Below are 72089 nucleotides of genomic sequence, written 5' to 3'. Positions count from 1 at the left end.
TCCAAATGGGCCCCATCACTACAGATGTATTTCCCTCCCCACCCCTATCCACTTTCTGTAAAGACCATTCCCTTTGCAACTGCCTGGTCAGGTCTACGTCCCCTAACACTCCACCCTCCCCTCCTGGCACCTTCCCCTGCCACCACAGGAATTGCAAAATCTACGCCCACACCTCCCTCCTCACCTCTGTCCAAGGCCCCAAAGGAGCCTTCCATATCCATCAAGGTTTCACCTTGACCTGCACACATGTCATTTACTGTATCCATTACTCCCAATGCAGTCTCCTCTACACTGGGGAGACTGGATGCCTAATCGCAGAGTGCTTCAGAGAACATCTCCGGGACACCCGCACCAACCAACCCCACTGCCCTGTGGCTGAACATTTCAACTCCCCTTCCACTCTGCTGAGGACATGCAGGTCCTGGGCCTCCTCCACCACTGTTCTCTCAGCACCCAATACCTTGAGGAAGAACGCCTTATCTTCCACCTCTGGATCCTTCCAGTCCATGGCATCAATGTGGACTTCACCAATTTCCTCATTTCCCCTCCCCTCACCTTACCCAATTCCAACCTTCCAGGTCAGCACCGTCCTCATGATCTGTCCTACCTGTCAATCTCCCTTACCACCTATCCACTCCATCCTCCTCTCCGACCTATCACCTTCATCCCCACCTCCAGCCACCTATTGCACTTTCAGCTACCTTTCCCCCAGCCCCAATCCCCTCCACCCCTGAGGCACTCAGCCTTATTCCTAATGAAGGGATTTTGCCTGAAATGTCGATATTCCTGCTCCTTGGATGCTGCCTGACCTGTTGTGCTTTTCCAGCGCCACTCTAATCTTAGCACGAAACAGACCCGTTGGTTCAACGAGTCCATGCTGACCATAATCCCAAACTAAACCAGTCCCACCTGCCTGCACTTGGCCCATATCACTGCAAACATTTCTTATTCATGTACTTATCCCAATGTCTTTAAAATATAGTAAATGTAGCCGCATCCACCAATTCCTCTGAAAGTTCATTTCACACACGAACCACTCTCTGTGTAAAACAATTGCTTCTCATACCTTCTTTAAATCTTTCTCTTCTCACCTTCAAAATATGCCACCTAGTCTTGAGAGCCCACACCCTAGGGAAAAGACCTTATCTATATCTCTCATGATTTTATAAACCCCTATGAGATCACTTCTCAACCTCCTCCACTCCAGTCAAAATGTCCCTGCCTATCTAGCCTCTCTTTATAACTCAAACCCTCCATTCCTGGCAACATCTTGGTAAATCTCTTCTATAATGCTCCTTCAGTCTGATAAAAGGATCTGTCCTGATATGTTGTTGAGACCATCACTATTTTTCTTTTATATTTCTCATTTTTGGTTTGTGAATTACAGTTGAGAATTAAACTTTGGACTGGAGCTTGCCTTTTAAAAAAGAGGGGAAAATAAAATACTGATGTTTGTTGTTGGGAACTGGCCTGGAAAGATAATGCAGATGAATTATTGCTTTAAGAATACTGTAGACAAGTTGGCACTGAGATATTGTTCTGCTCAGTGACTGCTGTTTTCTGCTTTCACAGGCTAATGTGTGATAAAAGATATGTCAGTACAAGAGAGTTGATTGGCAAAATGAAACTAGTGTCTCATTACCTTTAGTCGTCTGCTTTCCTGTTGATAACACATGGTAAGTATTATGACCTTTCAGTTTATGGTTAAAAAAAGGTTGTATGAAAAATTGGAATCTATGCACTTACTTGTTGAATTCAACTGAAGTGGTTCAGGGTCTACGGTGGTTTCAGGTTTGCAGAACTTTTGTTGAGGCTTCTGATTACTACCCAAAGTGCATCACTGGAAAGTTGTGCAAATACATGGTGAATAAACAGAATGAAAGCTATGCATGAAGATTATGCCAGCACACATTTCTCTGAGTACCATTCAGTTTGTTAAAAGAGTCAAACTGTAGAGGTATCTTTACGATATCGTAAACTACTAATGAAATTGACACCATATTGTCGAGTGGTTTGTCCAAAGTTTTGCACTGGAGAACATAAATTTCCTCGAATTAAAGAACTAGGTCCCCTTGGTTATTCACCCTTGGCCACAACAAGCTTCATTTTGAAAGGACCCCTTCCCTTCCTTCCAGACCCTTATGAACTTATGTTTTAAATAGAGCCAAGTTAATCAGACTTTTTGAATTTAAGAGTGAAACACCATACATAGAGATAGGTTAGAAACAAGAACTGAGTAAAAAAAAACAAAAGATACATGGATCTATTTATGACTTGTCACTGAAGAACAAATAGTTGAACTGTACAGCCAATGCAGTAAATGCTACTGGTAACATTGACATTGGTAGTTGAACAATCAAATTTGAGATTCTTGGCTTTGGTTGAAATTCTTTCATCTTAATTCTTGTTATTGTGACGACTGGTTGACTAGTTTCTAGCATTTAGACAAGAGAGTCCATTTGATTGTCTTGTTTCCTTTATACCAGCTTGCTGGCTAGTTGAATTCCCAAATAAGCATATTTTATCATTTTCTTTATATGGCACAGGGATGTTTAATGGTTGTTCTCAAAGTTGCCTTTACAACACTCGAGCCCATACAACAGGATGTCAGGCTGCTAACACACACAGATCAGAGTTGAAACTTGTTTTTAACTTCATTTGTTTTATATCACTAGAAGATTAAAGCACAAGCATTTCTGCAGGAGATAGTTTCGTGCTGGGAGGAAGTAGGGTCGTCAGTCTCTCATCATCTCTTCTTTAGCAGACTTTCTACTTGAAGCTTCCTTGGCATTTTATAGGTACAACTTTCCATAATATCTTTCCAGATGACCATTGAATGTACATCCACAGTCATCTTGGCTGTATAAAAACTTTTATACAAAATTATTTGGAGGTGCCAGTGATGGACTGGGTTATAAAAAGTTAAAAAATCACACAACACCAGGTTATAGTCCAACAGGTTTAATTGGAAGCACTAGCTTTTGGAGCGACGCTCCTTCATCAGGTGGTTCAAATTAGCTAGTGCTTCCAACTAAACCTGTTGGACTATAACCTGGTGTTGTGTGATTTTTAACTTTATACAAAATATAAGCTGTCAATAAAGCCTCATAGGTATCAGGGGTTATGACCTGTGATCATTCCTTCAGCTGTCTAAGCCCGAAATTATGAAATTCCCTTCCTAAACCTCTCCATTTCTCTGACTCGCTTTTATTCTTTAAGATGTTCTTTGAAAGCTACCTCTTCACAAGATTTTGATTACCTAATACGTGACTCTCTGTTAAACTTAGCTTCATATGTCTTCTTGTGGAGTGCCTTGGGATATTTGACCGTGTTAGAAGTGTGATGTAAATCCAACTTGTTGATGTTTGAAAAAAAAGGCAAGGAAACATTTGCATCTATCATTCACCATCTCAAGACATTCCAAAAGCACTTTACAGGATTTGAAATGTAGCCACTACTTTACATCCAAACAAGAGGCAGGAGAAGGCCATTCAGCCCTCAAGATTGTTTTTACCATTTTATAAAACCATGGCTGATCTGATTATAATCTCAGATTTGCATTCCTGCCTAATTCGATAATCTTTAGTTTCCTTGTTTACCAAGAAACTATCCATCGCCGCCTGAAAAATATTCAAAGACTTTTCATCCATTACCCTTTCAAGACAACAGTTGTAAGGCAGGAGACATGGGAGAAGATTTGTACACATCAAGCTCCCACAACAGTGTAACAATGAAACATAAATAGAAACATCAAAGATAGGAGTAGGATTAGGCCTTTTGAAACATTGATTCAAACTGATCATTGGTGATCATCAAGTTCAATACCTTAATCCACCCCTCCATATCTCTTAATCCCTTTAGACACAAGAGCTACATTCACCCCCTTCTTGAAAACACAAGAATTCTGGCCTCAATCACTTTCTATGATAGTGAATTCCACAGCTCGCTGCTCTCTGGGTGAAGAAATTTCTCCTCATTTCAGTCCTAAAAGGTTTATTGCTTATCCTTAAACTATGACCCCTGGTTCTGGACTCCCCCACCATTGGGAACATCCTTCCTACATCTAACTTGTCTAGTCCTGTTAGAATTTTATAGGTTTCTATAAGATCCTCCCTCAATCTTCTAAACTCCAGTGAATATATCAGTCCTGCCATGACAAGAATCCAGTTAGTAAATCTTCATTGCATTCCCTCTATGGCAAGAACATCCTTCCTCAGATAAGGAGACTAAAGCTGAACACAATATTCCAGGTATGGTCTTACCAAGGCCTTGGATAATTGCAGCAAGAAATCCCCCTGCTCCTGTCCTTGAATCATCCTAGTTCAAAGGCCAATGTCCAACTTACTTTTTTAACTGCCTGCAACACCTATGCTTTTACTTTCAGTGACTGGTCGACAAGGACACTCAGGTTCTCATTGAACATTCCCCTCTAGAATCAGAATGTGTTTGTTTTAGGATTAATTGGAAGCACACAAGCTTTCGGAGCGACGCTCCTTCATCAGGTGATGAAGGAGCGTTGCTCCAAAAGCTAGTGTGCTTCCAATTAAACCTGTTGGACTATAACCTGGTGTTGTGCGATTTTTAACTTTGTTTTAGGAGTGTTGTTTAAGGGATAAATATTATTCAAGTCACTGGTAAGACCCGTCCTGAACATCTTTAAAATTCTACCCTGGATGATTTGCTCATATTTATCCAACAGAAGTAGACTGGAGAATTTTTTTTTCATAAGGATTTTAAAAAATCAAAGCAATGCATTTTTCTTTGCAGATCTGACAAGCTGACTGTGATTGTAAGTTCATTGGAATCCAGAGTACTTACAGGAAACAGAACTTTCATTTTGGAAAATGTTGGAGCTTTCCTTCAGTTAGCTATTCTCACAGAGTATCTTACTGTTTCCAGGATGGGATTGGCCGAAAATCCTCGTCTGCAAGTTATTTTATAGGAACTAGATTTTCATATTTCAAGCAAAAGATTGCTTAAAAAATTATTCACTTACGTGTGTGATCTCATTCCAATAAAATGCAAAAACCAAAGTGGTAATATTATTCAACAATATGTAATAAAACAGCCTAAGGCTATACAAGTTACAATGAAGCAAAAATTGACTCTGAGCCATATAAGTTTATTACAACACAGCAGCAAGACAAACCAAATCAGCTCCACTATCACTGGATTTGCAACACAGTTAAAGCATTCAATGATCTGCAAGATTGCTCAATTGTTCCTATACAGACTTTGCAAATAACAAATCTTGGACACTAAGTTTTTCATGGAAACAAATTTACAATTTATTATTAAGAATGTAACTTTAGCAGAACATAGATGATCAATCTGACAATATAATTAATATCTACAATCTAAACCTAATCTTCTTTGATTATAAATGTCCACACACTGAAAGATAGATGAACAGACAGATACAATTAAGTGATAAATAAAAAGAAAGATAATACCAGGCCTTAATGAAATTATTGGCTGATGGGTTATTTTACAGATATTCAGGACTCTGCATCTTGCTTGAATTCTAATGTCGCCTGTCAATGCTAACTGCTTCTCCTGGAATCTGGAGATTTGTAACTTATTTCTTACAGACTGGGGCTTTTTTCGCAGAATTTTCAACAAATTAATAGCTAAAGAATAACAAAAAAGAGCAAAATGAAAAGGCCAGTCCAGTACAACAGTTTCCAATGCAAAACCTAACTCCTGTTTCAAAACCTAGTTAGAGACATTTCACTCTTGGTTTTCACGCTCTTTTTCAGTATTCTCTGTGATTGGCTGGCCAGCCTTGGCTCTCCCTTGATGGACCAATTCAACATCCAACCAGTTAGTAGTATCAGAGCATAACAATATCACAGTGTCAAATCATTTACAGTGTTCTTAGAGGAGTAATTGATCCACATTATCATTCTAGGCCAGTTCCCAAAAGCAAATATCAGTGTTTTGTTCTCTTGTTTTTTTTAAGAAAAACAAACTGCTGTTCAATTCTCAACTTCAAATCACATTTCCAAATCAAAAATGAGTAATATAAAACAAAAATAGTGATGGCCTCAATAAAATCAAGTGAGGGACAAGGATGTTGGGTGGGGAGGATTTAGGACATGCACAGCAGAATTTAGGAAATGACAAAACAAAATGCCTTGTGAACGCCCCTTCAAAATATTAATGCAAACATTAAGTTTGCCAACTAAGGAAATTTGGCATGTTCACAAGGACAGTTTTTATAAGTGCATCATAGAAAGCAGTCTATCTGGATGCATCAAAACATGGTATGGCAACTGCTCTTGCCAAAACTACAAGAAATTATAGAGAATCACGAACATAGCCCAGTCAATCACACAAACCAGCCTTCCATCCATTGACTCTATCTATACTTCCTACTGCCTTGGGAAAGCAACCAACATAATCAAAGACACTTCCTATCCCAGTTACACTCTCTTCCACCCTTTTCCGTTGGGTAGAGGATATAAAAGCTTGACTATATGTACAAATAGATTCAAGAACAGCTTTTTCCCTTTTAGCAGGCTTTTGAACCAACCTCTCAACTATTAATTCTGATCTCTCTTTCTGCACCTCTCTGCCACTGTAACACTGTATTCTGCACTCTGTTCTGTTACCTTGATGCATTTTGTATGGTATGATCTGCCTGTATAGCATGCAAAACAACACTTTTCACTGTATCTCAGTACGTGACAACAATAAATTAAACAATCCATCAAGTTTCATAATATTAGCAGTCAAATGGCTGAATTGTTCTTGTCTGCTATTTTAACTCACTTTTTTTTAGATGATTAGATTAGATTACTTACAGTATGGAAACAGGCCCTTCAACCCAACAAGTCCACACTGACCCGCAACCCACCCAGACCCATTCCCCTATATTTACCCCTTCACCTAACACTACAGGCAATTTAGCTCGGCCAATTCACCTAACCTGCACATTCTTGGACTGTGGGAGGAAACTGGAGCACCTGGAGGAAATCCACTCAGACACGGGGAGAATGTGCAAACTCCACACAGTCAGTCGCCTGAGGTGGGAATTGAACCCGGGTCTTTGGTGCTGTGAAGCAGCAGTGCTAACCACTGTGCCACCGTGCCGCCCATTATTTATTGTTAAGCAGTTACTTCTTCCAGTATAATCATAAAGAGACAACTGTCTATCAAATCTGCAGAATACCAAATTATTAAATAGTTAAACAACACAAGGAAGCTAATCAGTCCATTGTGCCTGTTCATTCAATCTTGTCCATTCCCCTTACCTTTTCTGCACCCATTTCATTACTTCATTTTCCAAATTATTATCCACTTCCTTTTTAAATTTATTGTGGAATCAGATTCCAGTAATGTTTCTGGGTGAGGTATTCATATGCTAACAATCCTCTTGCAGCAACAAAACAGGTTGGCTGAAGGGCATTCTTTCAAGAGCAATTCAGGATGAACAAGAAACACTAACCTTCATCGCAATGGTCACACTCTCTTAAAGAATAAATCAATACTCTTAACTCTACCATTTAATTTCTCAGCCTTAGCTCCCTGACTTATTGGCTAATACAAATATTTCTCTATTTCATCATCAATAACGTTTAGGTTATTATTCTTAAATGAACTCTGCATTTTTAAAGTCCTCATTCTAGGTTCAAGTTTGAGCAACATATGATGGCCGTTTCTATGAATACATAAGGAAATTAACTAAAAGTACATTTGTAGCCTGATTGCCCTGATGGAACATGCTATTGATAATCACTGCCAAGACTCTCTTCAGCCGAATTGTCAATTTTGGAGAACACTCTTCAGAAAAAGTCACCTGTGAGAAGCAAAAAAGACAAGATGCTGACGTGGACAGGGCTTGTGTCTGTGAACTCAAAAATGAGGTGAACAATGATGCACTGTTGGATTGCCAAACACTTATTATGTGGAACTTTGAAGAGCCTTTCAAAGCTGGAAAACTAATCACTTGTTTGGTTTTCGGCACATAGCTAGTATATTTTCCATCTTCCCACAATACTACTTCAGTGAAAAAGTATTTACTGTCAAGAACAAGGTAACAAATTGAAGCTGATATTAGGGAAATGTGTAGGATTTGTGCTAAATAACATGCCAGCACACTGCCAAGAAACAATGATTTTGGTGCCAAGCATTGTCTTTGTTCATTTGACTCTCTGCTGCTTTGTTCTTGGTGAAACTGGGTGGGTCGACATAAATAAAGTCCTCAGCCCTGACAGGTTTTTTTTTGTTTTTGTCATTCTGCCTGTGTGGGAAAGGAAACCAAACTGCTGTGGCTGCTGTCGTAATAACGTTCTTTATTTTCCAAAGCACTAAGGTTCAGAATAACTTTCCAGTCCTTGGAGCCAGCCATTCAAACTTTGTGGAACTTTCCTTGCTCCATGCGAAGTGTACCATTTGTAGACAAACTTTTTGACAAACGGAATGCACAGGGATTCTTACCAAGTGTTTTTTCCTTTAGTTTCCTGCAATTAGTGAACGATTTGTGTTGTGCTGATAGAGCCACGGAAGTAACACTTCTTGTGTTTGCAGAGAAGACTCCAGATTGCCAAATAGCCCATTCTCCCAATCACTCCACATTGCTGGAAAATGGTTATGACCATGGGCTGGAGATCATGAAACGCTTGAATCGTTCCCCCACCATCACTCCCTCCACCCCCACCACCAATTGGTCAAAGAGCCTGAATAGTACACTTAGTCCTTAAATACACATGGAAGTAATTGGAGACAGTTCAATTGATGCCTGCAAATGCTTCTGAATCCATATAGAAGGCAGTAAAGATTTGGAGAAAAATTAAGAAAGCATGGTGAAATGGTTTTCATGTGTATTCAAGAATATTTTTCCACATCACTACTAAGATTACGCTACAAAATGAATTCAGATTCTTTGAGACGTATGCACAGTTTTTATAGTGCAAGTTTTCATATGCTTATTTTGAGATGGTGATTTCTGCTGTGGATTTTGCCATTTTTTTTTGTGCATCAAACTGTCTGTAACCACAAGCTCAAAACAATAGTTATGAGTCATTGAAGAGGCGTAATTAATACTGTATGTCAATGCAAGTTACAGCAACTGTCTCAGTCTGATTATCAGGTTGGCTCTGACCTAGAAAGTTCTCATTTACGCCTGTCGTGGTTATGAAATGCTGCAGCTGTAAGGAAGAAACACTGGCCCGCTGATGATAATACTTACACCCTGCGTCATTGTTATGTGCAAAGTCTATGGCTGAGTGAAACTGATCTAACTCCAGGCTGTTAAATGATGAGATATGGATTATAAAATGGCTTTTCTCTGTGGGGAGAGAGGATGCGGGACAGTGAGTCAGTACCAAGAACAGCCTGGTTTGTTGAGTTTTGAATGTGCGCCACTGCTTTGTAAATTAACAGTTCAAAATGGCTGGAAGATTTCATAATGTCAAGACAACACAGAGTTATTGGAATATTAAGTTGTTCTTTTCTCACAGATGAACAATTTGAAGACATATTTGGAAGTAATGGGACTACAAAATATTGTTTCGATATCACAACCTTTTAATATGTATTTAACAAAATGGCCCATTTAACATTTTATTTTCATTCTTTGATTGGATATGGACATCACTAGTAAACAACTACTTATTCCCAATCCCATGTTGCTCCTAAACTGAGTGCTTGCTAAAGTGGCAATTAAGAGTCAACTATGTCACAATTGACTGGACCTGGTAAAGGTGACCAATGTCCTTTCCCTGAGGATATTTGTAAACCAGATGGAGTGTCTTTTCACTGTGTCTCACACCTGCACACACACACCATGGGTGCTGGGGGAAAAATAAGCACTACCGCAGTTAGGCAGTAGTGTGGGGGTAAAAAAAAAGAAAAGAAAAAAAAAACAAAGAAAAAAAAAGAAAAAAAAAATAAACCAGATGGAGTGTCTTTTCACTGTGTCTCACACCTGCACACACACACCATGGGTGCTGGGGAAAAAATAAGCACTACTGCACTTAGGCGGTAGTGTGGGGGTTAAATAAGAAAAAAAAACTAAATGGGAAATTCATTGCCCTTTGATGTGAAGGGCAGTGCTTGTCACTGGCCACTCAGGTGTTTAAAAAAAAAGAAAGAAAAAAAAAGAAATTAAAAAAAAGAGAAAAAAAAAAGTAAACCAGATGGATTTTTAATGACTTTCAACTATTACAAGGGGGCATCAGCTATTACAAGGGGGCATAGCTTTAAATTAAGGGGGGGTAGATATAGGACTGATGTTAGGGGTAGGTTCTTCACTCAGCGAGTCGTAAGTTCATGGAATGCCCTGCCAGTAGCAGTAGTGGACTCTCCCTCTTTATGGGTATTTAAGCGGGCATTGGATAGGTATATGGAGGATAGTGGGTTAGTGTAGGTTAGGTGGGCTTTGATCGGCGCAACATCGAGGGCCGAAGGGCCTGTACTGCGCTGTATTCTTCTATGTTCTATGTTCTATGTAGGTATGCCCGAATAGACTAGATTTCAATTCCTAGACTTCTCTTATTAAATGCATTTAAATTTCACCTACCGCTATAGTGAGATTTGAACTAATACCCCAGGCAGAGTCACTGGAGAACTAAGACAGTATCATTACCATTGAACCACTGCCATCTGCCCAGCTGCCTTTATTGGACTGGCTAATCAGGCAGACTCAGAAGCATGGCACAGTGGGGATGTCACTGGACTAGCGATCAAGAAGCCCAGGTTTTGGGTCACAGGTTCAAATCCCATCATGGCCAATATGTGTTGAATAAATAAGATGTCTCTTTTGGGCAGCATGGTGGCTCGGTGGTTAGCACTACTGCCTCACAGCACCAGGGGTCTGGATTTGAGTCCAGCCTCAGGCAACAGTCTGTGTGGAGTTTGCACGATCTCCCCCTGTGTGTGTAGGTTTCTACTGGGTTTTCTGGCTTCCTTCCACAGTCCAAACATATGCAGGTTAGGTAAATTGGCCAAGCCAAATTGCCCATAATGTTCAGGGATATGTAGATTAGGTGCACTAATCAGGAAAAATGTAGAATAATGGGTCTGGGTGGGATACACTTCAGAGGGTAGGTGTAGACTTGTTGGGCCACAGGGCCTGTTCCACACGGTAGGAATTCTAACTCCATTGTTACCACCTCCTGAGATTAACCAAATCCCAGAGAAAATAATTTACGGTCAGATTAGGGTTAGGATTAGTTTAGGACATTGCTATGAGTAATATTGGAGACAAATTATTGAGCAACTACTTTGACAAGTATTCAACATGGTGCTGAAAGCATGTTGTGATTGACAATAAAGAACCTGACATCCAGCCAATTGATGAAGAGACTGTTCCTTTGCTGATTTTGGTGGATGCTGAGTGACCAATGGCGGGATTTTGGTGCAATGGCAGTCACAGACAAGAAAATACGTGATGAAATCTTCAGGAATCTGCCTCAGTTGGATACAGCGCTCCTGTTCACACTGGGCTGGAGTTCCACACGTGACATACTCACCAGTACCTCGCTGAATACCACAACGTTAAGGCAGTGAGTGTTCATGGGCTTTCCCATGTGGAGAATTGATCACTGATTCCACTCTGTCTCATCCACTTTCCAGTCAGGTCACTTTGTTGTAATCAGGTACAGCAACCCTGGACAGGTTCTGGTTTTCCTTTCCTGTCTAAGGACATTAAGGCAATTATAGTTACGTCCTGTCATCTTGGGAAAGAACAATTAATGCACCACATATTTGGAATTGAGTCTATCTACTGATAAATCTGACTTTGCCTTTATGAACTGAGATGCTCAAGAGCATTCTTTTTTACTCCTTCTATCATCACCTTCAAGACAACAACTGAATGGCCTTAAAGATAATTTGACTGAGACATGGACATCATTTAGGCTTAAGCTGACAAATGGCAAGTGTTATGATCAGATCACAGATGACCCCCAGCTATTATGACAAAATTCTTGAGGGAGATTCCCCACCTTACTTTGGTTCCAGAAAGAATATCCCAAGCTATCAATTTCCCAGGTGAAGAGGAATGAGCAGGCTTCCTCATTCACTCGATCCCTCTGTTGGTCACAACAAGATTAATTCACAAGTAACCACTGAATTTACATTTATGGTCGATTTTGGTCTGATGCCATTCTTAACACAAAACAGATTTGTAGTGGATACAGAATAATGATGCATATCATCTCACAAGTAATATTTGTGCCACATAAATGCCAGGCAATGGCTATGTTCAACAAGACAGAATCTAAACATCTCCTCTTGACATTTATTGGCATTACTATTGCTGAAAACATCACTAGTAACATGCTGCAATTAGCTAAAGATTTAATTCTACCAGCTGTATAAATACTGTCACCACAAGAGCAGAGGCTGGGAATTCTGTGACAAGCAACTCACGTCCTGACTCCCCAGTGCCTGTCCACCATCTGCAAGGTACAATTCAGGAATATAATGTAATATTCCCCACTTGCCTGAATTAATGCAACTCCAACAACATTTGAGAAGCTTGACACCATCCAGGATAAAGGAGCCTGCTTTATTGGCACTCCTTTCACCACCTTCAACATTCACTCACTTTCCCATCAATAAACAGTGGCAACAATGTGCACTATCTAAAAGATGCACTGCAACATCTCCCCAAAGCTCCTTCTGCAACACTTTCGAAACACATACCTCTTTCATGTAGAGGGACAAGGACACTCCCACAGAAAGTTGTTGATCCCTTAACATTATGTGTTTTCAAGATGGAGGTAGATATAGCTCTTTTGGCTAAAGGGATCAAGGTCTATGGGGAGGGTAGGGTTATTGTGTTGAGCTCAATGAGGAGCCATGATCATAATGAATGGTAAAACAGGCTTGGAGTCAAACGACCTACTCCTGCTCATATCTTCCAACTGGCTATGTATGAGCATACCACCACAGGCAAGTTCTCCTCTAAGCCACACGCCAATGTTCCTTCACCATCACTGAGTCAAAATCTTACAACTCATGTCTTAACAACACTCGCTGCTATAGCTATCGCTTTATGTAATGTTGTGGTTCAAGAAGGAAGCTCACCATCAGCTTCTCAAGGTCAGTTTGGTTTAGGCAATAATTGCTGACCTAGACACATCCCGGGGAAGAATATATTTTAAAATTTTATCAGTTTGAGCCACAACTATCTATCTGGACAGCTGTAATTTCTGCAATGTAAAAAAGGATGACCTATTTCTTTCAGCATTTTAAATGCCCAATTGATTTATATTCTTCTTTAATACTGATCACTGCTTTGCATGTTGCACCTCTGTTTAAAACATCAACATTTTCACATTGTTTAATTACACTGCTGCTGTATGATTTTATAAGACATGACACAACCTTCATATGCCTGAGAGTCCTATCTGCTTCCAGGCATCTCACTTCTGCTCTGCTGGTTGCTTATTGTGTATGGGAGACAGCTCCACACAGTTGTCCTGACTGCAGTCTGTAACAGTTGGAAGTGAATGTGAATGTGAATGAGAGATCTTCCCCTGTGTGGCAAATGGCATCTAATCTCCAAAACACTCCCCACAATCATACCAAGCCGCTTAGACATTTTGTCTTAATCCCACCACAAACTCGCTCTGTTTATCATCAGCTTCGTGACAGAGATTTCAGTGTCAATAATTTAACAATGCTAGTGCTTTGGAGAGAATCATTTGCATGGTTATGAATATTAATTTTTAGAAAAAGATAATACTGGCTCAAAAAATATATTAAATATTCATTAATTTCTTTGTTACAACCAAACTAACATCAACACGCTGATACAAATCCATCGACTTGTTACTTTGTGTGTAAATGTGCCAATATTTTATAACACAAGCTAATTCCAAGAAATTAAGTCAATCATTGCCAGTGCTTCCCCCAGTGCGGAGAAAATAAGTGTGAAAAGCCACAGTCAGTCCTCACAAAACAGAATGGAAATGTGAAATTGGAAACATTGATATTAAGGTGTATTAGCATAAATTAGCATTGTATTTACATATTTACATCAGTGCAGACAGAAACAACAATTTTTTAATGCTCGCACAATATGCCCATCACACACAAATTTATTTTTTAATACGTATGAAAATTTTCTCTCTTGTTGAGGCAGGGGAGTATATTCAAGAGTTTAAATGTGCATATAAACCCCACTGAAGGGTTGTGTGTCTAAGAAACAGCTGCACATGATCTTTGTTGATGAGACAATTTAAATATGTAGATTATTATCAAGGGACCCTTGGCCAAAAGTTGGGAATTGTAATGTGAATATAATAGTGGATATCACCACCAAGATTGGGGTCACATGTCTTCCAATTGTCTGATGGCAAAACATTACTGGGTTTGAAGGCTGATCGACACACTATGGTTGAAAAAAAGCTCACTCTTTTATTCAGGATCAGATCATTTTCTATTCTTTACAAACTTAATGTGTAATTTAGGACAACCTATTAGGGAGAGGGGAGGGGAGAGGTGGTTGCAAATCAAATTCCTTTTATGCATGCTTTCTTTTCACTTTCCATTTCAGGATGCACAGTGGCTCAGTGGTTAGCAGTGCTGCCTCCCCAGCACCAGGGACCTTGGATTGATCCCCCCCTCAGACAAGTGTCTGTGTAAATTCTGCATGTTCTCTGCGTGCCTGTGTGGGTTTCCCCCCACAATCCAAAGATGGACAGGTTAAGTGGATTGGCCATGTTAAGTTGTCCCGTAGTGTCCAGGGATGTGCAAGTTAGGTGGGTTAGCCATAGGAATGACAGGGATGGGGTGGATATGGGTAGACTGCTCTTTGGAGCGATGTTGTGGACTTGATGGGCAGTAACAAAATACATGTGTCAATAATTAAATTTAAAATAAACTTAGAAAGTCATAGAACTTCTGCAGGTATAAATGGGTATGATGTAGCGGGAATTACAGAGATGTGGCTCCAGGAATGTGAACTAACTATCCAGAGGTTTTCAGAATTTAGAAAGGACAGGTAAGAAGGGAAATAAGGTGGGATAATTAATGTGATTGTGACGAACAATATTAGCACTGATGAAGTAGAATCTGCAGGTGCTGAGCTTAGAAGCACCAAATGACAGAAAACAACCCAAAAGCAGTAGTAGTAACATTGGAGAAGGCATTAAAAAGAAAATTACAGATGCAAGTAATAAAGATACAGCTGCAATTATGGGTGATTTCAATCTGCACAGAGCTAAGGCAACTTAAACCAGTAACATTATTGCAGGGGAGGAAATCAGAGAGTGAATACAGGAAAATTTTAGGAATCAGTACGTAGATGAACCAACGAGAGATATGGTCATCCCAGACTGGCTATTGTGTAATGAGGAAGGAATACTTGACAGTCTAGTTATGCTTGGGTCCTTAGGGAAGAGTGACCATAACATGGAGGGTGACATATTTGACCAGCATAAAATCTGCAAGCAGCCAATGCAGGCAGTCAATTCATGTAATATTTTATAAATTCCTACTTTGGACATAGAACCAGTCTGGCTCAAGATTGGGATATAGACTGACTGTAACCTCACACCTTTAAGGCATTGTCTGAGTTGAGATGCCATTTTTTAAAATAAAACCTTAAGGTTATCTCGAAAATATAATTTAAAGAAGTTCTAGGATTTACATATTAATGAACCAAAACCTGCAACCCATTCTCAAAGATTAAAGACTTAACAGCAATTTAGGTTTATTCAATATATCATCTCAGTTGCATGTCACTGCAAGCTTTTGCTATAAATTCTATGTCTTGTGGTCCTGCTGCACAGCTACCTGATGAAGGAACAGCGCTCCGAATGCTAATGCTTCCAAACAAACCTATAACCTTGGACTATAACCTGGATTGTGATTTTTAATTTTATCTACCCCAGTCCAACACTGGCTCCTTCACATCATGAATCCCATTTTAGACCTGAGGATTGGGAACAGTTTAGATTCTAGGAAAGGGAGACAAAAAGATTGAATAAGAAGGGGGGACTTAGAGAGTATGCTTACAGGTAACATATAAACCAATAGTGCCAAAAGGCCTACACCTGCTTCCAAGTTCCTATGCCAATTTTTCTCCAATCTGGCTGACCATGTTCCATACTTGTAGTACTCACTTACACAATTGATTCCATTGGTTTTCTGACAGGATATCCTATTGATGTTCCTGTCAACATCACCCTAGCCAAGAAGAGCTCAGGTAGGCAATGAAGCTTGGAGTTTGTCATGGTTTTCTAGTTTCACTATAGATTCATAACATGAGCCAGTATGGGTACCATACATCCCTCAGCAATTAATATTGCCTAATTCTCTCAATGTGTCCCTCTGTTTAAATGTTTGTTATCTCTCTTTGTTGGTTTATTCACTACCAGCAGAACTTCGTGAAACATCTCCCAGCTGGAATGTCAAGTTGTTACAATGTCCCCCAGCAACGGTAGAAGGGTGTCAACAGCTCAGCATGGTTTCTGACTGCCTCTTGGTGTTTATGGTCTCCTCTAATAATGTAGCAGTGTCTGAGCTTTCCAACTGATGGGCCATGAATCTGCCTTATCTGACTGCCTGGTTAACCTGTATCATCCCTCCCATGCTACTCTTTCCAACAGCAATGATCATGCCTGTAGATTGCTTCTACATAAACTTCTCTCATTGATGCCACCACCACACCAGGTGGCATTTCCTTCCTTTAGTTCCTTTTTAAACAACCATGAAGCTGGCTTTGTTTCATCATGAAAAGCCCAACTCAATGTACAATTGAAAGATACAAACCAGGCTTCGATTCTTGGTCGACACTGATTATATTTTCTTAAAATAGAAATGAGCAAAGTTGGAAATATCCAGCAGCATCAGTAATTAGATTAGATTAGATTACTTACAGTGTGGAAACAGGCCCTATAATGCAAAACCAGATGACTTTCACAGCACTTTGGGTGGGTGTATTACTGACAAGGCCCCACTATTGCCTTGCAGTGGTTATTGTAAGATTAAGGTGCTGCCTTGTTACTTCCTTGATCCGTGGCACTGTAATGATAGATGTGTACAAAATCTACCATGTAAAGTTTTACATTTAAAATTGACAGTTGACCATATTGGCTACAAAAGAAAGCACAATGGCAATTTGCATTAATGTTCATTTCAACATTGCTGGTTATCGTTTCCAAAATGCTTGGTTAATTTCAGGTGATAGAGATGACTTTCACCTTTGTAAATTTCACATCCCTTAGGCTTCCATTACAATTTAGAATTGAAGGTTTACAAAAATGGTCTAACACTACTTCCGAAGCACAGGAGATAGCAGCTTGGAGAAAGTAAATTGTGAGATGGCAATCCAATTGAGTGGTAGAGTTACAAATTGTAGTAGAACTGTTCATCCTCACCATGGCTTTCTAAACTGCCATTTGGATGAAGTGGGGGCCCTAGTGGGAGATGCTGTATTTGGACGTTCTTCCCTTTACATTTGGGATTTGACATAAGGTGTGTTGCACACAGCAGCTCAAAGCAAAAAAAAGATTATGTTGGTCATGGAATTCCTAGCTGCATGGAATTTGTGTAGCCTTGAGGAGTCTGTGTTCTGCCTCTTTACGTTGGCCAAAGTCTCATTATCTGACAGGCTGCTCTTCAAGTATTATTTGCACCTCAGCTTCATGCTCCTGACCTTTGGCCACCCAGTGTGGGGGCATAGGAGGGACAGAAAGTTCAGAGGAACTCCCTGTATGTCTGGGGATGTTCAAGATGTCCAGACAGTGGGCAGTTGAGGGGAACATTCAACTGATTGCCTCTTTTCTGTGGTTATGACCACACCTGAGTATATTTGTTCCCACATGTGGTGTCCTCCAGTACACTTGAGATCTTGCTCAAACACTCGGTACTACAGGTGCTGGAATGCATCATCAAGCTGGAACTGATATTTCATTCTAATTTAGGGAAAGTTTCCTTTGTCTTTGATTTTTAATAGAGTGCCCCTTTAAGGGGCTGCCATCTAGCTTGCTTATTAATTTGATTATTGCTTGCTGAAAAGAATATAAGTGGTACTAATAGATGCTGAAATCTGAAATTAAACAGAAAGTATTGGAAAAGCTTAGCAGGTCTGACAGCATCTTTATGGAGAGAAACATAATTAATGTTTCAAGTCTGATGTAATTCTATGGGAAGGATGTTGTGAAACTTGAAGGGGTTTAGAAAAGATTTACAAGGATGCTGCCAGGGTTGGAGTTACAGGGAGAGGCTGAATAGCCTGGGTCTATTTTCCCTGGACCACTGGAGGCTGAAGGGTGACTTTATAGAGTTTTACAAAATCATGAGGGGCATGGATAGGGTTAAATAGACAAGGTTCTGGATTAGTGGTGCTGGAAGAGCACAGCAGTTCAGGCAGCATCCAAGTAGCTTCGAAATCGGCGTTTCGAGCAAAAGCCCTTCATTCAGGAATTATTCCTGATGAAGGGCTTTTGCCCAAAATGTCGATTTCGAAGCTACTTGGATGCTGCCTGAACTGCTGTGCTCTTCCAGCACCACTAATCCAGAATCTGGTTTCCAGCATCTGCAGTCATTGTTTTTACCTTAAATAGACAAGGTCTTTTCCCTGGGGTGGAGGAGTCCAAAACTAGAGAGCAAAGATTTAAGGTGAGAGGAGAAAGATTTAAAAGGGACCTAAGGGGCAATTTTTTCAAGCAGAGGGTGGTGCATGTGTGGAATGAGGTATGAGGAGGTGTTGGAGGCTGGTACAATTACATCATTTACAAGGCATCTGGATGGTATGTGAATCGAAAGGGTTCAGAGGGATATGGGCCAAATGCTGGCAAATGGGGCTAGATTAATTTAGGATATCTGGTTGGCATGGACAAGTTGGATGAAGGGTCTATTTCCATGCGATATATCTCTATGACTCTAGAATTCCTTTCTCTCCACAGACATTGCCAGACCTATTGAGTTTCTTGAGCACTTTCTTGAGGGAACGTTAACAGCTTGTTCAGACCTGAACCTTTGAAATTACTGTTGCTAATTCTCTGCTGGCCAACCAATAGTACATGTTAACTAACTATTTATTTCAATCTCCGTGCGCTGGTGTTTCATTCTAATTTACTTTATGGAGGCTGTTGTAGGAGAGTAGCCGTATGAAATGGAGATTGTAGTGAGCTTCTCAGACTGCATCTCAATGTCTTTCGCTTTGGAGAAGGAGATACCACAAATACTGCCCCAGTCCAGTGCTCCCATGGTACAAAATCCTGGAAGGTCAGTTGCTTAGTCTACATGTTGGATGAGGAGAGGATTAGCCAGAGGTGTGAGGCACAATCAAGCAGAATAGCTTAGAACAATCACAGCCTGGGTTGAGTGTGAAGAATGAGTTCTTGGCCTCAGTTCCAGAGGGTAAGCAACATCCATGTAATGAGTAACACACAAGAAAAATAGAGCAGTATACACAGTGCTGACTGTGGATACGTTAATCCACAGAAAGATCATTTTATGATTCCTTGTTTGGTAACCAACATCCATGATGACCACAGAGGCCACTGGTTTCCCTTTCATAGTAACCAAAGCAACGGCATGAAGCAGCTGTGAAGGAGACTGTTAATATATCAGTGCAGAGCACGTAAAATAACATTCCAGAGTGCAGTACTCAATTAATGTAGTGACATTGTGATCGCATCCTCTGGAGACTCCAATTACCATCAATAAATGTAATTTGCATGTAAGGGTGGCAGTCAGTTCAGAACTTCAGGAGAACCAAATTGAAGCTGACACAAACATGCCAGGCTTAGCGGAATGGTTAACAGAAGCTGAATTGTTATTTCTTGTTTAATAGAACATGCCTCTTGTTTCATCTGGGCCAACGTCAAACTGTCAACGATGATTCACATTTTAGCTACTATGAGCCAGCTTTCCAGCTCTTACACTGTCAAAGATGTTATTATGGGTTTGTTATGTGTAAAGGAAGTCCATGTGCTGAATAGGTTTAAATTGTATCTGTTTGTTTACTGGAGATGTATCCAAGCCTTCTTTGGGCTTTTTAAAACAAATTAAAATATGCACCAAATATTGCAGGAGTTTATTCACAACCTATCTTCCATTTATTCTACACTGAGGTCAAAATATCTGTACAATATTTATGATTTATGCCTTCATATATCAATAAAATATAATTTAATAGTTTGGGACTCCATCAGTGCTCAGTAGATGAACATTCAATAGATCGCACAAATCATTAAGATTCCAAATTCCATCCCTGATCTGTACTCGCTTAGCTAACCTAAACTAGGAAGATTATGTTATTATAACCAAAGGCTTCAGTATCTCTAGGCTAGGGAGGGGATAAATCAGCTATTGTTCTTTCTATTTCATGCTAACCTATACCCAAGTCCTAATCTTATCTATGAGGTAAGTACTTAATCTAGGCTGACACTTCATTGCAACATCTACCCAGGTGAGACATTAAGTTGAGCTCCTGTCTGCTCACTGAGATAGGCTTAAAAGGGACAATTTGACGAAGAGCAGGGAAATTTTCTCAATGTCTTTGTGTTACCTTGTGCTTTAAGCCAATTCTGCTCACTGCACATTGAGATACCAGTCTAAGATATCTCTGGGCCATGGGTATTTGCACATCACTGTCCCTGAGACTGCATGCTCCTTATCCTTATGTACTGTAATAAACCTTAATTTACATTTGTATGTATTAGCAAATGAAATACAACTCCCAATTGTACTGTCTAGGACCTCTCTCTTCACATGTTCATTCTGGACTGATATCTTCTCTCTCACTGATGTCAGACATGAATTTCATTGCACAATGTTCTCTGTCTCCAAAAGTTTTACTCTAAATTATTCCAATAGTTTCCTTCTATTAACCTGCATTCTCTTTGTAATTATTAATATTAATACTCATGTTATTGTTACTATTTTCTCTGTTGTCACCACTATTACCAACTCCTCCCTCCACCTGCTGCCTCAAAGTCTGCATTTCACATGTTGAGATGATCTGGAACTATGACATCCTGACTTTGTTTGCTTGAGTTCAATATTAGAATGATGGCATTATACTATGTCTGCAATAATCGCTGGATTAGAAAAACATTGCACTGTGCATGCTGGACATTTGAAATAAAAACAGAAATTGCTGGAGAAACTCAACAGGTCTGGCAGCATCTGTAGGGAGAGAAATAGAGTTAATGTTTGGAGTCCAATATGAGGCATTTCTGACATTTCTTATAATCCCATTAATGTTACCAAAGGCGAGTGATCTCTTAGAATTATGCAAATGTATGCATTGTCGCTCAGTGATAAGGTACTTTGGTTCCTCAGTCTATGTAGTGTTACACTGATTCAATGCCATTTTATTGTCTGTAAGTAAGATTCCTAACATTGTGCAGAAAATGAGGACTGCAGGTGCCGGAGAGTCAGAGTCGAAAAGTATGGTACTGGAAAAGCACAGCAGTTCAGGCAGCATCCGAGGAGATGGAGAGGCAACATTTCAGGGATAGGCCTTTCATCAGGAATGTAAATACTCTCCTGCTCCTCAGGTGCTGCTTCAATTGCTGTGCTTTTCCAGCGCCACAATTCCTAGTGTTTTGCCGAAGCATCTGAAGCTGTGTGCCTCCTGGATCTTAGATATTAGCAGCTCAGAATTTCACAGACTTCAACTGTGGCAAGTGTCTGTCACTATTGAAACAATTCATAGAACCCTACAATGTGGAAGCAGGCCTTTTGGCCTATCAAGTCCGCACTAACCCTCCAAAGAGCATCCCATCCAGACTCACCCCCCTACCCTATCTCTGTAACCCTACATTTCCCATGGCCAATTCACCTAACTTATACATCACTGCACATGATCACATGATGGGCAAGTTAGCATGGCCAATCCACCTAACCTGCACATCTTTGGACTTTGCAAGGAAACCGGAGCACCTGGAGGAAATCCACTCAGACACAGGGAGAACATGTAAACTCCACACGGACAGTCATCCGAGGCAAGAATTGGACCCAGGTCCCTGGTGCTTTGAGGCCCCAGTGCTAACCAGTGAGCCACTGTACTGCCCAATTGCTTCCGTGCAAGTTGAAATTCTATTTCTAACTATTTTACCTTTGAGTTGATGGTTGACAATCTGTATTGACACCTTTGGACCTCCCCTAAGAATGTTATCTGTATGATCATTTCTGTTCTTTAATTTCTTGAACATTTTCCTTGTTATATAATTTCCATTTCTCTGGAAGATTTGCTTTTGCAGGATCTTTTCTTTACCTTTGAAGAGATGAAAGTCTGTGAACTTAGAATGAATTCTAAAGTTTCCCAATGGGCCACACTTCAGCTCCCTCTGATGAGCATTGCCTGTTCTTGTGACATGGTTTGGGGTCACATCTTAGACAATGGTCGATGACATTAATTCCAACGTTTTTGGTAGGTTTTCAGGAATGATATGGCAGATCCATTTGATCATGTCAAAAGAATCCCTGATGTTTCCTGACAGTACTAACTAATTTTAGCCTCTGAATTCTGCCTGTGTGGTGAATTGGAATTTTGGTTCCATAAGGTTGAAGAAGATGTGACAACTCGTCATGCTCACACTTATTACTATAGAATATCTAATTGATACATCCTCCAAACAGCCATACCTGCACCACCCTGCAAAATGACATAAATAGTCATCTATTGATTTTCAAAATTGTTGATACTGTTGGTTAAAGTTTGTCCATTCTATCAGCGAGTTTATTTTTTGTGAACCACTTAAGGGCTTCATTCTACATTTGCTTCTGCTGCACAAGATTATGGAAAGATGGAGGCAAGGCAGGATACCGGCAACTTTCACTATGTGGGCGACACTGTCGGACAGGAAAGTTGGACAACATGTGCCTATCAAAAGCAATACACAGTGCCCACTAAGACCATACAGCCCATATTTCATATTTTGACCCTAGCCTCTCAAAGGTGCTCCGCCATACTCCCTCCGCACACCAACTTCACTCTGCCTCTGGGCTGTGTGAGCTGGACAAAATCCCAGACTGATCTTAGGTCTGGGTTCCATTTATCTTCTTCCTTTTCACTTCCCGTAGAACCAGCCCTTTGATCCTGGATCTGCTGGGACTGCAAAGCTTGCAACAGTTCTTTCAGGTGGGAATTACTCCTGACTGGGAACGGAAGGCTCATTCTGAAGCAAGTAAGTCTGCCACAGTATAATACTACTGCAGGGCAGACATGTGGGTGTGCTAGTGATACGTTTGATTGGGGAAATGGGTATGGAATGGAATTTCCTGTAAAATCCAGCCCATTATCAAAATCAAATTCCAACGTGTTCTGTCCATAATTGAACTGGCATTATATGTGTACATAAATTCTTACATATTCACAAATCCTTATAAGTTACAGCAGTGAAAGTAGTTTAAAAAAAGACTTGGTTTTGTAAAGAGAAATATTATATTCAAGAAGTCATATCAAAGGTTTACAAATCACTGCTCAGGCCTCAATGGGGAGTATTGAGAACAGTTCTGGGAACCAGACTTTCGGAAGGCGGATACAAAGGACGTTTGCCAAGACCTTAACAGGGATGAGAAGCTTCAGTCCTATGGCAGTTTCAGGGAAGCTGTGGTTATCCTCCTTTGAACATGAAGAGTTCAAATGAAAGCTAACAGAAACTGAAAGTAATGGGGGAATTCTGATGGAGTGAGCAGGGCAAACTTTTTGTTAGTAACCAAAAGTTGCAGATTTTAAATAGTTGCCAAACTACTTTAGTTCTAAAGAATATATTGTTCCAAAAATCACAAAAACCCAAGGCTGGCCAGGTGCTTAGGATGCATTAGTTCTGATTGTCATAATCAATCACTTTTGACCTGCTCAAGGAACGTACTTGGACAAGAGGTGGGCAAAGGAAGCATTTCAAAGACTCTCTGAAGACTTCCCTCAAGTAACACCAATACATGTCAATGTATGGGAGACCCTCATTCAGAAGAAACTGACTTGGCTGGAGCTCCTGGGTGAAGGGACAGAATTCTTTGAGATCACCTGTCAGCAAGAGGAAGTATGGACAAGGAACCGGGGAAAGGAATGCCAATGATTTCAAGGTGGAAGACCATGTCCATCTCCCAGAAATACCTCCCAGTGTGTGATCTGAGGTACAGCTTAAAGATCAGGCTCATCAGCCACACAAGGATCCACAGAATCCACGACCAATGACACAGACTTTCCTAGGTGGATAATCATTCTTATCAATGAATTATTGCTCCAAATCATTAAAAAATTCCTGAGATGACATTTTGGACCAGACAACAACAACAATTTGCATTTATACAGCACCCTTAGCAGTGGTGAAATATCTGAAGTGCTCCATAGGAGTATTATCAAACTCAATGTGACACCAAACCACATAAAGGAGATATTCAGACAAGTAATTTATGATCAATCACATGGTCTAAAAGATAAATTGTAAGGAGTATCTGAATAAAGCTGAGGTACAGAACTGGAGAAGTTTAGGGAAGGAACTCTGAAGCATCGGGTGTAGGCACCTAAAGCCATAATCTTTTCAGAGATAGTTTAATCTTGATGGTCACGCACAAGTAAGGACGCAAGAGATTACCCATTAGTCTGCCAATAAGATTTCATACATATTGAATGGCATCATGATTAACAATGAAAGGAGATTTTTTTTTTGTCTTATATCTGTTTCAGTTAGAATCCTTGAGACACAAATGAAAGGTTAACCTTGCATGAGACCTACTCCCATTCATTTTTTGGTAATGTCACACTTTGAAAGTCTAATCTCCTTCACTTCTCTCAGACAGCTATTATGATAACAGATCATTGTAAATTCAATTTTCTTCTAGACCTGGCTATACAAAAGAGTCAATTCCTGTGGGAACCCTGAAAAAAAAGTAGATAGTTCAATTATTCCAAAAATTATCTAAATGTCTTTATCTGTGAACGTGAGATGGCATTTCAAGTATTGCTTGAACTTAACTGGGATCTGGATTTGGATTAATTTCAAATACAGTATTGCTGAAATATTTCATTTATTGTTTCTTAACCTTCATTTTATCTATAACCAGTTTATTACTGTGTTTATGGTCTTGTTCAAATGTGTGCTAAACTAAAACGTAATCTCCCACCACAGCAACTCTTTTCATTAAGATATAGAACCAGGCTATTTAGCTTCTTGTCTTTATCCTCCATCCCTAATTGTGTTTGATTATCAAAAATATACCAACCTCAGGTTTAAAATTAACAATGAAGTTAGCATTAATTGCTATTTGGGGATGAGTATTTCAAAATTCTACCATCCTTTGCATCAAAGTGTTTTGTCATTTTGCTGCTGAAAGATATGCCTCTAATCTTTGGAAAATGTACCTGAATCTTATATTTTCTCTCTGTCCACTCAATCTGCTGCAACTAATATCTTGCAATTAGATATACCTCTAATCTTTGGATAATGCACCTGAGTCTTATATTTTCTCTCTGTCCGCCCTATCTGCTGCAATTGGTATCTTGTGAGAATTCTAATCAAACCGTCAATAATGTTCTAGATTCTGGGGAATACAACCCTACTTTGTGTAGTATCATAATTTAACCCGTGAAATTCAAGTATAATTCAAATATATCTTTGTTGCACTTCAAGACGTCCTTCTTAAACTGTGGTGCCAGAAATTCTCACAATCTTCAGTTGTGACTGACCCAGGGTTTCATGTAACTGTACTTTTACCCCCTTATATTCCTGTTCTTTAGACATAGAGGTCAGAAAACCATAAGTGTTTTGATTATTTCTGCACCTATTTAGAACATTTTAATGAATTATGTTATCTGGACTCCCATACTTCTTTGGCCCTGCACTGTTTCAGCTTTTAATCATTGTGAGAGTACTTTTTGATTCTTTTTAGGTTCAAAATAAATGACATCAGATTTGCACACATTGAAATGCATTTTCCACAGTTTTTTCCACGCGTTTAATCTATTAAAATTCCTTTGAAAACTATGCTTTGATCTATGCTGCTGACAATGAGCTTGCTTTTATATCATTGACAATCGTGGATATATTGATTTCCATTGAAGTCATTCACAAAAATATTGAATAGTTGAGACCTCAGAACTAATCCTTGTTGGTCACCATCAGAGACATTCTGTGCCTTCCCTTATTCTCTGCCTCCAGCCACTCAGCCAGTTCCTAACCAGGTCAATAATTTGCTTTGCATTTCATAAGAATTCAAGTCTTCTTTAAAATCCCTCAGAACTTGGAGTGATTTTGAAAAACATTCACATCCATGTGTATATTCCAAATGGGTTTGAAAAGGAATCAGCAATCTTGACTGTTGGTCTCATACCCAAACTCATATTGTTCATCCACTTCCATAAATAGTTTTGCTTTCCCAGCGCAAACAAGGCTTCATTTATATGGTGAGTGATAATGTTTGAGGTATGCTGAGTATTGCAAAGTACATGTTCCTTTCATTTGCCACTAGTGAAGGGATCCTTGCAAGCAAGCCACCAATACACAGGCTTTTATAATAACACCCTATAAATGTGCTTCTTGACAAGTCATTTTCCAATTAGAGTTAGCTGCTGCAGCAGGAATTATGTACACAGGACTTTGGGTCAACTTTCCGGTCCATGAGGTCTTCTAACATTCGTTGCCCTTGAAAACATCCAGCTGCTTGGCCACACCATAGGTTCTCATATTTTATAGTCACAAGTTGCATAAAATTGAAATAGAAGCATGTAAAAGAGAAATAGGAAAGGGTAAGGAAATGAATTGAAATGGGTAGATTCTTTAGGAGAGATAGCATAGATGGCCTGATTAGTCTCTACTTATGATAAAAATCTATATTTCCTTGTCTACAATCACACATTAGTGCTATGAATAAATCTAGCATCATTTATTCCTATTGAAACTCAATGTTATACTTTCTATTCTTCATCGACTCTTCTTTTCCCCACAGGCTTAATTGCTGTGTTGTTGAACATGAGCTTGATTCCCAAAGGTCTTTGCTGTTTGGATTATAAAACAGTCCCAGGTGCTCATTCTCGGGTAGAATATTAGCAGCAGTGCCAGACTTTCAAATAAATCTGACATGCTTGGGAGTTTATTATGTTTATGCTCTGTAGAAAGTGTGTTAGCATTTCTGTCTTCTACAGATCCAGCACCTTCAAGTGGAAGAATGTGATTTTGATTTTGAGTAACAAATGGCTTCATCCACAGTAGATAGATGGTTTGTCCTTGTTCTAAATGCTAGACTTGCTGAGAAAATTTATGCATTTGCCAGACTCACTCCATTTCTGATGTTGAATAGATTTCACTCACATTTCGAGCATAAAATTATTCCATCTTCTTTAGAGCCATCTTTCCATAAGTCTTTTTGTCATCTGTCTGAAACACTGAAGAAGAAATCATTTCTGAAATTCTCTGCCCACAAAGCCATCAGTAATGGCATCTTTTTTAGGTGTCCAATCTTGAAAGTCTTCCAGATTCCTTTAGATTTTACAATTGCCACCTAGATTGTTGTCACCACTAGTTTTGCCAGCTTGAATGTGTTTGGAGAATTGATCTCTACTTGAACTCTCAATAACCTCACACTTAACCATGTTAAACTCCATCTGCCAAACTTTGACCATTCACCTAAATTTCTTGTACCTTTATTGCAACTCATTTTCCCACCTAGTTTAGGTGGGAAATCTGCAAATTTGGCTGTGGTACCTTCTATCCCTGCATCCAAGTCATTAATATAGGATTGTAAATAGTTGGAGGTGAAGGGCCAAATCCAGTGACACTCTATTCATTCCAACTTGCCAACCAGAAAAAAGAATTATCCCTGATCTCCACTTTCTAGTTAGTCAATACTCAATCAATTAAGCAATGACCCCTAACAGATATGATCTTATCTTGTGTAATGCAGCACCTTAACAAAAACCTTCTGGAAGTCCAGATGTACTACATCTACGATCGAATTGAGGTTAAAATCATATCAGCCATGGTCTTATTGAATAATGGAGCATGTTAGACTGACTGAGTGGCCCACTTCTGTTCCTTGTTTGTATGAGTGGAAGTTGACCCCACAACCTTCTGATTCATAGGAATGACTATCATTCGTTGAGTACTTAATGGGAAGCAACTGTTGTCTTTCAAGGCTTCATGTCTTCTCTCCTGATTCTGTATCCCCATCATAAATACTACAAACTGGTAGATGCATTTCAGACGCTGCGTGATGTTTGTCCAAATGACTATCAATCATACATATAATTTCAAGTTAGAGGGAACAGTGAAGTATTTGAACTGAGCAGTGGTCACAAAGTTATACCGTCATTGGTGCAGCAAACTCAGTTCAACAATTGTGCACTTTTGGGTGGCAGGTTTTCCCTGGTGTGACATTGGCCAGTACCCAACCTCAGTGGTTTATGGTTTACAAGCATCATTGGAGCATATCTTAAGGAGGCACCTCAGGATGGGATAGACCGTAGCTTTGTGATGATGACATATGATTCTTTTGATTCCACAGTCACTTCAATATCACCAAGCTATCATGATTCATGGTAAAAAAAAATGTTGATTAGTGCCATCTTCAGGTCTACATTCCCCATACTCGTACTGGCCAGGTAAGTCATGGGGAAGCACCAAGGAGCCAAAATCAAATGCAAGAACGTTCTCAGTAGGCAATTTTACTACAACTCGTTGGATGCTGCCTGAACTGCTGTGCTCTTCCAGCACCAATAATCCAATTTTACTACATTGCAATTTCTGACTGAACTATTAAGAGTAAAAAGAATATTTTAAGCTCATTCAACTGGCAGATCCTTTCAATCATTCTGATAAATGGGTTCAATTAGGAGATCTGGCTCGATGGATGATTTGCAATGCAGAGTGATGCTAACAGCATGGGTTCGATTTCCCATGCTGGCTGAGGTTACCATGAAGGACTCTCCTTCTCAAGCTCTCCCCTCACCCAAACCATGGTGACTCTCAGGTTAAAGTATCACCGATCATCTCTCCCTAATGAGAGAGCAGCCCTCTGCACCAGTAAAACTATGGTGACTTGATGATGTGAAGGGGACTAGTGTTTTTTTAAATAATTGAGCTAAGATAGGTCGTATTGGCCTCTCTATCCATTTTCTTCTCTTGGTCTTGAAATAATGACACAATGTTGTATATTTTGCATGTTGTAAAACTACTATGCTTTCACTTCTACATTTTGTTACTGCACAAGAGATCACACATGTCAGTTCTGGTACAAATGAAGTAATGACAATTTTGCTTCTGGAGCATTCTTTGTAAATAAACCTACAATAACAAGAAATGAAATCAGAAAAATTCCCAAAACACTGCAGATCAGGAAGCATTGACAGAAGTAAAAAGGAGCTAACATTTCAAGTTGATGATGGCCCTTTCAACATTTTCTGTTATTATTTCAGATTTCCAGTATCAGCAGTATTTGGCTTTCTTGTTATGATAACAAGATCCCTTTTGCAGAGAAGGCACTTTTGTATTTCTCTGCAATCTGGGAAAATAGAATAACAGCTGTTAGCTCCTTTTGCAAGTGTGTCAATGATGTCGAAGTTTGGCATTTGAAAAAAAGTAGACACAGTTTCTGTTGCAATATGGGACTTTCCAGTATTACTCCTCAATCTCCCAGAGCAGTGTGTTTTCCCTTAGCATTCTTCCACCCACTCAAAAACTTTGAATGGCATCATGCCTGTACAATATGCAAATAAGTAATGATAAAGGACTTAATATCATGTTCAGATCTGCAGGTACATGTCAAAATGTTAACTGAAGCAAGAACAGAAAAGGTTTATCGTTACGAGCAGTTGGCAATGCTATTGCTTCCAGACCACCATCAGAGCTTTCTTGTGAAATATAATATGTGAACTCTTTAAAATATCCTAGACTGCAAAACATTTTTGATTGGTCCTCTGTGAAGCACTTTAAAAATTGAAGACGTTGTATAAATGGAAGTTGTTGTTTTATTTATTTTAAAGCATTACAGCACTTAGATGTTTATTAAAGATATAAATGAGTCATTTTCAATGTTGGTGAGGCAGAAGATTGATGGTAACTGACCAATCAACCATTGGCAAAGTAAATGAGCAAGGAAAGCAAGTGTAATGTCTCTATCAAGAGTTTGGGGCACTGCTGCCAGTTATCTGCTGATGCCAAAGATGGAAACTACCCCCAGTTTTGCCAGCTTTCTTCCCTACTGTCAATCCTTCAAGCTGATGTTCTTGCCTTAAGGTTCATGGCCATTCCCTGTCAAAGATCTTTGACCTATTTTGGCTTGCAATTAAGTGACTTCTTGATTTTAAAATCCCTGTCTTAGGGCATTCATTCTGTCCATGGCCCTGCCCTTGCCTCTGTTTTCTTTTGCAATCCCGTGACCCTCAGAGACATCCACACTCACTTAATAAAGCTGCTTGAGAATCCCCAATTCTAATCAACTTCAATTGCTAAGGCTCTCAATTCCAGAGGCCCTTCGTGAAAGTCTTCCGCTCCGCTCCCCCTCTCTGTTTCTTTAAGATTGTCCTTAATTCCCAACTTCAAAAAATATAATGCTGCAGATGCTGGGAATACAGAACAAAAACTGAGAATGCTGGAAGTATTCAAGCAGATCGGGCAACATCTGTGGAGAAAGATACAATTAGTGTTTCAGGTCGATGACGTTTCATTAGAACATTCATCTAACATGACCTAACTCTGGAATAGTGGTAATGTCCCGAACCTTGGTTTAAGTCAAAGAGTCATAGAGATGTATAACTCAGAAACAGACCCTTCAATCCAAATCGTTCATGCCAATCAAAAATTCAAGCCAGAATTAATCTAGTCCTATTTGCCAGTATTAACCCATATCCCTCTAAACCATTCCTATTCATGTACCCACCCAGATACCTTTTAAATGTTGTAATTGAACCAGCCTCCACCACTTCCTCTGGCAGTTTCCTCCAGAGTATGTTTGTACAGGTTGATTAAAAAGCATCTACATCAATGAGCTGAAACATTATCTTACATTTTTCTGTCTCCACAAGTGCTGCCTGACTGGCTGAGAGATTCCAGACTATTTTATTTTATTGTTTTCATCTTTGACAAACTATTGTCCATTTGCTTCAATGTCGCTTTATGTGGCTTCATATCAAAGTTTGCTTTCCAGTGTTACTCTGAGGTGTTTTGGGGCATTTTGTGATGTTAAAGGCAGCATGTAAATGTAATTATCATTGTTCATTATTCATGTGTAAACTCTGCCAATAAATATCAGTGTTGATTTGATTGCAATGGGAGTCGCATACAAGTTTGTAAGAAGAGTCATTAGATGGCCTTTGAAATTCGCAGAGGCACTGAAGAGTTAAAAGTGGAACAAAAATAGATTGAGTTCAAATGTATTGTCCTCCTTGTATGGCTCAATTATTTCCAGTCTAATTTGTTCAACCTTTGGAAAAACTACTAGTTATTTTTCGTGTAAATATCCAGTACAATATTACAATACATAAAGTGGAGAGGATCGACAACACAATACATAAAGTTAGTGCTGGGATATTTAAAATTATTCTGCACTTTAACAGGATAGAAACTATTCCTATAGCAGGAAAATGCAGAACAAAGGGGCACAGTCTGAAAAATAGTGTTAGTCATTTAGGTATGAAACCAGAGAGGATTTTTTTTCTCCAAACAGACAATGTGAATTTGCAATACTCCCTTTGAAATGTCAATGAATGCTCAGTGGCTTGAAATTTTTACCACTGAGGTTGGTAAATAATTCAGGAAGGCAAGAGGTACAGATTAAATGTGTATGAATAACGTATAACCTGATTGAATATCAATACAGACTCGACTAAATGGCTTAAGTTCCTATTGGCTTATTTTTATGAACTTCCTATTGCACATTTAAAGTGATTTTAGTGAGAAATGGAAACAGATCTCTACTCACTCTTCATAAACAGCAGGCAAGTGTGGAATAGACAGACTCAAAACTATTAATCTGGTGGTTTTGTTGGTAAAGATTCTGAAAAACTGCAGGTCATGAAAATTCCTCAGAGTTGAGTTAGCTGAAAGTAGCCATGTAGTAATAATTACTCTCAATACCCCTGGATTGGAGTATGGGAAAATCAAGGGTTCCTGTTCTTTGTCACTACCTTGTGAGTCCTATTGGTGCATCAATGTAAGAAAGGATTAAATGCCTCTCTCGGTCTCTCATCGAATATTGAGTTGACACATGTTACCTAACCCTTGGCTTTGAAGCAATCACCATTTACTTTTCCCTTTCAAACAGTTGGAATCTAGAATTTGGGAACAAAACATTCACTTGAGCGAAATGAGTTTTTGTACCTAATATGACTCTGGAAATGGTGACTTTGTACACTTTTTACTGTACTTACATATTCCTGTACTTGAGTACAAGTGACATATCAAACATATCAAACTCAAAACATATTGGACAACATAAAGTAAAATTTTCAGTGGCTAACTCGAAAATTTTAATTCCTTCTGATTATCTTTCCATTGAAATCCAAAGAAGTTTAGCACTGAAATGTTAAGCAGCTCATTGAAACTTCATGTTGATAATTAAAGTTTATGTTGAATCTCATGTAATGCTGTGGATTATAGCTCTTTGGCTGCAATACAATTGCCTCTGCACAGTCTGCTTTCATCTTCCAGACCTTAACAAAATCAATTATAACCTTCAGCAGAATTCAGCATTCAGTTAACAGCTTTACTTTAGCTCATCAGAATAACACAATCGAAGTGCAATCAGAACAAATTGAATGGCTGATAACAAGATGGCTATAAAAGGATTGCCTGTAGATCTTTAATCAGGCATCTACACAAATACTGTTGATATAGGGAGGATGACTGTTCTTGTAGACACAGCACATTCTCTGTTGTGATGTCAACTGCAGGAACATCTAAGAATATGAACAAACTCTTTCACTTGGAACACTGTAGGATTTCATTAATTAAGAGCTTCGTAAAATGCACCAATAACACGGTTTCTTTTAAGAGTATTCAGGCAGTCAAGAAGTTACATAAGTAAAAAGGTTGCCTATCTTTGGCATTCTCTACCCAAAATAACTAAAAATGCTCAGACATTGATAATATTCAAGACAGGGATTGGTAGCAAATTGAAGTATATGGACAGAGTTAAAAATCACACAACACCAGGTTATAGTCCAACAGCTTTAGTTTCGGGGGAATGAAGGAATGGTGCTCCAAAAGCTAGTGCTTCCAAATAAACCTGTTGGACTATAACCTGGTGTTGTGTGACGTTTAACTTTGCCCACCCAAGTCCAATACTGGCACCTCCAAGTCATGAAGTATATGAAGACTGTGCAAAGTGGTGGTATTCTGGTAGAAGATTTACCGTTGATCTTACTAATTAATTAATTTGGCTTGATGGGACAAATGCCCTACTTCTCCTATTTCTTACACTCCCAACACTCTCACTGCCAACATGCAGTGCACACAAAAATTAGCAAAGCTGGGATTGTACATTTATAAAAACTGCAATTTTATCTCCCATTTCATAAGCACTACTTTTTCCTCCTCTTCCCAACCTGCAAGTGTTAGCAGAAATAGGCATTTATATCATGTTTTTCACATCATAAAATACCCCAATGTCTTCACAGGAATATTATCAAACACAATTTGACACTAAGATGGGTTGCAAGTCCATGAATACCTCTATTTCCTTAGGCAACTCCTTGGGATCAAGAATGTGTTGCACTCATTCTGGTTTGGTGAGTTTTGAAATGGTTGATAAGTCCAATAGACCCTGCCCTTCGGGACAAGTGATGCTTCAACAATGCATGCTTCTGGTTAAATATCTTGTTGCATTCAATACCTTGCCAAGTAAACGTTCTCCATTATGATCTTAATAAGCTGAGACCTCCCAAGGGACAACAGGAACACTTGACCTCTTCAGCGAGGCTCTGTGAAAACCTTAAACTGTTTCCATTGTCCTCCAGGGAGTCTCCTGTGGTGACCAGCTTCTGCATTGAGCAGTTGCTTTGGGAGTTTGGTGTCGAGCAATAAATCCCAATCAGAGCATTTGATTTTAAGTGGCTTGCATGTCGGTGTTGGTGTGATAGTTTGGGACAGCTGTTTGACTGTTTTCCTTGCTCCCAACAGACAGTAGTGTTTAGCTACACATAACCATTCTTTTTGAGAATTGAGACAGTAAATTTCAACAATGGAGAAAGAGGACATTGACATTTCTGCTACCATCCCATGTCAGCAAACAAAGCCTTTTCGGCAAATGTCATGAAAAGATCCTAGCCATTTTTCTTTCATGCAAGGCCATTGATGCCAACAGTAGCACTGCCAAATCTTAATTGGGATCAACTGCCTCAATACACATTACTAACATCTGCTTCATTGGAATGATCTGGCACTATTTAAAAAATGAACTGAAATCATTTTGTGTGTCTTAATTTCTGCACCTTCTTTGCAAAAGATTTAGGCTTGAATTTTTAAGCCTCCAACAGGCAGGTATGGAATATTGTGACTACCTTGTGTGCTGATTCGCCAGATCCATCTCACTCCTCTCAGACCTATTTCCAAGAGGTGGGATTGGAGAGTGGTGGAGCTGCTCGTGTGCAAGCCAGTAGTGAGCTATTAATTGGATTGAGGTCATGTTGGTGGAATCTGTCTATTACTGGCAATCCCCTATGCACTCCTCACTGCCTGGGTTCAGATTAGTTACAGGCTGCCTAGTGGAGAAGGTTCTCCCTAATACATGTAATTTGGAAACAAAGACCTTTCTTAAATTATTTTATCTCTGAAAAAGTGGCAGAGAGTCTGTCTTTGTCTTGTGGTGTCCTTTCTCACTCTTACCTGCTCTGGGCTGCTTCATCAGTGCTTGAGGGCTGCCTCCTATCTCACTCTCTGTTTTTAACTGATGGTAAACCCACCCTCTTGAGCTTAATGAGTGAACATTGGGAAAATTACATTAATTGACCTTTTTCCACACAGCACTGGCTGACCTTCATTTCAGCCTGACAGCAAGATGCAGAAACCTACAGGAAACATCTTGTCCTCACTGACAGGCAATTCTTTAAATATTATTTTTACAGTAACCTATAACATAATCACATGTAATTAAAGAGTTCAAAAAGAACACCGCGCATGTTAAAATAAAGTAAATTACTGGATACTGTGTAAATAGTTTCACAATTTTACTCGAGTGTTAATTCTTTTAAAACTTCAATACCATCAGCATAAATACTGCAGACGGGTGTGTGCGGATGGATTTCATATGAAACTCAAGAATGAACTCCATGTTTATAAAACACACAATGCTGTGGATACTTAAACCTCAAAATGCAAGAAATACTCAACAGCCGTGCCATCGTGCTGACACAATAGACCTGAGGCAGGAGGCAGGGATCCTGTAATGAGCCATCCTTATTAATGTGACCCAGTCTGAAGAGCTGCTAACCCTATCACACTGCCAGCAGCCCAGCAGCCTCAGTGGCACCCCCGCTGGTTGTGGTCACTGCTAGTACTGCACCTTGATGACCATGTTAAAGCTGTTAAATTTAAAAATGTGGTCGAAGATTACTAAGTCAAGAGTGTGATGCTGGAAAAGCACAGCCAGTCAGGCAGCATCTGTGGAGCAGGAGAATCGACGTTTTCAGCGTAAGCTCTTCATTAAGATGTTACCTGACCGGCTGTGCTTTTCCAGCACCACACCCCGGATTCTGATCTCCAGCATCCACAGTCCTAACTTTCCCTTAAGATTACTAAGGTCAGGTAAGCCCTGGTAAGGTGTTTTTGAGAGCAGATGGCATGGTTTCCACAGGGACAATGCCACTGAAACTGAGAACTGAGGGGGCTTCTTTACAGGTCAAATTGTGCCTGCAAAAGAGCATCCCACCTTTACCGTGGACCTATTGATGCCCACACTCCCCCATTGTAAATACTAGTAGAGGCAAGGAAATGGAATTCTTTGGCCATTTCAATGGTCCAATTGCTATTTTTCCTGCTGCTGGCAAAATAGCACAATAGCAGAAAGATAAGGGGCATGTCACCCTCAATCTCCTTGCACCATTTTCCTACTTCTCCACCTAACCACAAAAAGCTGTTTAAACTAAGAGACAAGTTTCTGTACTGCAGCATTACATCAGAATGATCTATAAATATACATCTATAATCAGGCACTGTTTTCAAGGTGTGTACTCATTGACTTCCACCAGGTAACGTATCATTTTTTTTCTTTCAAATCACCATCAACATTCACTTGGAGACAAAGCATTCCAACAAGACTCATTAAATAGTGATAATGACAACTTCCATGTATACAGTACCTTCAACATGGTGCCAAAGTGCTTCACAAAAGCAAACACAATTTGCAGCAGAGGTACAGAAGTAGATATAAGGACAAGTAATTAAATACTTGGTCAAAGAGATGGATTTAAGGAGGAAATAGGGAGAGACAGAGATGCAGAGAAGTCAAAGGAGGGAGTACCAGAGCTTAGGGCTAGACAGCTGAAAGAATGGCATCAATGGGGGAGCAAAGACAATTGGAGTTGTGAGAAGTCAGAATTGGAGGAACAGAGATCTCAGAGAATTGGCGAATTAGAGGTGGAGACTTTTGCTGATCTTCCCTCACTAAAGCAGAAAGCAAAAGCTATTTATAGCTCTCCTGCCCAGTTAACAGCCCAGGCAAGATGTGGGCCCTAAGATCCTTCTGTTCTGAATCTTTTGCAAAGCGTATAAACAAAGCAAGAAATCTGACTGAGCAGTTAAATAGATTTTGACAGCTGGTCTTATGTGAAATGAGATTGGCCAGTCTCAACCCAGATCCCATGGGACTGAGTTCAAAGTACGAAATTATGATTGCGACCAGCGCACAGCGCAGGAGAGAGAAAAATGCAGTTCAAGAGGTAAATAGATGTGAACAAGCTTTCATAAGATTACTGTTTAAAGTCAGACTCGAATGAGGAATGTTGTGCTATTAGTCTCTGAGGACATTTCCATAGATGGTTGAGTTTTGAAAAGCTAATAGGAAATGGTGTCAATGGTTAAAAATGTAAACCGCCTGGTTCACACACCCAAATTCTTTCACTTTTGCAGACAAAGACCATTTTGTTTGAAAAAGCTTTCTGGAGCAAGAAAATTTCGTAAATGTGCTCCAGCTGTATAAAACTGAATGAAAGTGAGGATTCCTTCCCAAATAAGTGAGTTAGGATTTTGTTGCATTTGAGTGTAGAGTAATGAATACCTTTTCTTAGCAAATAAAATGGAATGCTGACAGGGAATTTTATGCATCTCACTTGAGACTGCACATAAAATACAGCAGGTGGCTAGCCTGTTCTCTCCCAACCCTCTCCTGTATAACATTGGGGCTGAGGAAGATGCCAGGCAGCCTGATGGACTAGTAACTATCACTTGAGGTTCTCAAGCTACCTCTGCCACACCTTGCATTTTCGCTGGAGAAAGCAAGAGAATGATGAGCAGCACTGAGAGTGTAGGCTGTCAGGAAGGTAGTGGGGAGAGGTGTCATCTCCATTGGAGGGAATTTGGGGGCACTGTGCCCATTGCAGTATCCCTACACCATCTGTTTTTGTGCTTACTTTACCACCCACCTCCTCGACCTGCTCCCAGCCTCTAAAACCAACTCACCATCTTCTTTAATAAAATCAAAAACTGCAGATGCTGAAGACCTGAAACAAAACCACAAACTCAGCAGGTCTGGCAGTACCTGTGCAGAGAAAGCAGAGATGAGGTCTCAGTTTGAGTGACCCTTCAGGATCCTGCTGCCAACCCTGCTAAGTTTCTCTAGCAATTTCTGTTTTGCTCTCCAATTACTTTCTTTCTATTTCTGGGGTCTCCAATTCTAGCCCCAATCAAAGTTCTCAGACTTACTTTCAAGGCCAGAATATCTTCCTTGTGAATGCCTGTAGTCCCAGTAGTGGCCACTACTCTCTTCTGGTGCTTCTGTGACTAGAAAAGCAATCACATTGGCCAGTAGTTCTTCACTTCGGTCTTGTTATGATGTAAGTTCCACTCTCAAGTCGCAAAGTCAGTCACCAACATATCACCATTCCTCAACTGGGAGATGAGGTGATGTGTCTGATCATGTAAAATCTATCCCTGGGGTTCTGAAGTGGCATCCAATGAAAGTGCCCCCAATTAAAGAAGAACAATTAATAGAAAATGGTATCACAAAATAACAAAAAGTTATAATGTTATACTCCAGCTCCTTCAGTACCCATGGGTCACAGATACTCTGAGATAGAATACACACTGTGTGCTCCTCTGCTCAGATGATGTAATGGTAGAAGTGAGGGAGGCAACAATAATTAACTCCCAGCCCAACTCTAACATGTACCTGTGGCTGATCACACCTAGGGGAAATCCTGTGAGGAAGTCTAGATCTGGTCAGACCATTCCCTCACTCAGCACTGGATGTCTAAAGAATGAGAGCTTTAGATGGAGGTGCATTCCCTTTCAACCAGTGGGCTAGCAACAACAAACATTCAATGTCAATGTGAATCACAGACATCCGGATATATCACAGGACCTGAGAGTCCTTGGAATGCTGTAAAAATCTGATCAACTTCCACGCCACACTCTCAGTTTCAAATCCCCTTTTCACAGGGAGAATTCCAGATGGACAGCCCTCAAATGGAACCCCTAAGTGTTTGTCAGATGGCAAAAAAAAGCCTCAGGGCAGAAGATCTGGTCGAGTCAACAGATTCATAGTAATGCTATTGTCATTTATTGTTTAACAATGCGTAGCTTGAGAAACATCTTCAGGAGGTAGTTAAGAGCTAAAATTATTATTGTGACTCCAGACTCACCAACTGACCAGACAGCAGACTTCCTCCAAAGGGCATTTATGAGCCACGTGGGATAGCCATGGCCATTTGACTATTTTGCCATTACTCATTACTAGCTTTTTATTCCAAATTTACTTGATTAATAAACTGAAATTCCAACTGGCATAGCTAGATTTGAAGCCCGCTCTTAGACCTGCAGTACAGGCCTTTAGGTTATTCATTAAGTATCATAACCACTCCGCCATTATATCTCTGTTACAAAACAATATGAGCCACTATTCTCTTTATTGTCTTAAACATAATTTCATGCAAATCCAACAGGAACTTGCATTTAGAGAGCAGAATTAAAATAATAGAACATCACAAGGCACTTGGTAGGAGCATTATAAAACAGAAAATGGCATTGAACTACAAAAGAACATGTTAGACTTGGTGATCAAAAACTTAAAAGTAAATGTAAGAAGTATATTAAAAGAAGAAAAAGAGAGAGGGGAAAAGGTGCAGGGAGTGTTTTCTAGGACTTAGGACCTAGGAATGGCCAACAATGGCTGGCAATTAAAAAGAAAATGCTCAATGGGACAGACATACGTGAAGAGATATGTGGCTGGACGAGACAGAGTTCAAGTTAAAAATCACACAACACCAGGTTATAGTCCAACAGGTTTATTTGAACGTACTAGCTTTCAGAGCACTGCTCCTTCATCAGATTACCTGCGGAAGGAGAAGTGCTCTCAAAGCTTGTACTTCCAAATAAACCTGTTGGACTATAACCTGGTGTTGTGCGGTTTTTAACTTTATCCACCCCAGTCCAACACCAGCATCTCCACATCGAGACAGAGATAGGGAGAGGAGACACTGGAAAAATTTGAAAACAAAGTTGAGAATTTTAAAGTCAAAGCATTGCTTAACCGTTAATAGGGTAGATGACAGAGCAGAGTGATGTTGAGTGGATAGGATTTGGTGTGAATTAGGACAGGAACAGCTGAGTTTCGATTTATATCAAGCTTACAGGGTTACAATGCGGCAAGTCAGCCAAGGGGGCCAAGAGTGAGTGAAGTCTAGGGTTAATAAAGACAAGTTTCAGCAACAGATGAACTGAGGCAGTTGTGAGGTTGGTCAATGTTGCAGAAGTGTAAACAGCTATTTTATATGATATTACATACATGTGGCTCTAAGTTCATTCCAAGGTGAAATATGATATTAACATTGAGAACATTGATGTGGTTCAACCTTAAAGAAATGCTAGGGAACTGGCTGGAATCAGTGCTAAGGGGATATCTGCAATAGGAAGCAAACAAAATGCCTTTGCGATTTCTAAATGCGATTTGGAGAATTTTTTTTGCTCATTAAGTATTGGATATCATTCAGGTTGAGCAAAGAATTGGCAAGAAACATTCCACCACACAAGTGTCTGGCAATGACCTTGCCCAACAAGAGAGAATTTAACCACCTCGCCTTGATATTCAATGACATGGTCATCACTAAACGCTTCACTGTAAATATCGTATGGTCTCCATTCATTAGAAAGTTAACTGGCCCAGTTTTATTGATACTATGGCTAAAAGAGCAGATAGATGGTATTACAGGTTATGGAAGCTTCACCTTAAGTCCCTGTCCACTATCTTCAAGGCAGGAGAATAATGGAAGGCTCTCCACTTACTTGGATAAGTACATTTTTAATGCACAGCCCTCAAATAGCTCAATACCAATCAAAACAGTAGCCTGTTTGATCAGAATCCCTCCATCACAGATGCACAAGCGCAGAATTATATACCACTTACAAACTATATTCTGTCACAGAAGAATGTGGAGGCCAAATCATTGCATATATTCAAGAAAGAGAGATAATGTTTTTAGATTTTAGATTAGATTTGATTCCCTAAAGTGTGGAAACAGACCTTTCATAGAGTCGTAGAGTCATAGAGATGTACAGCATGGAAACAGACCCTTCGGTCCAACCTGTCCATGCCAACCAGATATCCCAACCCAATCTAGTCCCACCTGCCAGCACCTGGCCCATATCCCTCCAAACCCTTCCTATTCATATACCCATCCAAATGCTTCTTGAATGTTGCAATTGTACCAGCCTCCACCACTTCCTCTGCTAGCTCATTCCATACACACACCACCCTCTGTGTGAAAAGTTGCCCCTTAGGTCTCTTTTATATCTTTACCCTCTCACACTAAACCTATGCCTTCTAGTTCTGGACTCCCCGACCCCGGGGAAAATATTTTGCCTATTTACCCTATCCATGCCCCTCATAATTTTTTAAACCTCTATAAGGTCACCCCTCAGCCTCCGATGCTCCAGTGAAAACAGCCCCAGCCTGTTCAGCCTCTCCCTATAGCTCAAGTCCTCCAACCCTGGCAACAATCTTGTAAGTCATTTCAGAACCCTTTCAAGTTTCACAACATCTTTCGATTGGAAGGAGACCAGAATTGCATGTAATATTCCAACAGTGGCCTAACTAATGTCCTGTACAGCCGCAACATGACCTCCCAACACCTGTACTCAATACTCTGACCAATAAAGGAAAGCATACCAAACGCCTTCTTCACTATCCTATCTACCTGCGACTCCACTTTCAAGGAGCTATGAACCTGCACTCTTTGTTCAGCAACACGCCCTAGGACCTTACCATTAAGTGTATAAGTCCTGCTAAGATTTGCTTTCACAAAATGCAGCACCTCACATTTATCTGAATTAAACTCCATCTGCCACTTCTCAGCACAGGTAACCCTCTTTGCTGTCCACTACACCTCCAATTTTGGTGTCATCTGCAAACTTACTAACTGTACCTCTTATGCTCACATCCAAATCATTTATGTAAATGACAAAAAGCCCAACAAGTCTACACTGACCCTCCAAAGAGTAACCCGCGCAGACTCATTTCCCTACATTTACCCCGACTAATGCACATAACGCAATGAGCAAGTTAGCATGGCCAATTCACCTAACCTGCACGTCATTTGATTGTGGGAGGAAACCAGAACACCCAGAAGAAACCCACGCAGACACGTGGAGAATGTGCAAACTCCACACAGATGGTCACCCAAAGCTGCAATTGAACCCGGGTCCATGGCACTGTGAGACAGCAGTGCTAACCACTGAGCCTCCATGCCACCTCTTTTTAAGGCATCCTGAGGTATGATATTTCAAGAGGTATGGAATCGGGACTATGGCATTGAGATAGAGGATTGGCTAAGATCATATTGAATGGTGGAGCAGGCTTGAAGGGCTGGATGGCTTCTAATTTCCATGTTTGATTAGAGAATCTGACCAAGCCTCCTTCAAGATTATTTTCCATACCCACAAACCCTGCCACATGATGGACAAGAACAGTAGGTACACAGTAACCCCACAACCTGCAATTTTCCCTCCAAGCAATACACACTTGCCTCCTGATTTCACTGTTACTGGGTCTATATCCTGAAACTTCCTTCCTAACAGTGCTCAGGGTGGAATTAAAACACACTAACTGTGGTGGTTCAAGAGGGTGACTCAACGACCAACTTGGCAATTTGGCAAATGCTGGCCCACCCAGTGATGCCTATATACCCTGAGTAAACAAAAAAAAAACCCTTTGTGATACTAAAGGTCATTTATGATTTTGACTAAAGCCATTTTGGGGAGTGTGGCAGGAGCAGAAAGCTAATTGGAGGGCAATGCAGTGATTCATGCTTGTGTAATTATTTAACAGGGATAGTAAATCTCAGATATCACAATCAAGAGTTCAATTTTTGACCTGACTGAACTACAGCAAAGTAGTTGACTGTGGGGAAGTTAAACCCAAGTGCAAACACTTTTTCACTCCACATCAACTCACAGGGCAGAATCTTCCCACTCCTGAATGATATGGGCATTGGTGAGGATGTTGGGAGAATCACATGAGGAGAAGGAAGAGATTCCCAATATTGAGAGTAATAGAGCCCATTTTCCAAACACATGCTAAACAGTGAGTTGAGATTCTCAATAATGAGCAGAGATGCCTATTTGCATGTAATAGCACACCTTATTAATATACAGTTTCCCATTCTTCTACCATCAGATAGTAACAAGCTAATAATTCCAATGTGTAAGTCAGAGAGGTAACCATAGAGATTCCAGCTCATCCATCGCTCATCTGGCCCTCAACTTGGGCACCAGTCATCTACAACTCAGGGCCCCACTGATGAGCAATGACATTATTCACCTCCCCATCCAGTGGTTTCCCACTCCCTGTTGGCAAAGGAGCAAAGCCCATTTCCCTCAGTTTGTCACTTATGGTGCAATTGACAGAAGCAAGGCAGGGCAGCATCAGGAAAACCAGGAAGTCTAGTCAGTGGGCAATACCTCTGCCTGTGGCGAATGGGAAAATATGACAAAGGGATACCATAGGGACATGGTGCGGAGATCACAAAGCACATTTGGGAAGATAGTGTGAGAAAACTCACTAGACTTATTGGAGACACTTAACCAATTTCTGATGAGATTCACCCCATAGTTCAATGAGGTTGATTAAGTAGCATTTCAGAGAAGGAACTCCGTATGTTTCTTTCCAGTAATCCCAGGAGACATTAACAACTGTTATGAAGATGCGGGTGTACTATACCTTTAAGAGAGTTAAAAGCTAGCAGAACAACCTGACACAGGCAACAAGTGTTCTGAACAAGATATAACGTAATATTTGGTCAAACAACTTGATTAGCTGGTTGCCTGGAGATGACAAATTTGAATTAGGCCAATGAGTACCCCAAATTGTAAATTGTACCCCAAAAAAACCAAACTCCAGTAAAGTTTGAATTTAATATATTGACAATCTTAAAAGACAATGACACAGTCTGATGCTTTGGGGGTCTACAACCAGGGAAAATTGAACAGTAGGGAGGAGAACTGCCAAGTCACCAGCATCTGCAGACTGCCTGGAAAAATAGCTCTTTTAAAGGTCTGTTTATCGATCAGTAACTTATGAAGCAGAGATCCCTAAGAAGAAAAAAAAGATAGAGGAAGACATAACAAGAAAATTTGACATCTGGCTGGTTTTGAAAAGTTGAACTATGGTAAATCTTAATCGAGGTTTTTATCGGACTAGTGTTATAGAAGGGAAGATAAAAGACAGGTTAGAGGAAGGAGTTAGAAATAATTGTTAGTTAATTATACTCTGCTATACTTTAAGAAATGTTGTTAATTTTTACTTTAAATAGTTCTTGGCCTCTCAAATTTTCAGATTACTGCATTGGATAAATCTTTTCTGTGTTGCTGGTTTAAATTAAGCAGGAGGGTTTACCCCATGATGTAACACAGCACCAGAAATATCAGAAGTAGCAACAGACCTTTTGGCCCTGGAGCCTTCTTTCCCATTCATTATGATCACAGCTGATCCTTTACCTCAACTGCCCACTCCCCTAATCTATTTATTCCCTGAGAGATAAAACAAATCTCACAATCATCCTTGAACATACCAATGTCAAACTATCTGAAACTCTTTGGAATGGTTGATTCCAAGGATTCACAGCACTCTGAAGAAATTTCACTTCATCTTAGTTGTAAATAACTGACCCTTCGTCCTAAGAGTGTGCTGCTATGTTCTCGCTTCTCCAATTAGAGGAAAGAACACAGCAGTTTATACCCACCCCTCTAGCATCCTGATTGGTTCAATTGGATCATTTTTCATTCTTCTAAATTTCAGAGAATTTAGGCCCAATTTACTCAGCTTTTATATCATAGACTGACTCTCTCATGTTAGGAACCAATCTTGATATAGATTTCATTGTCCTGTGTATCAAGTACAGTGAAAATTGTATAATGTCACCTCAAAAGGCGCCATCTTAGGTACCAAGGTAACTAGGTACAAAAAAAACTTAATTTCAAAAGAGTAAGAGAAACAGAGTCCAAAAGTTATGCATTACTTCACTAAATAAGTAGAAAAATAAAAAAAGGTAATAGGTAACATTAAAAGTGTTTCTTAATTTAAACTAGGAAATTAAAGGGATAACATAAAACATCAATGTATGTCTGCATTGCAAACGTATCTTTCAATTGTCATAAAGTTAGAGAAATTAAGCTGTCTATATGTCACTCCTACAATGGTTGAGCCCCAGTAGTTTGCACAAAGAGATAGATCAGCTACAATTATATTGAATATCGATGCAGGCTTGAAGGGCTGAATGATCTACATCTCCTAGTAATTCTTACAATTTTCCTACAATTTTCTAAACTCACAGGCATTGTAAAATGTATACTAAGTCTCAAGTAGGTAGTATCTTGAATAAAAACACGCAATCATTAATGGTACAACACTAAATTTTTACAGCCATTCACAATGGAAAAAAGAGCGTAAGCATAAACTATTCTGTTGTTGTTACAGGTTTGTCACCACAGGTTTATTATGGGTAGAGAAAAAACATACATAATTCTTCATTTGAACATTATTCATGATTTTGTTGACGTGCTTTAAAGAAACCCACGCATTTGTACATGCAGCCTGTGGGAGTTGCACAGTTTTGATGTCTACATCAAAATGTCCACATTCATTTCACTCCATAGTGTAAACACCTACACAGTTGAAGAACCCAATGGTATTGTCAGCCAGAGAAAATGTAGTTTCACCAATGTGGTGTTAGATTAAAGAAAGTAATATCTGTCTGTTAAGCACATTGGTTAAAACTCTGTTTTTTCCTGATATTGCAATTAGGTCACTGCATTCTAGACAGGAGCCCATCCAATCCATCACCCAACTTAAATAACAAGAGAAATGCACTAAAGGGATGTCGCTGTCTGAGACAAGAAGGAAACAATCAGATTAAAAATAAACAACTTAAAGGAGGAGGGAGCTACACATTAATGTTGAGTGTGCAATTCAACAATCACAAGCTAGGCAGGGCTAGCCAGTCGCTTCTGTTTCATAGAACACAATCCCTACAATGTGGAAACAGGCTATTTGGCCTAACAAGTCCACACCGACCCTCTGAAGAGCATCCCACCCAGATCCAGTCCCCTATCCTATTACTCTATATTTGTCTATGACTAATCAACCTAACCAAAACATCCCTGTTTACTATGGGCAATTTAGCATAGCCAATTCACCTAACCCCACATCTTTGGACTATGGCAGGAAACCAGAGCAAACCTACGCAAGCACAGGGAGAACGTGCAAACTCCACACAGCCAATCGCCCGAGGCTAGAATTGAACCCAGGACCCTCGTGCTATAAGGTGACAGTGCTAACCACTGAACCACCATGCCATCCAATTATTTTTAGTGGATGTGCCATACTCTCCAGACAGCGATGCATGTATAGTATCTCTTTAAATCCTGTATGCTATGGTGTTGGTAAAGGCAAATATTCTGAGCTTAACATGCTTCTAGATCCTAGCTGTTTACAATTTTCCTGGTTACTGTTTAAGGTAGCCCACAGATAGGGAGTTTCTAAATCATGTTAAAGAAAAAATTGTTAATCACAAAATAAAGTGAGAAAAAGCTTTTTGAGCACTGTGATGTCAAACTTTTTAAAAATTTTACTCAAAATTATTTCAAAATGTCAATTTCCAGTGTAAATCATTGTGAGACAATAACTGTCATGTTTCTACTTGGCATTTAGTTGACATGGCATATGCTTACTGGAATAAGCAGAGAGTAAAAATCTAAATGCATCCAATTGAGTTGATATTTAACCCATCTATTGCATGATCACATTAACATCATTGCACAATGTTATAAAAACTGAAATATATAGTCAGTCAGAAAACAGCAAAAATCTTAAAATTTGCATTCTCCACATGTTTAAACACCAAAATGATAAAATATTTGAGCAAAGGTTTGAGATTATGATGGTCTTTATAGTCACAATGGGTTTGACCAGAATTGAAACTTTTGATAAAACCAAATATTCAATTTTGCATTAAATACTACATTCTATTTAATATCTTCTATTTCCCCCACACTACTGCCTAACAGCGGTAGTGCTTATATTTTAATACTACATTCTATTGTAGTGTTGGTGAATTATTTAAAATTTGCACAAATGATGAAAAATTAATTAATCTTAATAAACCGAGCATTCATTCCACGTCATTATTGGAGCAGCCTTCAACTTTTCGTATAACCTTCAATTTCATTTACATCCTGCGTAATTGAGTTAATTTTCTGATCATCTCAATATATTTCCTCTACTGTCAATATTTTGCTCCCCCTATAAAGACTAAAATTGCAATTGATTAAAAATTCATGACTTCTGAACCAGTAAGCCAATACTTCTATTTGTTTTAAGTTCAAGTTGTAATTAATAGCCATACATTTTTATAAAAATGGAAGGAAATTACTTAGCTTCAGAACAAATTTACACTTATGCTCCACTTCCTCTGCACTTACTGGACCACAAGGTTGTAACTAAACATTATTGACTGTTATTGTTTACTGATGGGGGTTGACTAATTCCTGTTTCACCTCAGTCATGAAGATGGTGTTGTTAACAATTGTTTTCAACATCCTATGCAAGGTGTGGAAAATTAGCCAAGGTTGGAACTTTGGATTTCTCTCTGCTGAATATTGTTGAACAATGCACATCAGATTAAGTCAGCTTCAGGAATATTTTGATTCTTTCTGCTTGAGAACACTTGCCAACATTCTATTACATATTGAACAAAACACCCTTATACTCAAGAGAAAAATTAGGAAGTGCAAACAAAATGTCCTTTTTAGCAGGAAGTGGCAGAAATGTGTGTTACTCAATATTTAGTTAGCAAAATGAAGGTTTAACTGTAATTAGGTTTTTATCTCTTACCTTATCTATATTGCCAACTCATCGATGTCTAGACTGCAGTGGTAGCGTCCCTGCCACTGGACTATTAGATTTGGGTTCAAGTCCCACTTGCTCCTGAGATATATAGCATCTGATTTTTAAAAATCTAGTAACTATTAATGATACCAATTGACTATGGAGTCTGTGACAACCACTGAGAAATTCACCTTTAGCTGATGCTTCACCATTTCTAGCAGTAGTCTAGGGAAATTAGTGATTGCTTTTCGCCCCCTTCCAAAAGGTTAGAAATTTTGAAGATGCTTTTGAAGTGCTTTACATGCAGTAGGACAGCTTCATAAAAACATTTATGATCTAAAACACTGCAAGATAAAGTTACCAAAAAAAAAGGTGCTTCACAGGAAGTCTAAGACACTTAAGACAAAAAAAAAAGTAGTTGTTACATCGGATACCTAAAAGGATTGCCAAAAAAAAAGGTAGGGCTAATAGAAATCTCAAATGAGGCAGAACCAAAAAGCATTAAGGTATTCCTACCCAGAGTCCCTTTGCAACACAGTCATTTTGACTATTCAAACTAGGAACAAGTTCAAGAGATGGTCACTCAACCCAAAACGTTAACCAATTTCTCCCCACAGATGCTGCCAGACTTGGAGTTCTTCCATCAATTTGTTTGTATTGCTTAAAACAGGAACTGTGTGGGGCAGGTTATTTGCCTCAAGGATGAGGTTTGTAGAGGAATGATGGAAGGCAGCCAAGATTAGATGGGGGTCATGTTGTGGGGTCATCAGAAACAGCTCCAAGTCAGCGTGAAATTATGCAAACTGTGATACATAACAGCAAAAATGCAATGTAGAGTGTAGATGGACTAATGCCAGGTCCACTATATTTTGCTCAAGTTCCACAAGTTATTGAAAAGGTCTATGTAGCACTGAAAGTTTGGTATTTGTGTGCTACAAAAAACAGGTCTTCACTACTGAAAGGTTGCAAGTTTTACACTCAAACTGGAATTTCCCTAAACATCTACATCATTTCCATTCATTAGTACACTTGTTTGCACTCTTAATAAAACTGGAGATTACTTTCCATTGAAAAGTATGCTTTAATTAAAACTTATAGAAAACTGTACAATTTCTTCAATACAGCTGTACAATATTTAAGAAAAATGTACACAGTTCAGATTCACATAGCTTACAGACTGTCAAAAAAAAATTATGTACAGACAAACTATCCAGATCTGCACAATATGCTACCAAAAGTGATTTTTCCCTCAAGTTCTCATTTGAAAAGAGGCTTTGCAGAGTTACACAAAATCAGTTTTACAATAACCTACAGGAATCAGTTCACAGCTTAGACCAAAAGGCAGTGTCCCTTAAAATGAGATATGTAAAAAAGGTATTTCACTGTAGGTCAATACTGAGTTACAAGTCAAAAAGCTAGGTTTTTTTTAAAAAAAAAATGTCTGACTGCATATTTTGCTTTGAGGGGGACAGCAGACAATGTTATACAGACTTATATAAAAAAACAGCCATGTTGAAGTTTTAAAAAAGTTTAAGACTCAAAACAGCTTACTTTTGTCTTGTCATCAAAATACATCATGATTGTAATCCTTCTAAGTCAGAAATCTTTAAAGTGTTCTTCATTTTCAGTGCTTTATTAGTTGTTTCCAACGCTCAACGTTAGAGTTTCAGATATAAAAAAGTTTTTATTAGGCATCAACCATGTGAGAGAGTCAGTAACATCCTATCCTCAAATCAGAATATTAAGTTTACTCAGTTAAAGTAGTTTTGGTTACTTACTCTGTACAACCCACTCATGAAACTATGCCAGATTTGTAATAGTTTCATCAGAGGATCACACCACTTGATGTTCCTTTGGAAACTCCCCATCCAGATAACTAATTATACCTTAACACTTGTTTAGGCAGGTTGATTTTTTAAAAAAATCAGGGCCAAGTATTTTTTTTAATAAAAGCCGCATTTTTAAGAAAACTCCACTTATGGTATATATTGCTCAGTTGCATTAAAGTGCCTTTCAGCTTGAAACTGCCATCCAGTAGTTTTTGGAAGGGCTGGTTCTGCCCATCAACTCGTTTTTGCAGGTCAACATCCCCAGGTTATTGGCCGGCGGTGCTTCATACAGGACACAAATGGACCCATCTTCACCTATGCGGTAAGAAACCTCATAGGGGTCGACCCACAGAGTCAGCTCGCTGGGAAGGAGTTTGAACAATTGCTGGCTGCTGAGCCCTATTCTGTTGGCAGCTTTTCCGATCAAGGGGTCCATTTTATGGTTTATTCGGATACACCGGTAACCCGAGCCTTTGCACGGTTTGTCTGGAAACCAATGATGTTTGTAGTGCTCTGAAAGAGAAAAAAAAAAGATGGATGCCCAAAAAATTAGTAAGTTTGCAACAATATTCAAACAAAGTTAAAAAAAAAAACAGTCCTCAGTACACTAATTCACCCTTAATCTTGGGATTTAAAAATTACTCAACGTTCAGTCCACAGAAACAACGTTGTTGGGTACAATGAACTGCTGCTTTTAGATTTGTTCTAAAAAGCGGGCCACTGGTTTCTTTAAAATGCGTACTTTCGAGTGTTAAAAAAAACTGAAAGCACAGTGGCCAAAATTTTGAGACGAGAAAAAAAAAGTTCATCGCTCCATAAAGTAAACAGTTTGATTCACTTTCGGTGAAGATTAAAACAAATCTGCGTGTCACACATACTCAGCCCGACTCGCTCAACGGAGAGTTTCCTTTTGCGGAGCTGAAAGTATAAGATAATATAAAGCGTTCAGGTTCCCGCAGAAGCTTAAAAGCGGCAGCGAGCGCTAAGGTTTGCTACGACTCGCTCTGAAGTTACACGGGAGGGGTGTCCTGTGATATTTTCGGGGAGGGCAGTTTTCAAGTTGTTTCTTCCAATGTTTCGATCAAACACCTTTTTGTCAGTTTTTTTTTTGCTTTTCCCCTCTCAGATAAACTGGACTGAGTTTCCTTACTCATACTCGCCACCCCATGTCTGTCCGACCCTCACTCACCTGCCAAGGCGTCCTGTAGCGAGTGGCTGAAGATTTGTAGCTGGCCCGGGCTCACTAAACCAGTGTTGCGCAGGAGTCTGCTGACAAAACCCACAGCAGCCGCGATCTCCATCGTCATAACCAATCCGGCTGAAAGCGACAAGAGGAGCTCGACGAGGAACCAGCGCCAGACAAGGCGGCTTTATTAGCGAAACAAAAAAAATAAAAGGGCAACAAAGACACGAAGGTTCAAAAAGTGCAATTCTGCAAAACGCCCTGGAGACAGTACAAGTAGCTCGCTTGCACTCCGGGCGCTCCCAGTGTATCTACTGTAAAATACTTGCTCGGATGACTCTAGGCGAGTCTGGCCCCTCTTCGCCGCTGCCGCTCTCATTTAAAGGGCCATGCCCCACAATGGAACGTGTCGTAGCCCAACGCCAGTGGCTGATGGATGACACACTCATCCAATCCGAATTGGTGGGCGCAAGCCCCGAACCAATGGTGAAAGAGAAACGTGGTTTCGCTCGTGCCATTGGACGATAAGGGTTTGTGACGACACAGAGCGTCTCAGCCAATGGGAAACACATGGTCTAAAATGGAAGAATTGACGTTCGAGATGACGTGTGCGCGAATGGTCTGATTATAGCAACTGGGAAATAACAGGGAGAAGTGAGAGTGGTAATTAATAGCATTTGGAGTTCCTGGGAAACAATAGGGAAGAGTGAAAAGGATCAGCAATAGAGAGTTACTGGAAGAAACAGGGAGAGTGACAGGGATCAGAAGTAGAATTTAGAGTTACTGGGAAATAACAAGGAAAAGTGAAGGGATTAGTAATAGATTAAAGAGTAACTGGCACATAACAGGAGGAAGTGAGATGGATCAATAACAGGCTGTAGAGTTACTGTGGTAAAAACAAGGACTGAAGATGCTGGAAACTAGAGTCTAGATTAGAATGGTGCTGGAAAAGCACAGCAGGTCAGGTAGCATCTGAGGAGCAGGAATATCGACGTTTTGGGCAAAAGCCCTTCATCAGGAATCAGAATTACTGTGACATATCAGGGAGAGTGACAGGAATCGTGTATGTAAGTGATTCCCTCACCGAATCTCACCACACTGTATTGTCAGTTTGCTTGTCAGTCCTGTAAGACTGTCAGTTTTGTGCAATTAAACGTTGAAAGACTGAAGCCTATCTAAATGTATCTCTGTCATTGCTCCACTAAATGCCTTTCTCCCCCCCCCCCCCAACTTCATCTTTTTCACTGACTCCTGTCCATTACCTCCTTTAAAATTATTTTTCCAATATTCAAGTTCCTACATGGTCTCCTCCTTCCAATTACTCCTTCAGCCCAACAACCCTCTACAAGCTTTTTGTTCCTTCACCTCTGGTCTCTTACAATTCCTTCATTCCTTTAAACCTATTGTTGATAGCCATGAATTCAGTCACGCAGGTTCAAAATCCAGAGATTCCTGACCTATACCTGGATTTCTTTCTAATTCCTTGCCCTCTTTAAAATGAGCTGCCAGTAGAAGTGGTGGATGCTAGTAAAATTGCAACATTTAACAGACATCTGGATGGCTATATGATAGGAAGGGTTTGGAGGGATATGGGCCAGGTGCTGGCAGGTGGGACTAGATTGGGTTGGGATATCTGGTCGGCATGGACAGGTAGGACCGAACGGTCAGTTTCCATGCTGTACATCTCTATGACTCTATGACCTCGTTAAAATCTGGGTCTTTGGCCAAGGCTTTAGACATAGCTCCTAAAATCCCTTTCTTGCCCCAGTGATATGTCCTTTGTCTGATTTTGAATTCTTTGGAATACCTTGTGCCATGTTCCTCTGCCAGAATGTAAATAGAAGTTGTTGTAAATAGGGAGTGTAAATACTAATTTGCCAGATTATAACAATTGACAGACACAGTATAGTTAGTGAATGAATTAGTTAAAGTAGTTATGGAATAACAGAAGACGTAACTGTGTCAAATAATAGCACCTAAGCTAAGCTGGGTGACTGAATAGTAAAAACAAGAACTCCCACCTGTATGATAACTTCAAAACTGAAGACTGTCCATAGACTTCAGAGACCAAGAAGAATGAACACTGAATTAATGACACTGATTAAGCTTTCATTAGATAAAGAAAGGTTTCAAGGAGGTTCTTAAAGGAGAGAAGTGACAAAAAGGGAGGACTGGGGAGTGAATTCCAGAGGTTGTACAATTATCTTTGAAGATATTATATACAATAGTGAGGCAAAGAGAGGGAAGATGGACTGTAAGATATAAGAAGATAGGCATGTTGTGGAGGGAGATGAATTGGCCGTGGTGGTGATGGGAATGGCCACAGTTTGTTTGGGACTTGAGCTGATTACAAAGGCAAGAGATACAGACAAGAATGTCAATTTTCCATTTGCTGCTTAGTGTGGGGGTGTTGGTGGAGGATGGAAGCCAAGAACCAATGTGGCTAATGGTCAAGTCTGGTGAGGCAGTTCTTAGTGTATGTGAGAGAATGTCTTTAAGTTTATGGTTGGGGTGGTCCACAACAAGATCATTAATAATAGTTGAAACTGTGAGTGATAAAGGTACTTATCAAGATTTCCACGGAAAATGATTGGTCTAAAGTAGGGTTTAAAGTAGGTCATGCATGCAGGTGCAAGTATAGACTCTTTGTAATGTAACGGATGTGGGTTTGGAAACGTAGCTCACAGCTGAACCTGAGGCTGAGGTTTGAATAGTCTGGCTCAACCTAAGATGGAGAGGTGTGTTTTGGGTTGCGAGATAATGAATAATTGCAGTGAAAAGGGAAAACAATTACATCATCCTCTCAAAGTAACAGTCGCAGAATAAATTAGGACATATAGTAACAATCCAATAACAAATGCTGGCCACCATCTTGTCCTATTACCCTGAGCTGTATTCTAATCTCAATCGAGCCTTATCCAACAACATAGGCACAAGGAGCAGGTGAGGACATTCAGCCCCTTGACACTGCATTACCATTTATTAAGGTCATGGCTGATCTGATTGTAATCACAAATCTACCTTCCTGTTTATCCCCAATAAACTTTCACTTGCAAGCTTAACAAGAGTCTATTCACCACTACCTTAAAATATTCAAAGACTCCACTTTCTCTGCCTTTTCAGGGAGAGAGTCTGAAGACTCATAGCACACACAATGCTCTGCAAACAAGATTTCTCGCCTCACCCCAACTTTATATTGGCAACTTCTTAATTGTAACCAGTGACTCCTAGTTTTAGATTCTCCCATAAGAGGAAAACTCCTTTCTAATTCACCCTGTCAAGATCTCTCAGGTTCATATATCTTTAAATCAAGTCATCTCTAGTAAAGTCCAATGGATACAAACCTGACCTATCCAGCTTTCTTCATAACCCACCCATTCCAGATATTAATCTGGGAAACCATCTATGAACTGCTTCCAATGTATTTATATTCTTAAATAAGGTAATCAATAGTGTACACAGTACTCTAGATGTGGCCTCACTAGTACCTTGTATAACTGAAACATTATCTCCCTATTTTTCTTTTCAATTTCCCTCATAATAGCTCGGTCTGCTGTTTAATAAGTCTCCCCCAATGAAACTGTAGGACCCAACAAGTTGATTATTTGTTGGCATTTACAATGATTCAACTCTCATCATATGAAGTTCTACTTGTTTTTTTTACCTAAAACTGAGCCAATACATGTCTGGCTTCCCCAATAGGGGAGCATGTTGGCTCAGTGGTTAGCACTGCTATTACATAGTGCTAGAGACCTGGGTTCAATTCCCACTTCTGTGTGGAGTTTGCCCATTCTGCATGTGTTTCCTCTAGGTGCTCTGGTTTTGTCCCACAATCCAGAGATGTGCAGGCCAGGTGAATTAATCATGCAAAATTGCCCAGAGTGTTAGGTGCATCAGTCAGGGTAAATATAGGGTACTGGAGTGGGTTTGGATGCATTACTCTTTGAAGGGTTGATGTGGACTTGTTGGGTCAAATAGCCTGTTTCCATACTGTGGGAATCTAATCTAATTTGTTTGTCCAAGCCACATCTATCTGCTCAAGGTTCCAATATAAGCTCGAGACTCCTCTTTCTCAACACCACCTCCTCAAGCAGGGAAGAGAGAGAGAGAGACCAATTTAACCAAGATCCATTACTGCACAAGCCCTGTTCACACATATCATTTCTGTGGCCACCAGGTAATTAATTTCCAGTCTCTCAATACCTCAAATTTAAACACTCATTCTCATATTTAAAGCACCTCACCGACCCCCTCCTCTAGCACTACAGCCTCCTGAGATTTTACCTTTCTCCAGTTCTATCTATGAATTCCCCAATCCCTTTATCCCGAGCTATTATGAGGGAAATATCCCTTTATCCCAGTCATTGACAGCTGTGCTTTTAGCAGGCTAGACTCTATACTCTGCAATTCTCTGTCCCTCTTCACCTTCCTCTCCTTAAGACCCTCCTTGAAATCTATTTCTTTGACTCCATTTTTCAGTCACACTCCCTAGTATCTCCTTAGTATTCTTGGGCAGAATCATTTTGAGATGAAGTGTGGAGGTAGGTGTAAAAGCATGGGACACTTCCACTTTTCAAATGGGACATGGCTTCCCATGATTACATCCTTCACATATATTGCACAAGTGAATACCACACTTTATGGGCAGGAGCTCATCAAGCTCACCAGTTTCCGATCTCCAATATCCAGATGCCTCATTTAAAAGCCCCCTGGACACCATTCACTCTCTTCACCCTAGGAGAATCACTCAAACTCTGATTATTACCTTCAGCATGGTGGCTCAGTGGTTAGCTACTGCTGCCTCACAGCCCCAGGTCTTAGGTTCAATTCCAGCCTTGGGTGACTGTCTGTGTGGAATTTGCATGTTCTCCTTGTGTTGGTGTGACTTGGATGTCTCATGTACTGATTAGCATATAGACACATATCTGTAAGTGTTTGATCAAAGAACTGTCTTGATTATGAAGGAGACAGCCAAGTGAAAAACGTTTGTACCCACTGGAGCTGGGAGGAAGAGTTGGGTTTATGAACACATATGTTTTTAATATTGGCGAACGAGATTATCCCATGAAGATAATTCCAGCAGCCTGGGATGTTTATGAACATTCACAAAATATGAATGATTGCAAAACAGGTAGATGACTGTGAAGGGTAGGAAAACCAACATACCAGAAAGCTTCTGAGAACTTAATATTGAAATTTTAACCCATTGTTTGGAATATGATTTTTTGCCTCCTTCTCTAAAAGTTCCAGACAACCATACAAAGTTCCACTCCTTGTTTCTTTTTCTCTGATATAGCTCTTACAAAGCAGCTTTGGATATTTTTCCATGAAATTTTATGGTACCTCAGGAAGAGTTTAATGCTGTCTTAGGTAGCAGGTTGTTAATGAATAAAGAAACTTTTAAAATAATTAAACTTAAATGATGGTCTGATATTGAAACCTTACCTTCTGTAATTAAACTCAAAAGATCACATTTTGTTTCCACTGTTATATTTTGATTATATATAAATTCTTAAGACAAAGCATTTGTGAGGTAGTCACTCTGATTCTGGTTCAGCTATTCAAACCACATCTGTACATACAAAATTAAGGTGAAGTAGATCAGTGAGGTTGACGCATATCCTGGTTGCAACAAATCTAAAAAAACGAAACAAAAAGTGTCAGCATTATTCAACGAGTGGTTCTGGAGTTGAATAAAACAATGCAGACTTTGTTTATTTTGAAAATGACAACATATTTTCAAGAATGTTCTGCAAGGTAGTTTGAACAAACTATTTAATTCTTATCATTGGCTTCAAACCTCTTTTGCAGGTTAGAGGAAATGCTAGAGGAAAAAAGTATGCATTTCCTGTTACATCAGATGTAACGTGCTTTCCCCAAAGCCCATAAAAGTTAGTGAGAAGGATTTTACAATAAGTATTATTTAATGTAGGTAATTTCTTTTTTCTCTTCTACCTGTAATCTTGGAGCTATTATTGCCCTTCAGCAATTAGACCAAGTGGCTACTATTCATGAATGACAAATGATAATGTGTATTTACTGTGTATTGAACTTTGAGAAGGAATCACAGGATATCAAGCAGGAGTGACAACTCAAACTTTCCTCTCCCCAATTTTAGCAACTCCACCTTATCATATACTAGAGAGACCAAACCTGACATAAATCAGTCAGCTAGTCACTAATGTGAATACACTTACTATGCTGTCAAGGAGTTCTGGTTCAGCATGGTTGATTTTGAGCAAATGTAAAACAGAAATATTAAAGAGGTTGGTTGTTTTGCAGGCAATGCAGTTTTTTTCCCCATGTTCAAAATGGCAATAAACTGTTTCAGGTACAAAACTTACATAGGTTCGATTTAAACTGTTTGATTTGCTGAATATAAAACAGAAGTATTTTGTATTTACCAAATACCCAAAATAATCTACTTTTCCTGTTTTTTTTTTCTCTTTATCTAATCTTCAAGTGATGTTAAACCTTTAGGGATGCAGATCAATAATTGAGCCAAAAATAAATCTTCCAGTTCAAATATCATTGGTTGTCCTTAAGCCATGTTGCATATTTTGGCCAATTTTTGTTAATATTTTTAGAGTGTATAGGAAAAAGGGTAAGGTAGATAACTCATCAAGCCTATTCCACCAATCATTAACATTATGATTGATCTATATCATAAACTCAACTCAACTCAACATGTTTGTGCTGTTTGTTACCCTTAATATTCTTGCTGAACAAAATTCTTACAGATTTCAATATTGAAACATTCAATTGACCTTACAACACAGCCTTTTGGGGAGGGGGTGGTGGTAGTGGAATCAGTTCCATATGCACACTGTTGTACAAGGGAATGTTTTCTCATACCTCTGAAAACCTACCTCTAACATTAAGGTTGAACGTCCCGGTTTATCAAGAGTACTGAATTACAACACCAATTAATTGTCTGTACTCACAGGATTGTCGACCTGGTCACTACAAACTGTTTACAACTTAACTTTTCTTGTCCCTGGTATCACTCTTGAATCTGTTCTTTTCCTGATGGCGGTATCATGGTAATGTCATTGATTTAATAATCCAGAGGCCTAGACAAATGTGGTAGATCCCACATTTGTAGCACATGAAATTTAAATGTAATGAACATATTGGGAATTGAAAACGAGTTTCATTACTGTGACCATGAAACTGTCGTGAGCCATAGTGTGGGGTGGTGAAGAATTGCCAGCTTTGCCACTGACAGTGACATATCATGAATGCGTAACAGAAAAATCTATACAGTGGTTATGTTATGATTTTGAGATGCCAGTGTTGGACTGCGGTGTACAAAGTTAAAAATCACACAACACCAGGTTATAGTCCAACAGGTTTAATTGGAAGTACTAGCTTTCAGAGCGCCGCTCCTTCATCAGGTGGTTGTGTTACTGAGCCAGTAGCCAGGCATCTGGGCAACTGATATAGAGACATGAGTTCAAATCCTACCCTAGCAACCAGAGAATTTAAAATCCATTAAATAAATGTTGAATAAAACATTAATGTTAGCTACTGTGACTGTGTACTGTGGTAAAATAATTAGTTCACTAATATCATTTTGAGCATGAAATTAGCATTCTTAATTAGTTTGGACTATATGTGACTTCAGACCCACAGCTACATGCTGGGCTTTTCTCTGCCTTGATCTAAAATGATTAAGTAAGAACTCAAGGAAATGGGCAATAAATGTTGACCTTGCCAGCGACATGCACATCCTGTGAATGAATTGAATAAATGTCCAGGGCTAAATGCAATGCCCTAAAAGTGTCTAACCAGAGCTTAATACATTGCAAAATGATTTACACTCCTTTTTATAGGAATATAGGAACGGGAGTAGGCCATTCAGCCCTTTGAGACTGTTCCACATTCAATGAGATCATGGCTGATCTGTGACCTAACTTCAATTGCCTGTCCTTGACCCATATCCCTTCAAACCTTTGCTTATTAAAAAAAACTAACTATCTCAGATTTAAAATTAACAACTGACCCAGACTCCACTGCTGTTTGTGGAAGCAAGTTCCAAAAATCCACCACTCTTTGCACCACCCTTTCCATTAGCAGCATTCTTATGGTTGCACAGATTCAATGATCCAGTTCTAAAATAAGTTTATGTTAATAATAAGGGTGTGGATTGTCCTATAAATTATTAATTAAAGGTACAATTCACTAAATAGGTCAGTTAGTTTGAAATGGATTGCAGTGTCTATCTTTGGAGAACTAAAGCAGAACTCCTCAATGTTCTCAGCAGGAAATAATGTACTTCTTGGTTATTAACGGTAATAAGTTTCATCTCCTGCCTGTGCTCAGTTATTATTACAGCCAAGGCAACCGTCATGATGCTACATTACCCTTCAGTTTCCTGACAGTCTGAAAGAGGGTCCTCAGCTTGCTGAAATATCAAACGCATATGTTGCTCAAAATGTACATTCAATGGCGGTGATACTTCTAATATGGATGAACAGCCAAATGTCCAAGGCTTACACCTAAACGATCATCATTTAGACAAGGTACTGGAGATTTATTGCCACAGCTGGGACCATAGCCTGAAAAGAATCATTACGATCAGAAGAAGGTGGAACATTTGGTGGGAAAAGAAGTAAATGAGAAATATTTCAGCCTTAAAGGAAATAATTCCTTAGAATCCCTACAATGAATAGAGAGACGGTTTAGTCTGCACTGACCATTTGAAGAGCATCCCATCCCCATAACCCCGCTGGGGCTTTTACAATGGCTAAGCCACCTAACTGCACATCTCTGGATGTGATAGGGTAATTTAGCATAGCCAATCCACCTAAACTGCACATCATTTCACATAGGAGAAAGCTGGAGCACCCAGAGGAGTACAGACACAAGGAGAATGTGTAAGTTCCACACAGACAGTCACCCAGGGCTGGAATTGAACTCAGATCCTTGACACAGTAAGGCAGCAGTGCTGACCACTGAGCCACCATGCCACTCATTCTTACACACTGAGCACTTCATTTATCTTAAAAAACTCTGGCTTCGATTTGTTCCACTGAATAAAAGATGTTCTGAGAATAGAACAGTTGGTCATTTTCTGAATCATAAGCCAGTTGATTGTTTTAATTACCAGATGTTGGGAACATTAAAATAGAACAGCTGATGTTGAGTCCTTTGCATAGCCAGTTTACCATATCTGCTCTTTCCCTCCCCTCTCGCCATAATCAAACATTTACAATAGAACTACTGTGTGACATTGAGCACAAACTATTAATCTTATAGATCACCTGTACATGATTTCATTAACAAACAGCCAGCAGCATAGAATTTGTGTTTTGTGCTTTTTTTAAGCCCCTCAATTGTCTGCAGATATTTTTGATATTTTTTTCAGTCTGTGTTTTCACTCGTCAACTGGCAGTTCAGCCAGACGGCAAAACTCAGACGTGGCAGCTGGAAGTTACTGATTCCCTACACACATTTATAGCCTCTCAAAATGTTTTATCCCATCAATTTCCAGCCAGATTTATGCTGTAGACTCCAGATACATTGCAATTAGTTGAAACAAGTGTTTTTCTTTCTTCTTTCCCATGAAAATGTATTATTGCTGAAGCTGAAGACTAGGTTAAAGCTGCAAATTCGTTCATTAAAACTAAATTCTGCAATATTTTCGTGTAAAAATAGTTCCTTGATTGTTAATTGAGAATAACTGAATTAGATAGTTGTTTAAATTGACCCAAATTCTGAGATGACTAAAATTCGAAGTTGAATAGAGGAAATCAACATAGACTATCAGCCCTTTTGTACTGTTGTAATTTACTTCAAATTCATGAGTCAGATCCACTTTTAAATCAACTTCGGTGGTCATGAAGTGCTTTGAAAGGCTGGTCATGGCATTAATCAACTCCAGCCTCCCCACTACTCTTGACCCACCCCAATTTGCCTAAGGGACCAACAGGTCCATGTCAGATGCCATTATCACTCGCCCTTCACTCCTTCCCAAAACATCTTGACACCAAAAACAGCTACATAAAAATCTTACTCATTGACTACAGTTCAGCCTTCAACATTATTTTCCCCTCAAGACCGATTACTAAACTTAGTGATCTCCACTAAGCCCCACTCTCTGCAACTGGATCCTCAGTTTCCTGACGCACAGGCCACAAACAGTGAAGATTGGGACAATATTTCATCCTCACTAACACTCAACACTGGAGCCCCCCAGGGGCGCATACTCAGCCCCCTACTGTACTCACTGTATACCCTTGACTGCATCGCCAAATACCAGACTAATGCCATTTACAAATTTGAGACAGACAGAGGGTGGAAGACCTAGAAAAATGGCGCACTGAGAACAACCTAGCTCTCAATGTCGGCAAAACCAAGGAACTCATTACTGACTTTTGGTGGGATTTTACTCATGCCCCCCTACACATTAACAGCACAGAGGTGGAACGAGTGGAGAGTGACAAGCTCCTGGGAGTGGTTAACCACAACAAGCTTTCTTGGACTCTTCATGTGGATGTACTGGTTACAAAGGCCCAACAACGTCTCTTCTTCCTCAGGCAGCTGAGGAAATTTAGCATGTTGGCAAATACCCTTGCCAACTTTTATAGGTTCGCCATCAAAAGCATTCTATCTGGATGTGTCACTACCTGGTACGGCAACTGTACCATTCAAGATTGGAGACGGTTACAGAGAGTGATAAACTCAGCCTGGACAATCACAAAGGCCATCCTCCCATCTCTCGAATCCATCTACCACGCCCACTGTCAAAGAATGGCCGCCAGTATTCTCAAAGATCCATCCCACCCTGGCAATGTTTTTCTACAACCTCCACCATTGGGGAGAAGGTACAGAAGCCTGAACACGCACCAGCTGGTTTTGAAACAGTTTCTACCCTACTTTTGTTAGAATACTGAATGGACTCACAAACTTTTAACATTTGCCTGTACCTGTGTTTTTCTTTGCCGCTGTTTACCTATTATTTACTTACTTATGCTACTTAACTCTGTGATCTGCCTGTATTGCTTGTAAGCCAAAGCATTTCACTGTGCCCTGCTACATGTGACAATAAACCCAATTCAATTCATTTATTTTTCTATGGCAAACCTGTCAAGCCAGTTTTTTTGGGTCTACATGACTATAACTTCCTCCAAACTCACAACCCTACAGAAACACCAGGCTCCTGTAATTCTGGCCTTTTGTGTACTGTTCGCTCCAGTATTTGTGAATTTACCTTCAGAGTCCCAAACATCGCTACAATTTCTTTTCTAATACCCTTCACCTCTGCACCTGCCTCTCTCTAAGACGCTCCTGAAAATCATTTGTTGTAAAAAGTGTATATTTATTAATCAAGTGTGTAACATTTATTTAAGTAAACATGACTGTTCTAATTTTACATTACTTAGGGTGTAAACTGGTATATGGTTCTAAAAGGGTTAATGTTGGAAAATGCATTAAGTTCCACTCAAAATGAGGACATTATGATAGCTTAGATGGGCATAAGATAGAGTAGTTTAGGGTCTTGTTGAATGATGACATATACCCTAGGACATCCAATTGTCTTAGAGATACCGCTTAAATTACTAATATTACATGTACCCAATTGTTAACATGCAATAAGTGACATCTTCAAGCCAGGAGCCTATTCTCACTATGATGGATGTGAACTACCCCAACTACAATTTGCCAATTAAATCAAAATTAAATATAATCAAAGCCAAATCAGTATTAACCCCAAGGTAATGTTCTGGGGCCTGGCTTCAAATCTGACCATGGCATCCAGTGGAATTTGAATTCAATTAAAATCTGGCGTTTAAGAAAAAGCTAGTCTAATGACAACCATGCAACAACAGTTGATTGTCTTTAAAACCCATCTGGTTCATGAATGTCATTGAGGAAAGAAAATTTGCCATCCTTACTTGGCCTGGCTTATATGTGACTCCAGATTCACAGCAGTGCTGTTCTTAACTCCTCTCTGGTCAATCAGGAACGGGCAATATATGCTGGCCTAACCAGCAATGCTCACTTCCTATGAAACAATTAAAAAAAACTTTTCACTCACTATATTTATGATTGCAGTTCACATGGAAGTATGACATATCCAGCATATAGTCCAAGGGTTCTAGCCAGTTTCCAGAACCTCGGTGCATTATGGCTGAAAGGCCTTATGTGGGAAATTTAAACTTTTCTTAGTTAATCACGTATTTGACCATCTGACCTAATGTCTCCTTCATTAGCTTGGTGTAAACGTCTGACTGATTATGGTCAAGCAAAGAGATGTTTTACTGTGTTAAAGGCACAATATAAATGCACCTTTATATTGTCACTGGAAAAGGGAGCAGGCTTTAGCAGTGTAAACATGAGGATCTGGCTCATGCCTACCAGTGCCTCAAAATGGAAGCTGTAGATCAGCAATTTGCAATAGCAACTCCGGAGTATAGGAATGATTCCAGTTTCCTGGTATGTATGAATAGCTCATTGTACCTCACTTTGCACACAGTGCACTTGGGCTGTGGCATTATTTGTGTCTACAAGACAATTGTTAACCATGTACTCTATGATATTCACTTTGTGAGGCTCCACCCATACACTTTGTTCCTGAATGAGATGTTTTAAGTTAAAAGTGTAGCAGTTTGGGTTTTGTATAGATGTCACTTCAATCATTAATGGAACAGCAATTCTTCAATCTTGGGTTGCTTCAAAGTAGCTTGAACCTCAAGCAGACATGAATTGTGCACAGCATAATCAATGTGTAACTGTTGTAAATGGGATATGAACAGTAACCATGTTCTCAAGTACTTTAGACTCCATTTCAATTAAAGTTTTTTTTTGTTTTTACTTCCTTTTATGGGATGAAGGTGTCATTGGCTAGGCCAGTATTTATTGCCCATCCCTAATTGCCCAGAGGGCAGTTTAAGAGACAACCACATTGCTATGGGTCTGGGTTCACATGTAAGCCAGACCAGGTAATGACAGCAGTTCCCTTCCCTGATGATTGATGGGTTTTCCTCCCCAACAACCAATTTATGGTCATTGTTAGACTCTTAATTCCAGATTTTTACTGAATTTAAATTTCACCCTCTGCCATGGCGGGTCTGCAGAACAGTAACTGGTTCTTTGGATTAATAATCCGGTGATGATACCACTAAGCCATCACCTCCCCTATAAAAGTAGTCCAGTCATGTGTGGGTCACCATTGATCTTCTGGGGATATAAATAGGACAATTCCAAAGCTGTGCACAGGGATCGTAACATGTAATTAACCACACACCTGTTGATTGAAATACAGGCAGGGTGATTACTTGGTACTACCTGTACATTACCATAATTTCTGTCAATGGCGAGCACTGTTTATATACATGTTTATGTAAAGCACTTCATTGAAGCTGGTTTATACCTTAAACAGGGAAGTTACATGTTACTGCCGATGGTGCTGTGATCATTTTGAATATTGACCATGGCTGAGCACGTGGGAGAGGGTGTGCACCAAAGTTTTGGTTGAAGAGTTGTAAAGAAAGAAAGATGCCCTATACCTTCAGCAAGGTGGGAATGGGGCAGAAAAGGTCTCGAAGACCCTCCAACTACAATCCTTAAAAGGCAGTGGCAAGAGCTAGAGAAGAAAGTCAGTACCAGGAGTCAATTGGAATGCAGGAGACTGTTTAATGATCACATCATGAGTTGTCAAAGTTAGTACATTTGGCAATATCCTGCCAACTGCACCACCAGCCTTATCCATTACTCAATCACTGCACTCCCACCCTCACCTTGATCAAGCTTAAGAGACAGATTTAAATGTTGCTCGAATTCAAATCTAAAGTTCCAATTCAAGAAAATAAAATCACTCAGGGCCTGTTTTTAATCTATAAAAATAAATTCCTCAGTCACATTGTGTTTCTGGAACTATGTGTGTCAGGATAGGGGGTAGAGGAAAGGAAAGGAGTGGTCAAAGTATTGTTTTCTTGATTCCAAAATCATAGTATTTGGATAATAGGTGTTTAGGGTAGTAGAGTGTAATATGGACACCTAGTGATGATGGCATAGTAATCAGAGAATTGAGACTTAGTCAATGGATCCACCCTGGAATCTTTCTACTCTCTGTCATTCAGCTGACTAATTAAAATCTGGGCTCCAGGGCAGCTTGAGACCTGTCATTGTTACCTCTTTCCAACCTTCGACCCTTAATAACAGATGAGTCTCCTGTGAAACAGGTTTAATTAATGGTTACGATTTGATTCCACAAGTAGTTTATTCGCCCTTTAGTCACCTCAGTGATTGCACACCCTACCCTTCCAATTGACAAGCAAGAACCCAAGAAAATTTATATTCAGTAACATTCAGCTGTCTTTTCCTTTCAGATACTAACTGAAATGCTGTATTTTCCATCACTTACACTGTATTTCAAATGTGTGGTTATTATTTCTTTTCATTAATAGCAAAGTATTATCATTTTGATTGCTAAGTATTTGAAGATTGAAGAGTAATGAAATAGCCTTCCCTCTGCTCCTCTTTTAGCATTTTGACTCCCCAGTCATTGAGTCATACAGCATGGAAACAGACCCTTCGGTCCAACCCATCCATGCTAACCATGTTCTCAAACTAAACTCATCCCAGCTGCCGATATTTGGCCCATATCCCTCTAAATCTTTCCTATTTGTGTACTTATCCAAATATCTTTTGAACATTGTCAATGTGCCTGCATCCACCATTTCCTCTGGCACTAACTGTAGTTATGGAAGTGGGCACTGTGTGGTTAAGAAAAGAAGAGATAGTTAGGGAGGTAAATAACAGCAAACTATTTGGTATGTTTCCAAAGAAACAACACAAACTCAGGGAATTATCCAACCTGTGGCATGTGGACAGTTTCCCAACTTCCATATAAAAGATTTCAATTTTACAGCAGCAATTTTGGAATTCAAGTGTTAACTTGTCCTGACCAGACATATGAAGTACAGAGTGCAAATGTTTATATTATTGTTTTCAATCATACTCTGCGTGACTGCTGTCTTACTCCATACCTAAAAAGGGAGTGGGTTTCTCTTTTGTTGTGGGTGTGACGAACATGATTCTGCTTGCGTTACTCTGTGATCCTTCAGGCTCCTGCCGTCAAGAGGAAACGTGTCATTGACTTCTCAGGACTTGCACTACATGTACTGAACACTGACTGGCTGTAAAGTTAGGAGGTTCTGTTTACGTAGGCAATGGGAAGTCCTTTGATCTGAGTGCTAGCAAACTCCAGCAGAACAGTCTGCACTTGCCAGCTCGTATAGGGCCTGTTGAAAGTTATTCAATTATGCTGGCAGTGGGGAGCTCAGTATTTGAAAGTTACAGGCACATTACTCTGGCTAATCAAAGTAAATTTCAAATAATCATCTCTGTAACATAAATTCATATAAATATCTGTATAATGTTTGAAAACAGCTTTTGCTACAAATGCAAATATATAATTGTGACTTGGATTTATTGGACAGGCAACTGCAAATAAAATACATGACTAACTGGGAACTAATATAGCAATAATTTCAAGCTTTTTTATACGATTATATGATAAATTATTAATGAAAACATCTCATAATGGAGGTGGTCTAAGTCCAGGAGTGGTTAAATATTGTAATTGTAATTTAGAGTATTTGGCAAGTGTCAAGTGGCAGAAACATGCTATCCAATGTTCAAAGGTCTACACTGAAACAAAAACTTAGATTTATATGAAATGTTTCAAGACTACTGGCATATTTTTGTGTGGATCAGAAACCAATGGGCTGTATACCTGTAAGACAGTTAGATAACATCACCCATGTGATGCTCCAGTAGAAAGATGTCAACCTCTACTTCAGTAACAATATCAATAATAATAGAAATAGCTTCCTTGCAGTCACTATATCTTTGCTCTATTCAGAAGTTCTGCACAGATTCAGACTATGTGTAATTCTGAGAGCTTATTGCAGTACAACTAGTTAATGTTGTTAAACTTCAAGATGTCTGCCTCAGCAAAACTCCAGTCATCACCCCATGTTACAAAGCTGACATAAAGGATATACTTACTCCATATTAAATTGGCAATGCTGTTCACCGAGAAATTACATCGTAGTGGCAACTAGTTGATACTAAATACAGATAAGAGCAGCAGCAATTGCAAAATCTTTTCCTAACCACCAAGTATACACAATAGTAAATTTCGGAACTAGCCATTCATGATCACAGTGATCCAATCTGTTCAGAATTGCAGTAACTTTATTATCAGCATCAATATTTATAGTTACCTTACCTCCATTATGACAGACATTCCCAGTTTCTCTAGTGTCCAGTATCCAATCTACATGGCCACACACATGCTGTGAGAGTCTATGCATGTCAATCTGCATGCCAACACTGTTTGCAGCATAGACACCTTCTTCTGGCAGTTACCACCACACATGGAACTCCAAGGCCTGCACAGAAGGATACGTTAGTGAGTTTGGAGAAGATTTGTAGCTCAGATTAAGGCTCTGGATGTAAGTTTGCTTGCTGAGCTGGAAGGTTCATTTTCACATGTTTCATCACCATACTAGGTTACATCATCCACAAGCCTCTGGTGAAGCACTGGTGATGTGACCCACTTTTGATTTATTTATAGATAAATAAATAAATAAATAGAAAGTGGGTCACAAAACCAGTACTTCACCAGAAGCTCACAGAAGATGTTACTTAGTATTGGGGACGAAACGTCTGAAAACGAACCTTTCAGCTCAGTGAGCAAACTTACACCCAGAAGAAGAAATGTTCGTGGAAACATTGCTGATGATTCAGTGTTACAGTGTTTTGTCTTGCAGGTAGAGTCATGATCGGGCTCCTCACAGGTCAAAGGGAATCCTGTGGACAGCAGAGGGTGGTTCAATTCAATCAGTGTTCACAGGGCACAGGTAAATTTGCAATGGCGTTGCTGTCATCTATCTTGCTCACTTTCTTCCTCTGTCTGATGTTGATTAATTCTGCCATTTCATTTCGGAAGAAATAGCACAAAGGCCAAAGAAGTGCAGCTGTCATGTCATCCCACTGCTCTTTTGCTAGCTTTAAAGCTGCACAATATAATACAACAATAAACGGGAGCGAACAATAACAGAGTAAAATGCTTTATTCTGCAAAACAGGTTATTATAATAGCATTTTAATAATTATTGAACGACAAAGGGAAATGGAAACCCAATACCCAAACATGGATTAGCAAACAACTGACATTCTGTCAGAGTTTCATTTTACTTAATCAAAAAGTAGCTGATAAGGAAACATAGTTGGTCAAACTCCTTCCAGCTTTGGGAAACAAAGGACTATGAAGAGTCAATTTCTCAGGTATAGTTAATGATGGATGACAGAAAATGTGACATTTTCTGGCTCTTAGAAGGCCAACTTCCAGTTCCAGTCACCTTCAGGATACATAGGCTTGTGCTTGTATCACACTGGCAATGACCAGGTGAAACAATGAACTAATTCATAGGTAGGTGTTGACTCAAGAATACAGAGTGTGACTTAACTGAAAGGTGTATGGATCTAGTCTTTGCCTCTAAACCTATTAAAGCCTTTAAGAAAGCGCGTCTAGACAAACCCAAAGAATATACCATCGATGCAAGTTCAAAGGCATTGTTGAGGACTTGCTGCAGCCATCAGCAGGATCAGTAAAATATCTGAATCTTGTAAGAGGTGTGACTTGCTTCACCTACCAAGGCAGCGGCCAGCGTTTTGTTATATATCTTGTTTATGTCCCACAAGACAACTTTTGGCTAAAACATGTATGAAATACAATTGCCCAGAGAAATGAAAAGTATGCCGTAATGCTCCTTAGCAGAATGCAAAGAAGAGCCAACCATGGAACAATGTCAAGGACATTCTCAAATTTCCATCCATGCCACACAATTATGTCAATGATGTCCGAGAGCTATCTTCAATATCACAGCTTACAGATTCCAACAGACAGTATATATGTTCTGAGGAAGGGTCACCAGACATGAAATGTCAACTTTAGTTTATCTTCACAGATTCTGCCAGACTTGCTGAGCTTTTCAGCAATTTCTGCTTTTATTTCTGATTTATAGCATCTGCAGTTCTTTCAATTTTCATTTAGTATACATGTTCATTTTAACATACCATATGGACCCTGTCAGAAAAACTGAAGTCTTTACCTCTATCCAAGTGACATAATCCAGAAGGAATTGACAAAATGTACTAAATACAAAGATTGATACTTGTGCGGATACCATCTCTTTAATATCTTACACAAATTACGCTCAGGAAACTGGCACAGAGTTGTGTGATCCATTACCAACAATCTTATTATCTAACAAAGAAGCTGGACTTCCATACATTGGCATAACCCATCTTAAATGTCAATGTGGCTCCTCACAGTGGACAACTCAAACATTTTCCATCATTGAAACATTCCACCCCCTCCCCCCACCCGGTGTATCGTTTGCATGGGTTTGGTCTTAGCAGAGCTTACTCATTTTCTGCTATTAGCATCTACCATTATCACTGATACAACATTTAATTCTTTCCTCTACCACCATCATAGAATCATAGAGATGTACAGCACGAAAACAAACCCTTCAGTCCAACTTGTCCATGCCGAAAAGATATCCTAACCTAATCTAATCCCATTTGCCAGCATTTGGCTCATATCCCTCTAAACCCTTCCTTTCATATACCCATCAAGATGCTTTTTAAATGTTGGAATTGTACCAATTTCCACCACTTCCTCTGGCAGCTCCTTCCATACACGCACCACCCTCTGTGTAAAAAGTTGCCCCTTAGGTCCCTTTTAAATTTTTCATCTCTTACCCTAAACTGATGCCCTCTAGTTCTGAACTCTCCCACCCCACGCAAAAGACCTTGTCTATTTACCCTGTCCATGCCCCAAGCATTCCCTTTGCCTTTTACTCTCAGTACTCTAACCATCATTTTTCATCCTTCTTAAGTTCTGAGGAAGAGTATTATGGGACTAGGAGAGCAGTACGGGGTTGTAATCAAAATGAAAAGCAGAGGTCAAGCTCTGAAGTTTTTGAATTCAATGTTGAGTCCTAGTGGCTTTAAAGGGAAAGTGAAGTAGTAGCTTGGATTGGGCTTCAGTGGAATGTTACAGCCGACTGAGAACAGAAACGTTAGCTTGAGACCAAGATAGTACATTAAAATAGCAAGCAACCCAAAGGTTGGGGTCGTTCTTTTAGACAGAGTGGAGATATTCTGCAAAGTGTTTCTCTCGCTGCAGATGCACAGTTTCTCCTGTACTTTCTGTTTTATTTCAGATCTTCAGCATTACATTCCTGTATTAGCATTTGGATTATCCATAAATGGGACATATTGCAACAGCATGTGGTTATGAAAATCGACGAGATTGTCGCCATAGAAGAAAACAAATGAAATTCTGCTTTATGTTGCTGTGGGTTGGAATTTAAATTAGTGAAAACGTGTTACATCTGTACTGGGTGTTGGTGGGGCCGTACCTGAAGTATTGTGTACAGTTTCAATCCCTGTATTTAGGAAAGGATCTAATGATCTTGGAGGTTCTAAACAGCTTCCTCAGATGAGAAGCTTTAACTTTTCTTTCATTGAAGTTTAAAAGAACGAGGCGTAGTCTTACTGAAACATAAAAGATTCCAAGTGAGCTTCACAGTGTAGATGTTGAGAAGATGTTTCCTCTCATGGGGAGAATGGCATACTTCGGGACATAGCTATGGAATAAGGGGGTATTCATTTAAAACTGAGATGTGAAGAAACTTTTTCTACCTGAGGGTAATGATTGCCTGGAATTTTCTACCTTAGGGACTTGTGAACTCTAGAGCACTGCAGGTATTTATAGAGGTCAATAGATTCAAAAATATTAAGGGGTCGAGGGTTCTGAGAAACTGACATGAAAGAGAAGCTGAGGCTTAGGCAGATCTGTCATGATCTTGTTGAATGGTGAGGCAGACTTGAAGGAATGAATGGCCTACTCCTATTTATTTATGTTCTTATGTATTGCAGATGGCATTATAGTCCTTGGAAGAACTAAACAGAAGCATGTCACAATTTTCCACCACCTTATGGCAGCAGCAAAAAAAGTCTTGCTTTCAGCAATGCAAAATGTCTAATCAATATGGGCCAATTCTTCAGATCAATATACTTGTCAAATGGTATTAGATCTGACCCTACCAACATAGATGTATAGAAGATGCATACACAAGACAAGGACTCAAAAAGGTACCATGATTTCTCCAAATTTTTATCTCAATACCTTTCAAGTTTTGTGATCTAACTCTCTCCTCCTTAAGATCTTTGCTGCAAAGATATGCCACCCTAATTTCTAATCTCTCAAAAATGCTTGATCATTCAGAAACTGTATACTTCAATGTTGTGATCCATCCAAATTTACCAGGTTAGAAGGAGATGCAACCCAGAAAACCCAGCAACATTTGGTTAATATGTTCATTTATATTTGACCATTGTTTAAATGTGTTGAAAGTAAATCAGTTGGGCTCTCTTTTAAAACAACAGGAAAAGGTGTGTAGTTAAAGCATGTTTAAGTATTTGAAAGCTTGTATTGTGAACAGTAATTTCTAAATCATAAAGTTAGTTCATAAGGTAATGATTATATTGAGTGCTTTCTCTATGATTCATGATCAACAGAAAGTTGCCAAAATTAAGCCGCAGCCCTACGTTTGATTTAATTCATATCTTATGGTCTTTTAGTGATCCTCGAGGATGAAAGTTATGCTTGAATTAATTCAGGGATTTCAAGGGAGTCGGACATAGGGAAAATTTATAAAGTTGATGACATAGCAATTAAGAAATAATTAAGAAGGCAGTCAAATATGGATGATTGCATAATTTAAGGAATTGGTCAGACGTATTTATCAGACTGACATTTGGCAACAGCACTGGAGAGGAAAGGTTACACATTGTGCCGTGACTCTCAGGCATGACCCAGACTGGCTCTGGAACAACTCAGGATTGAAATTCCAACCAAGGCGTTCCAATCATAGGGTGGAAAGTGAAGAGGAGACAGACCAGTCCCTTTTCTTGCCATTGCTTTGAGGCCACGTTTGGGCAAAGATTCCCAGTCTACAGATGGAACTCAGTCAGAAACATGCTTGATAGGGATCCTAATGATGAATTTCAGGCCCTTTAGAGGGTGCAGAGGAGATTTATTAGGAAGGTCATAGAGACAGGGGATTTAGGGAGATTCAGTTATAAGGATTTTGATAGAATAACTAAGTAGAAACAAATTTCATTGAGGGAGAGTTAGTTATCAGAGAACTGAGCTTTACAATGAATTGGCAAACAGCAGAAAGTTAGTGAGGTGTTACAATTTAGAATTCAATGCCTAAAAGAATCAGAGAAGCACATTCAAGCAAAACTTAAAAAGCCAACAAAAGTCAAGCTCATAATTTGGATCACTTATCTTTGCTAGAATCCACATAAATTCATGTACAGGGACGTGTCACCTAAAGGAACCAGGAAAATTGCCAGACAATGTATCATTTTTGAATTAAACAAAAGAATGTTGGATAACATTTGCCTGATGCATTCTTATCAGCAATGCCTTGGTCAATCAGAGTCAACTTGCCAACCAATTAGCATCCTTTTCACATGTAGTGTAATTTTTTTTATTTATTCATTTTGTGGGATGTGGGTATCGCTGGCTGGGCC

The 72089-nt window shown here is 39.5% G+C and overlaps 1 protein-coding gene and 1 long non-coding RNA gene across 2 annotated transcripts; one reads left to right on the top strand and one right to left on the bottom strand.

Moving 5' to 3' along the window:
* Positions 1-48506: 48506 nt before the first annotated feature.
* LOC140467385 (protein BTG2-like) lies at positions 48507-50821 on the bottom strand. Its single transcript, XM_072563704.1, has 2 exons — positions 50464-50821; positions 48507-49787 (listed from the first exon to the last, which is right to left on the bottom strand). Exons 1-2 carry the CDS (start codon positions 50579-50581, stop codon positions 49459-49461), a joined length of 447 nt encoding a protein of 148 aa, XP_072419805.1. The 5' UTR covers positions 50582-50821; the 3' UTR covers positions 48507-49458.
* A 297-nt stretch (positions 50822-51118) lies between these two features.
* On the top strand, positions 51119-70746 carry LOC140467384 (uncharacterized). Its single transcript, XR_011955439.1, has 3 exons — positions 51119-51524; positions 67245-67334; positions 70425-70746. It is a non-coding gene; the product is annotated as an uncharacterized lncRNA (long non-coding RNA).
* The last annotated feature ends 1343 nt before the right edge of the window (positions 70747-72089 follow it).

This window comes from Chiloscyllium punctatum, chromosome 45, assembly GCF_047496795.1.
Source record: "Chiloscyllium punctatum isolate Juve2018m chromosome 45, sChiPun1.3, whole genome shotgun sequence".
Taxonomy (NCBI): domain Eukaryota; kingdom Metazoa; phylum Chordata; class Chondrichthyes; order Orectolobiformes; family Hemiscylliidae; genus Chiloscyllium; species Chiloscyllium punctatum.
This window is presented reverse-complemented; position numbering and strand designations above follow the sequence as displayed.

What these genes read in the sequence shown, in the direction of transcription:
- LOC140467385 (XM_072563704.1), bottom strand. Translation starts at nt 50,581, where the DNA reads ATGACGATGGAGATCGCGGCTGCTGTGGGTTTTGTCAGCAGACTCCTG. An exon ending in GCTACAGGACGCCTTGGCAG is followed by an intron (nt 49,788 to 50,463) that starts GTGAGTGAGGGT and finishes TTTCTCTTTCAG; the next exon opens with AGCACTACAAACATCATTGG.